Raw genomic sequence first — 69831 nt, 5'->3', positions numbered from 1 at the left:
ATCTTCCCCTGGCCCTGACCTCTGTCCTCCACGGCCCAGGAGCCTGATGACGGGAGAGACCAGAGAGAGGCAGGAAGCCCCTCATCCAGCCTGTGGCCCTGCGGCCTCCTGCTGCCCCTCCCTGCCCAGCTGCAGTCGCTGCCCTGACCACCCTATGGCCACCCAGCAAGCCAGCCTTGGGCTCTGTCTCAGCATCTCTCTGTGTCTCTCTTGTGTCTGTCTCTCTCTGTCCCTCAGACCACGCCCCACTCAGTGCTGACCAGAAACTGCCTCATTAGGTGGGGTTTAATTAAAACCCCATGAATCTCATAACTAAATAAGGCAGCCGGGCCAGCCCTGTACGCAAACAGAAGCATCCGTGTGGCCTCCGTCCCATTGTTTGGGGGAATGTGGGGACCAGACGGTGGGGGCCACGAGGTGGGATGGTCCCCTAGAGTTCCGGAACTTGCCCTCCAAACGACGCTGACACCTCCTCGATCAGTGTCCTTTCTAAGCAGCCCTGCCTTGCTTGGGTCTCACGCCACTCTCTGGGAGACGGTGGGGGCCCAGGGCCTGGGGACTCCGCAGCCCTGCTCAGGCCTGGTCCATTCACAAAGAGGAGGGAAACAGGGCCCAGGGGAGCCCAGAAGAGGAAGTGAGCCGGGATGTTGCTCAGGGTCACAGGCTGGAGGGAGAGCGGGGCTGGGCTGGCGTTGAGGCTGGACGGGCTCAGACCAGAGCTCTGTGCTCAGAAGGTTTAGGCTCTGCTGTCACCTCCTGAAGTTCTGAATCAACGTGAGCACGGGCTCTGCTCGGGGTGTCGGCTGGTCATTTTAGCCGAATCCCTGAGTGGCAGCCCCCTGGGTTCCAAAAGACGAGCTTGACAAGGACCGACCGCCGGAAAGCACCATCCACAGCGTGGACGCCCAGTTCCGAGCCTGCCGTGGCCTGGAGGCGGGGTCTCCATGTGTGTGCAGAGGGGCTGGGTGGGTCGGCCGAACTCAGCTGTCCCTGGAAGCCCAGAGGGGCCACGAGGCCTATTTCCCACTGGCCTGGACCTGGCTGGGCATGGAGACTCCGGGAGCCTCTCCGTGGGGGGCAGAGGGCTCGTGGCCCATGGTGACTACCAGGGAGGATGTCCTTGAGTTTTCCTAACTTCTGTTTGCGATGCCTTTTTTAAAAAACCACAAACACTTCTCAGAGCCTGGAATCCACCACATCTCCATCCACTGTGAGCTACCAGCTGCCAACCGGGGCATTCAACCCATTGGCACGTTCTCCCGTCAGTCCATCGATGTCGACCTCCTCTGCCCTTGCACAGTTGGGCGGGAATGCGTTCAGGGCCACTGGGAACGTGTGTGTCATGCTCTAACCTTGACTTGTCCCTGCAAATGGCCATCCCTCAGCGGGGGTGGTCCCCTGCACAGAGCGAACCCCAGGTCATTCTGGGGGTGGCCCAGCCTCATGGTTTGCTCGGAAGGGCCGGGGCACAGGGAAGGAGTGCCATGGAGTGACATCCCCCAAGGACCCCAAGGGCCGGGGAACCCAGGTCTGTCACCCCTGTCCACGGCCTGCTGGTCGCCTCTGGGGAGGGGCTGTGGTAGGCAGGGTCTGGCCTTCTCTGTGCCAGATAGGGGTGCAGAAAGGAGGGGCCACATTCCTCTGAGACAGCTTCAGCTAGTCTGGCTGGAGGCAGGGCTGCTGGGACCCCTACCCAGGTCCCCGACACAATAACCTGAGCTCAGAGGGCACTCACTTTTCTTGGACCTGCCATGACCCGCAGCGTTCCTTGAGGGGCCCTGGCTCTGCCTGGGCCAGGCTGGGCAGACCGGAAGCTGCCCCTCATCGCTTATGCAAACCCCAAACCTCACTCTTGTAACCAGCAGGCTTCCCTGCCTCTCACTGTCCCTGAGGACAATGGAGAGGGCCAGTGTGGCCTGCTCTCCCATGGCCCCACCTCGAGGCCTTGTCATGGGAGGGCCCTGGGGGGGGAGGTGTGAGGCCAGCAGGATTCGCTGATGGCCGCCTTCCTGCCCCGTGGCGCCCTGAGGGAATTCCTGCTTTGAGTGCCCTATGCATTGGGTGCTAAACCAGAGGGGCCGATCCCCCCGCTCCACAGGCACCAACTCCTGGTGGGCCCGCCCAGGCAGCCGTAAGAGGCGCTTGGGGGCTGTAGGGCAATTGCAGCAGCGGCCCTCACCGTTGCCCGGCACTGGGCCTGCACGAGCAGCCGTAACCTGAGACCAGGAGCCGCCTGCTCTGGGTCCTCCTCCCGCTCCGACTGCCTGCACACATGACGGCGGGCAGCCGCTGGGCTGCCGGGCTCGCTGTCTGGGCTCCGAGGCCTGGCTGGGCCCCAACTCACCTGAGGGCCTGTTAGCTCAGATCCCGGGAACCCCCATGCCAGGTGGGTCCCGGGACGGTGGTTGGAGATGCTGTCAGGAGGGGCAGCTGCACAGAGCATGGCACCCAGCGTCCCTGGCCAGTGAGCCCGCCAGCCACACAGCCACCCTCCTCATCTGCCGGGCCGCCGTCTTGCCTCCCGGGTGCCCTGCCCCGGTCCTGTGCTCATAGAGCTGAGACAGGAGCCTGCCCGCTGCTCTGGCGGCCCTGGCGCATCCCCTGAGGTCCCTGAGCAGGAGGGCTCAGCCCTTGCCTCCTGCTCCCACCCTCCCCTGCTAGATCCAGGCTCACCCTTCCGCCCTGACCCCCAAGGGTCAGCCATGCTACCCCGATCCCCATGGCCTCTCTCTTCCTGCTCATGAGCTGTCACCCTGTGTGGTCACCACCTGTTTGTGGTCCTACACAGGAGGGGTGAGGCCAGGAGGGCAGGGCTGTGTCCCTCTCACGCACCCTGAGCTCTGCCCTGGGCTTGTGTCTGTGGGACAAGGGAGAAGGTATTTGCATGAGAACATCTCCAAGGGGCAGCCAGGCGTAGTCCCCCAGGCCCTCAGAACTGGAGGGACTCGGGATGGTTTGAGGACCACCTGTCCCCAGCCCTCAGGTGGCCGTGCTGAGTGACAGTGCAATCCTCCCTCCCTCTTGGGCCCAGAAATGGCCTAAGAATCCTGCTGCACATGTGGCCCCTGCAGCCCCCCACCCAGACTGGAGGCTGCTGCCCAGAGGGACGGGAGTTCAGGCCTTGGGGCCAACCCCTCGCCTTGGAGGGGGTCTTTCAGAGTGGGGCCTCTGGGGACCCCCAACCTGGCTGTTGTCCCCCAGCGTCCTGGGCACGGGCAGTGGCTGTGGAGACGTCCGGGCAATGCCTGGCGCTTGGCCCTGGCTCTGAGTCAGGTGTCCCCCCTTTGCCCGAGGGCCCGACCTCTCCTCCCTGGGTCCGGTTCCCACAGCCACAAGCGCAGAAAAACCAGGCCTTTGTTTTCTCAGGGAGGAGGGAACTGGCGACACTCTCTTCCTTTTCTGTGAATAAATGTGCCTTTTGCTGGCCCTGTGCCGTGTCTGTGGCTCCCAGACCCGCAAAACCCCCTGGGCCACAGCCGTGACTCAGATGTCCCCAGGTACCCGGAACTGCCCGAACCTCGAGCTGGGGGAGATCCCGGATCAGCCCCTGAGGGCCTTGTCACCCGGCCGTCCTCAAATTCCCCTTTGGGGAAGCAGCCACTCCGATAATCCACCACCTAGGCAGCCACAAAGGCCCTGAGGCAGGCCTGCTCGCACGGCAGCTCCACCCTGCCAAGTGGTGCCTGCCTGGGCCCCTCCCCGGGCAGCCTAGGCCGGTCAGCGGGCTTCAGGCAGGCCAGCACAGAGTGAGTGCTCCCTGAGGGCACCACGGTGCCACACACGGTCAGCTGGACGTGGGTCCACAGCAGCCCCAAAGAAGGCCCCAGTCCTCTCGGCCTGGATCTATGCAGTCCAGTCCTGTGTGCACGGCAGCCTGGGCTGGGAGCCAGTTCTGTGCCAGGAGCAGAACACTGGGGACTGTATTTCCCTTCTCACCTTTTCCTCCCTCACTCCTCCTCCCTCTTCCATCTCCTCCTCCTCCTCCTTCTTCTCTCTGTCTCTCCCTCTGTCTCTCTGCCCATCACCAGGTGCTGTGTTGTATGTGACACAATGTCAGGGGGAGGGTGTGTGAGATAATAGTCCAGATTCTGCCTTATTGATCAATCCCTCCGTAACATCCAGGCCATGGAGGTTTAGGCCCCAGCTGACAATGACTACCTTCTGTGTCTGTGAGTCTGACCACTCTGCGGACCTCATGTAAGTGGGATCACACGGTATTTGTCCTTTTGTGTCTGGCTTACTTCATTCAGCATCGTGTCCTCCAGATTCATCCAGGTGGAAGCACATGTCACGACTCCTTCCTTTTCAAGGCTGAGTGATATTCTGCTGTCTGGATAGACCTGTTTGTTGATCCATCTGTCTGTCGATGGGCACCTGTGTTGCCTCTACCTCCTGTCTGTTGTCAATAATCCTGCTGTGGATGAGCTGTGCCGGGGCTGACTTTCTGTAATGAGCAAGCATGTGTGATCTGTGAGATCACACGAGGAACATGAAAGGCCCCACAGCAGCAGGCACACAGCCCCACGGGACGGGGCCTTCAGGTGGGGCTGCGTCCACTGCAGCACAGGCCGGGCCGGAGCCTACCGAGGCTCGGCATGCACAAGCTGAACTGCTTGTGGGGACCCTGGCCCCCGCCTCGCTGAGTGCTCACCCCTGGTGGAAGCCCCTCGAGGATGTCGCCAGACGCCCAGGGAAGTGGGGGCACAGCCACCTGCAGAAGGCCAGGTCTCTGAGGCAGGGCCATGGCCCGAGATGACATCCTGCTGGGATAGGAGAAGCCCCGGGACCCCCTGCTCGTGAAGGCAGAGCTGGCCTGGGGCAGGCAGCCGGGCACAGTGGCCTCAGCTGCCAACGCCCGTCTACTGGCTTGAGACAGGTTTTGCAGTCCCCCAAAATCCCGACCTGCTGGCCAGTGTCCAAGATCCGCTCTCAGGTCAACAGCGGACCTCGTCTGACCCTGGGCAAGGAGAGGGGGTAGGCTGCAGGCGGCTGAGACTCCAGAGCTGACCAGCACGTGAGGGACCTGCATGCAACTGGACGTGTCCTCAGCGCTGCCCCAGGCCCAGCGGGAGTGGAGCGGGGACAGGTCTCTGCTCTCTTTCCTAGAGGCCCCAGCTTCCTCCAGCTCCAGCGGGCAGAGCCCCACCCCAGGAGCTCAAATGTCAGCTCTAGCCCTCCGACTCAGGCTTCCTCGGTTTCCACAAAATCAGCCAATGGGGGCAACTGGGAGGTCGAGTCCTCCCACCAGACACTCCCACACTGCTGGCCCTTGTGTTGGAATTCCTAAAATCTCTGAGCAGTGAGGCCTGGGTGAGTGGGCAGAGGGGCTGGGCGAGGCCTGCGGGGGCTGGTTGGTGTGGATGGGTGGTACTGGCCACGTCCCCGCCAGTCTCTGCATCCGGCCGTTCCCCACTGGGCTGGATTGGTGCTGCCCTCACAGCCTCCTGGAGGGCACAGAGGACAACAAGCACAGAGGATGCACCTGCCCTGGTAAACAGGAGACACCAGCCCCATGGATGGAGGACCCATCTGCCCAGGGATGGAGGAGACACCTACCCAGGGATGGAGGATCCATCTGCCCAGGGATGGAGGACACACCTACCCCAGAGATGGAGGACCCATCTGCCCAGGGATGGAGGAGACACCTACCCCAGGGAAGGAGGACCCATCTGCCCAGGGATGGAGGAGACACCTACCCCAGGGATGGAGGAGACACCTACCCCAGGGAAGGAGGACCCATCTGCCCAGGGATGGAGGAGACACCTACCCCAGGGAAGGAGGACCCATCTGCCCAGGGATGGAGGAGGCACCTGCCCAGGGATGGAGGACACATCTGCTCAGGATGGAAGAGGCACCTGCCTTGGAGGCCAGAACTAGTAGATGTCAGACAGAGGTTGAGACCTGCCCTCTGGTCCCTTGGGGATCTGGAAATTGGGCTCAAATCTCCTGAGGACTCACTGGGTCAGGGTCCACGCTGTCCCCAGTGCTGACCTGGAATCTGTCCCTTCATTCTGGTGTGTCATTGCCTGTGAGTTATCTGTCCTCCAAATCTCAGTGAGCTCCAGAGGTCAGGGATCCGTTCAGCCCTAGGAGGAGCCCCATAAACATTGTGGAATAAAAGGATGTGAATGAATGAGTGAATGCAGACAAGCAGACAAACATGAATGAATGAAGATGAATGAGTGTGTGAATGAAGATGAATATGAATGAATGATTGAGTGAATGCCAAAGATATGAATGAATGCATGAGCAGAATGAATGAAAGAGTGAGCTGATGAAGAGGACTATGAAGGAATGAATGACTGGAGAAGACTACGAAGGAATGAAGATGATTATGAATGAATGAACACGTGAAAGAGGAAGAAATGAGCGAATGAGTGCATAGGGTCGTGAATGAATGCACCAACAACAGGCATACAGCTGTGGCCTCCTGGGAGCACTTCCTAGTTCAGGTCCCGCCTGTCAGCCAGGGAGGCTGAGGCAGAAGCGACCCCCTATTCTATTGGCCAGGTCTGCCCGCCAATAGGGCTCTAACAATTTGTAACGTCTATTCACCTTGTGAAGTTCAGGGATACAAAGGTTTAAAAAACCGATATTTACACATGAATGTAATTTAGAGAAGCAAGGAAAGGGGATGAGTGCTTTTGGTTTTACCCCCACGTATGCTGAGTTTAACGCAGGGGAACTGATGTCAGGGCTGGTATCAGGTCTGCTCAGGGCACCCAGTGGGGAGGGGCCTCGGGCATCAGCAGCACAGGGTCTGCAGAGGTGTTGAGGGGACCTGGGAGGACCGAGAGCATCTGGCTGGATTCCCGAGAGGGCCCACCACCACAAATGAGGTAACAGTCTCAGGGACTTGGCTGCCTCCTCCAGGGTCACCCGGCTGGTGGTTTTTCCCTTCGCAGTCACAGCCCACCTCATCCTGATGGGCTGGGCACCCCACGGCGACGCCCACACTGGAAATAAAGTGAAATCAATAAGGGAACTGGGAAAGAAATGCAGACTGGAGGAGTCAGGTAGAGCCGGGCTGGGTGGCTGGACAGTCGGTGCCACTGGGTGGGACCTGCTCACACATAGCGGGGATGGGATCAAACACTTTTGTCCCTCCAGGCCAGACAGTGACAGGCTGGACCAGGGAGAGGGAGGAGGGAGCCAGGGCTGGCGGGGAGAGGGGCCAAGCCCCGGGGGGCTGGGAGAAGTGGCTGCCTGGGAGCTGGGCAGAGGAGGCCGGGTGCACAGACCTACAGCTGCAGGACTCCCCGGCTCTGCCCACCTGGAGGGCCCGCCTGCGCCCAGCCAGGCGGAGACCCGCCGCGCCAGGGCACCCAGGCCCCCTCCCAGTGCCCCTACTCCTTCTTCACTCCCTGGCTGTCCCTGTCCTGAATCTTTGCCCCCAGGACTCCCTGTCCACTCTCAGCCCCAGGTCCACCTATTGAAGTCCTGCCCTGTGTCCAGCATTGGCCGGATGCACCCCTCCAGGAAGCCCTCCTGCCTCTCCCCAAGGGCAGTGAAGCCCCTGGAATCTGTCTTTGCCCCCCTGCCCGCAACACTGCATCTACAGATGGCATAATGCGTTCCCGAGGTCAAGCACCCATGTTGGGCCCTCTGGCTGAGCCCCAGAACTGCCTGTTTGTCCCAGTCCGGCCGCCGGTCCCTCCAGCTGTCTGTCCCTCCGGCTGGGTGGGCCTGGGGCCTGGAGGCTGGCCCTGAGCCAGGGTGGAGTCACCAGCCAAGAGAGGAAAGCAAACACCTCTTTGTCTGCAGCCTCAGCTTCTGCTCTAGGGGCTCAGGGGACAAAAGCCAGGTGGGCTGAGGAGCCTGCAGTCTAGACAGCCCCCCACCCGTGGGGAGTGGGGGCGCACCTGGCAGAGGTGCAGAGGCTGTCTGAACAAGAGCCCAGTGTTCCTGAGATCGCCAGGAACCTGCTGAGAGGCCAGAGGAAGGACAGCAGAGGCCGTGGTCCTGGGCCGAGATCGAGGGTCCACCCTGCCATCCTCCCTCCCTCAGCGGGGCCGGGTCACATCAGAGACTGCTTCGGCTCTTCCTTCCTTCATGGTCACCACCTCCATGAAGCCAGCTGGATGTGGTGTCCCTCCTGAGGGCTCTGAGGGACCCACCCTTTCCCCTCTCTGTCACATCCACCTCGAGTGGCAGCCCTGCATTGGCCTGCCCCCACCACTTGCCTCAGAGCTCCTCCAGTGGGGGCCACAATGGGGGGACTCACCTGCAGGGCTTGAGCTGAGAGGCTGCGCCAGTGGGGTTGCTGCGGCCACCACAGCTGTCCGGCTGCCACGCAGCAGCTACGCGGTCCAGCTTTGCCCGGCATCCGCCACACGCAGTTCAGCCCCAGGGCCCCTGGGAACCACAGGGCCCAATGCACCAGCTTCTGAGCCTCTCCTCCTCACATATCACTCATTTCCTCTCTGCATCCCAGCCACCCCATGGCTTGTCACCAACCTCCTGTCCTCACCACCCTGGTGTCTTCTGGGCCCTGCACAAGGAATGCCCTCCACACTTTCCTCGCCCCAGGTGTGCACACATCTGATGGAAACCTCAGCAGCCCCCCAGGCCAGGTCCACCTTCTTCACAGTCATCTTTTTTCCCTTCTGTCTCGACCATGCTGGCTGTGTATCTCCAGACATTCTGCCCCATGGCATTATCACCCACGCTCTTACTCCATCAGTGCCCACCTCAGTGCCAACGGACTTTAACCTCTTGAGGGCCGTTTCCTCCCTGGCATCCCAGCCTTCTCATCCATGCACCCAGCTCTCAACTTATTCAGGATTATTTTGCCTATCTGGGCAATAAAGGTGTAGAAAAACGAACATCTTTAACAATACCGTTGGACTAATTCCAGAATGTCATTCACTTTTGCCCTCTTGCATAGCCTGTGGAAATGCTCCATCAGCCCTAGTCCTGGAGTGAGAATGACACACACAAGCCCCCAGCCAGCCCACAACAGGCACGCCATGGGAGCCCTGAGTAAACCTTTGCCAGCTTAAGCCTCAGGCTTAAGTAACGACTGATACACTAAGCAACTGGTGAGCCCGGGAACCAGTAGAACCCACGGCCTCTATCTACAGGAGAGTACTTGAGGCCTGGAGAAGCCACTTCTAAGCCAGCAAACAACAAACAAATAAAACTACTGAGGTGGGGCCTGTGGAAAGAATCATTATAAGAGAAACACTTCCCCTGAGATGTAGAAGGGACACACGGTTTTGTAAAAAAATATATATACATTTATATTACGATATTATACTATATAATGTTATGTATTATAGGGAAATGATGTATATTTTAGAAAGTATCTATTAATTCCAGCAAACATTGACTCGGTGAAGCAAGAAGTGAGAGATGGATGGAAAAGTTGACAGACTGAGATGCAGGAGGGGCGCATCAACCTCAGGCAGAGGTGAGAAGGGAGCTGAACCACAAGGAAACCGACAGGCGAGTTAACACCTGTGCTGAAAGCAGTAAAGAGCAGAATAACACTGCGCAGCACTGAAGGGGCCGTCCGGAAGACAAAAGTTCTCTGAGAACAAGGTGGAGAAGGACCGAGAGTTTAACCGGTTTGAGGGGTCCCTTTGGTGTATGTGGAGTGGCTCGTTTCAGACCAACACGCCTGCTCTAAAGATGGAGAGCCACTGAAAGTAGACAATAATCAGAAGGGTGCAACTCCTGAGAAAGAGAAGCAAATGAGGGTGGTCCACATTTAGCTGGCTTTCCCCCTGAAGAACCTCCCAGTTCACAGGCTCCTGGAGGAGAGCTCAGGCAGAACTCAGCGTGCTTGCTGGGCTCCGGAGGCTGAGGTCTAAGCTCAATGTTTCCAGAGAGACTGGAAATTAGGGAGGAAGTTACAGAAAGGCTGGAGCCACAAGTTATTGGCTGGCTGCTTAAAAATAGCACATCGTAGGCGAGACTTGAGCATCTCAAGAAAAACAGTGACGGCTGGATGATGTGAGCACAGGCAATAGAGACTGGAGTTCAAGTCGGCCACGTTAGAGCCACCTAATAAACACCTTGGGCTTTCCATTAAAATTCGGTGAGAGCCAAGCTTCAGGAGTAAGGACCCTGGCCCAGGACCAAGCTATGCCCTAGAATAACTGAAACTGAGGCAAAACTGAAGAAGACCCAGATAAAAATGCCTGAAAAGACTCCTCCTCAGGATCAAGTCGAACCACCAATAATTTAACTAACTGCTAACACAAAACAGAACACTCTCCTGAGGAAGAAAACAGAATCTAAGGTCTCTGCCATGTTTCATGCACGAGGTCCAGCGCGCAATAAAAATCACTGGACACGATAATGTGACCTACCATGAAGAGGAAGAACAGATGGAAACACACCCACAGAGACCCACGTGCGGGATCAGTACATAAACATTTTAAAGTAACCATTACAAATATGTTAAATAGTTTACAGGAGAATATGGATATAATGGAAAAGAGGTGGGGAACTTCAGGAGAGATGCAGAAACTCTAAGAAAGGACCAAACGGAAATTCTGAAGCTGAAACAAAATAAAACAATATCTGAAATAAAATTGTCATTCTGTGGCTATTAATGATGAGTCATTAACAGAAGATTAGGTGCTGCAGAGGAGAGGATTCATGAACTTGAAGACAGGTCAACAGAAGTTATCCACACTTAAGAACGAAGAGTAAATAGTCGTTTAAAAAAGCCTCAGTGACCTGTGAGATATTATCAAATATCAAGTTGTCTGAGGAGAAGAAAGTAAAAAGGGGGTAGAAAAAATATTTGAAGAAAAAAATGACCAAATGTTTTCAAATTTCACTAAAAACATCAACTCTTAGTTCCAAGAAATAAAGCCCAAGCAGAATAAATATAAAGAACATCACACCTACGTCAATGATAGTCAAACTGCTAAAAAGAAAAAGTAAAAGAAAAATTTTAAAGCAGTCAGGAAAAAAATATGTATAGCATGCAGAGGAAACAAACAATAAAATGGTAGATATAAATCCAATCATATAAAAATTTATATTCAACATAAGTGGACTAAATATTCTAATTAAAAGGCACAGATTTTCAGATTAGAAACAAAAAAGACCAACTGACTCAATTCTATGCTGCTCGCAAGAGACACATTGTAAATATAGAGACTCAGATAGGCTAAAAGTGAAAGGATGGAAAAATGTATGCCCTGCAAACAGTAATCACAAGGAAGCCAGTGTGGCTATATTAATATCAGACAAAGTAGACTTCAAGACAAGGAGTATTACCAGAAATAGAAAGGGGTATTTTATAATGACAAAAGGGTCAATTCATCAAGGAAATAAAACAATGTTAAATGTGTATATACCTAATAAGAAAGCTTCAAAATACACAAAGCAAAAATTGACAAAACTTAAGAGAGAAACAGGCATATCCACAATATTTGGAGATTTTGAACACTTTTTTCTCAGTAATTGGTAAAGCAAATAAACAGAAACTTAGTAAAGCTATAGAAATTCTGAAAAACACTATGAAGAGACTTGACATAACTGATGTTTTAAACACTACCCAATAACTCCGGAATACACATTCTTTACAAGGCCACATGGACTGTTTGCTAAGAGAGGCGAGTGCCAGGCTATAAAGCAAGTCTCAATAGACTTGTAAGGATGGAAATCATCAAAGTATGTTCTCTCAGTAAAATAGGAATTAACTAAAAACCAATAACAACAAAATAGCAAGAAAATCCTCAAATATTTGAAAATCAGGCAACAGAGTGAGTTCTAAATAACCTATGGATGAAAGATGTCACAATAAGAACGACAGCTAACTTCTCATTGGAAACCATGGTGGTGCAAAGATGATAGAAAGGCATCTTCATAGAGCTGAGAGAAAAAAAAACTGTGAACAAACATTGAAATTTAGATCTACAGGAGGCAATGAAGAGTATAGAAATGGTAAATGTGAGGGTATATAAAAATGAAAAAATTTTAATTTTCTTACTTTTTTAAAAGGACTGTTAAGTATTTAAATAAAAAAATAATTGTGGGAGTTCATGATACATGTAGTAGTTAAATAGATAACGCCAATAACATCAACGATGCAGGATATAGACTTTGATAAGTTAAGGATGCATACTACAATCTCTAGAGAACCACTAAAAATATAAAGCTATATAGATTAAAAAAAAACCAAAACAGTAGAGATGTTAAAATTACATATTGATGGGCTGTCCCGGTGGTGCAAGAGCTTAAGTGCGCGCACTCCGCTTTGGTGGCCCAGGGTTCGCCAGTTCGGATCCTGGGTGCGCGCAAACTCACTGCTTGTCGGGCCATGTTGTGGCGGCCTCCCATGTAAAGTGGAGGAAGATGGGCATGGATGTTAGCCCAGGACCAGTCTTCCTCAGCAAAAAAAAGAGGAGGATTTGCAGATGTTAGCTCTGGGCGGATCTTCCTCACAAAAATAAATAAATAAATAAAATAAAATGAAATAAAATAAAATAAAATTACATATTGAAAAACACTTTACTGACTATACTAAGTGTTGACAAGGATGTGGAGCAAGTGGAACTCTCAGACACTGCAGATGAGGTGTCAAATGGTACAATCACTCTGGAAAACGGCCTGGCACTTCCTTATAAAATCAAACATATGCTTAATATGTGATCCAGCAATTCTGCTGCTAGACATTTATTAAAAAGAAATTTAAAAAGTGTGTTTACAAAAAGACTTGTACAAAAACATTCATAGCAAATTATTGATAATTATAAAAGACTGGAAATTAAAATATTTATCAAGAGGTGGGTGAAATAAACAAATTGTAGTATCTCCATACAATAGAATGCCATTCAAGAATAAAAAGAAACAAACCATGGATACACACCACAACATAGATAAATCTCAAAAACGTTAAGTTGAGTGAAAAAGGACAGACACAAAAGAGTTAATACTTTATGATTCCATTTGTATGAAGTTCCAGAACAGACAAAAATAAGGTACAGTGACGAGACTGAGACCAGTCATTGTCTGGATCAGGCACGAGGGTGGAGTTGACTGGGAAGAGGCATGAAGTAATTTTTTGGGGTGATGGAAATGTTGTATCTTGATTTTGGTGGTGGCTCCATGGGTGTAAACATTTGCCTAAACTCACCGACTATTAACTTGAAGTTAATTAATTTTATTGTATATAAATTATATCTCAATAAAATTTATTTCAAGAGAAAATAACTAGTTGATTAACTGAAAAGAAATCAGGAAAGAGGAACAAAGAACAGATGGGTAAAACCTAAAACAAATTGCAAGATGGTAGACTTAAACCCAACCACACCAGTAACATAACAATATTGAAGATACAATAAAATAAAACATTTCTGAGTTGAAGCAAGACTTCAGTCTTGCTCATTCATATAGCTAATTGAGAATCCCCCCTTTTCTTTGAACGAAGTGCACAAAAACAGACAAAATCCTTGTTCTCAAGGAGATTAGATTTTAGCAGGATCATCATATTTTACTTATAGCATCTCATTAATCAACGTGTAATGGCAAAAGGAACATAAATCAGTGGGAAAGTTCACCATGAGGAAGTGAGCCAGCCTGGAGCAGGGTACGGCAGAGAAGGTGGCCCTAACAGGCGGTGGGAGGTCAATGGAGGACGGACGGGGGGGTGCAGACACAAGTGGCTACACGTGAAGCCCGGGGTGGGAGAGGAGAGGCCCTCTGAGGACTATTAAGTCTTCCACATACCATTCCTGGAAATTAAAAGGACTGGAAGACATAAGTCAGCCAATGAAGATGGAATCTCAGTGGAAAAGTCAAGAATGGAAAGGTCCTAATATAAGAAGACCCTGGCATGATTGCCTTTAGAGGTCATCCCAGGGAACTACGTGTTACGGCAGCAACGCAGAATGCAAAGACCACAAACAATTCTTGAAAGGCAGACACAAGGAGTGAAATTATTATTATAATCCAGAGTGAACATTCCAGAACAAAACCTGGAAGGAAGGAGTTGGAGAGAAGGAAGGAAGGGTAGTGATCTCTCTCCCATACACATATCAATATTGCTGATAGAGATATAGATCCAGGTGCCAAAAAAGGTAGTCTTTATGATAGTTTAATATAGAGTGAATATGCACAAGAGAAAAAAGGCAAAGAAAACACAAACCATACTGGAAAAGAACAGAAGACCAAAGAAAACGGTGATGAAGCATCAAACCGGCTGACTGAAGACCCCGTGTGCAGCTGTGATAAAGTGAACAAATGCACATTGAACTTCCCCATAAAAACAAAGCTGGAGATTGGGCTAAAAAGGAAAAAAATACCCACAGACAACCATATGTTATTTACAAGAGACATTCCCAGAAGTCACGCCACAGGAAAGCCGAAAGTGGAAGGCAACATGACCGCAGACAAAAGCAGCAGACAGAACAGTGGTATTGTATCAATAAATAAAAAGTAGAATTAAAACAAGAAATCAAGTAGGACAAAGAGGATCATTCTGTACAACTGAAAATCCTGGACATTATTTATGAAACAAGTGTAAGAAGACTCTGAAAGATGGAGAGAAGAAGTCAGAACAGTAGGGACCTTGGGACCAAGGGCATGAGCTGGTGGTGAGTTCCCTAGGTTCTATTTTCATCTCACATACCCTGGACTTGGAGCTGAAGAAGTTGGAAATGCGCAAACAGCAACAGGTGTGGATAAAAAACCCCAACAAAAACCTGCTCTCTTGAGCCAACGTGTTCAAGAAAGGGGCAGCCTGGAGAAAAGAAAACTTTTAGCTGATAACTTAATAACTACCCTACTCCAGCCAAACACTGCAGGAAAAAACTGTGCCCCCAGTGCCCAGCAAAGGCTGTGTGTGGGCCAGCTTCCACCCTTGCCCGGCTGCGATGAGATGCCCAAGGTCTTCCCTATTCCCTACAGGGTGAGGTTGGGGAGGCAGGGCAGGGAGCCGGGATTTCATCTCTACTGTTGAGAATGAGGCCACCTCCCCCTGTAGTGTCAGTGGAAGACACTTGGGGAGCAGTAACGAGGAACCTCTGCCCCTTCTGGCTAGGAATGCATCAGTGGAGGCCTAGCAGGAACCAGAATTCCCACCCAGTAATAATGAGCAGAAACCCCAGGTGTCAATAGAGGGCTGGACCTCCACCTGGTACCCCCTTCCCTTGGTGAGTCTTCCATAGAGAAAGCTAATTAAACAAGTTTAAATAAGATCCAGGGTCTCATGACAGTACCCCAAATGTCCAGATTTCAATCTAATTTTGCTCATCATGCCAAGAACCAGGAAGACCTCAAACTGAATGAAAAAAAGACAACCAATAGAGGCCACATGGGTGACAGAGATATTAGAATTATCTGGCAAAGACTGTGAAGCAGTTGCTAGAAAAATGCTTCTGTTATGAACACATTGAAACAAATGAAAAACTAGCAAGTCCCAGCAAAGAAATAGAAGATATAAAGGAGAAGCAATGGAAATTTTAGAACTGAAGATTACAATCACTGAAATAAAAAACAAACTAACGAAAACCCCTCAATGGATGTGCTCACCATTGAAATGGAGGGAAAGAACCCAGTGAGGGAAAGAATCAGTGTACTGGACGACAGAACAATAGAAATTACCCAATCTGATAAACAGAGAAAATAGACTGGAAAAAAAGAACAGAGCCTTGGAAACCTGTGGGATTATAACAAAAGATCTAACACGCATGTCATTGGGGATCTGGAAAAGAAAGAAAAGAGAAAGAGGATGGGTCTGAAAAAGTACTCGAAGAAATAATGGTCGAAAATTCCCAAAATTTGGCAAAAGACCTATAGATTTAAGAAGCTGCATGAACCCCCAACAGGTTAAACCTAAGGAAACCCACACCAAGACATATCATAGTCAAACTTCTGAAACTAAAGACAAAAGAAAAAAAATTGAGAAAGAAACAACACTTTACCTACAGGGGAAAAGCAACTTGAATGTCAGCAGATTTCTCATCAGAAACCATGAAGTCCAAATGCATGACATTTTTCAAGTCTGCAGGAAAAGATCTGGCAGCCCACAATGCTTTACCCAGTGGAAACATCCTTCAGGAAGGAAGGGGAAGACAAGATGAAGGAAAGAAAGAGGATTGTCACCAGAAGACGTACCCTAAAGCTGCAAAATGTGTGAACTGAAAGCTGATAAAACTGAAAGGAGAAATAGACAAATTTACAATTACAGTTGGAGACGGCAACACCCCTTTCTCGATGGTTGATAGGACTAGACAGAAAGTCAACAAGGATGTAGAAGGACTTAATACCATCAACCAACAGGATCTAATTGACATTTCCGGAACACTCCACCCAACACCCACAGAGTGCGCATTCTTTCTAGTGCTCACATTACATCTACCTCGACGGGCCACATCCTGAGACATAAAACAAACCTCAACAGATTTAACATAATTGAAATCATGCAGAGTTTGTTCTCTGACAACAAGGGAATTGAATCAGAAACCAATCACAGAAAGTTAGCAAGAAAATCTCCAAATACTCAGAAACACACTTCTAAATAATCCACAGGCCAAGGAGGAAGTCTGAAGGGAACACAAACCTACACTGAAGGAAGGAAAATGAAAACACAACACATCAAGAATTGAGGGCAAATAAAGCAGCACTGGGGGATTTATATCAGTAAATGCAAACGCCAGGAAAGAGGAAAAGTCTCAGAGCAGTGAACTAAGCTCCCACCTCAAGAACCTGGGAGAAGAGCAACATGATCTCAAGGTGAGCAGAAGGAATGTGAGTCAAGACCACGGCAGAAATCAGTGAAATGGAAAACGGGAATGAAAACTGATGAAAGAAACGAAATCTTCAAGCCTCCAGCAAGGCTGAGAAGAAAAAAGAGAGAAGACCCAAATTACCAATATCGGGAATGCAAGAGGGGACATCACTACAGACCCTGCAGCCATCAAGAGGATAACAGGTAAGTTTGACAACTTAGATGAATCTACCAACTTCCTAAAAAGCACAAACTAACCACAACTCACCCAATAGAAATAGATAATTTGGGTAGCCTCATAACTATTAAGGAAATTAAGTTCATAATTGTAAAATCCAGAAAAAGAAATCTTCAGGCTCAGATGGTTTCATGGAAGAATCCTATCAAGCTTTGAAAGAAGAATTAACATCAATTCTGCACAATTTTTTCCGGAAAGGAGAAGAGGAGGGAACACTTCCCAATTCATTTTATGAAGCTAGTATTATCCAGATACCATAATCAGATGGACAGTAGCAAAAAATCCAAAACTCAAACCAAAAACTACAGATCAACATGCTTCATTAATCTGTTGTTGTTAGTGTCATCAAGTCGATTCCAACTCCTAGTGCCCCTGTGGACAGCAGAGCAGAACCCTGCCTGGTCTTTTTGCGCCCACCTCTCACCTTCCAGTGCTACATCAGACAATGCTGTGCTGCTATTCACAGGGTTTTCATGGCCAATATTTTTGGAAGTGGGTGGCCAATTCCTTCTTCCTAGTCTGTCTTAGTCTGGAAGCTCCACTGAAACCTGTCCACCACGGGTGACCCTGCTGGTATTTGAAATACCAGCGGCACAGCTGTCAGCACTGCAGCAACATGCAGCTGCCACAGCATGAGAACCGACAGACGGGTGGTGTGGTTCCCCGACCGGGAAACGAATCCTGGCTGTGGCAGTGAGAGTGTTGAATCTTAACCACGAGACCACCAGGGCTGGCTGCCTTTGTAAATATAGATACAAAAATCTTTAACAAACTAACAGCAAACAGAATTCACCAGTACACAAAAAGAATTATACATTATAACCAAGTGGGGTTTATTGCAGATATGCAAGCCTGGTTCAATGTTCAAAAAATTAATGAAATCCACCGTATTAACAGGGCAGAGAAGAAAATCACACAAGCATCTTAACTGATGCAGAAAAAGCATTTGAGGAAATTGAACACCCATTCATGATAAAAAAAAAAAAAAAACAAAACTCTCAGAATAATAGGCATAGAGGGAACTTCCTCTACCGGATGAAGAACATCTACAAAAAGCCTACTTCGGGGGCCGGCCCTGTGGCACAGTGGTTAAATGCACACGCTCTGCTGCTGGCGGCCCAGGTTCAGATCCTGGGCACGTACCGACGCACTGCTTGCCAAGCCATGCTGTGGCGGAGTCCCACATAAAGTGGAGGAAGATGGGCACGGATGTTAGCTCAGAGCCGGTCTTCCTCAGCAAAAAGAGGAGGATTGGCATGGATGTTAGTTCAGGGCTGATCTTCCTCACACACACCAAAAAAGCCTACTGTTAACATTGAACTTAATGGGGAAAGGCTGAATGCTTTCCATCTAGTCCTGGAAACAGGACAAGGATGTCCACTCTCCTCAATCTTATTCAGCATGGTGCTGAAAGTTCTAGTCAGTGCAATAAGGCAAGAAAAGGAAATAAAAGGCATATACTTTGGAAGAAATAAGCTGTCCCTGTTTGCAAATGAATTGTCTACACAGAAAAGTCTAAGTAATCTACAAAAAACAATCTGAGAACTGATAAGTCAGTTCAGCCAGCTCAAAGGATACAAGATAAACATACAACAATGAATTGTATTTCTATGTACTAGCAATGACCATGTGGTCATTGACCACTGTATTAGAAATACAATACCATTTGCGATTGCTCAGATAATATGAAATACTTAGATGTAGATCTAACAAGATGCGTGTAGGACTGGTATGCTGAAAACTATATGGATGAAAGAAATCAAAGAAGTTCTAAACAAACAGATAGACATACTATGTTCACGCATTGGAAGCCTCGACGTATGAAGATGTCAATTCTCCTCAAAGTCACATCAAAGTTTAACAAAATTCCTATCAAAATCCCAGAAAGAATTTTTGTAGACAGAGGCAAGATTATTCTAAGACTTATATGGAAAGACTGAGGAACTGGAATATAGCTGAAGCAATTGTGGAAAGAATACAGTGGGAGGAACCAGGGCCCTGACTTAAAGACTTACTATGTGGCTGCCATACTCACAACTTTGTGGTCCTGGTAGAAGGGCAGAGATGTGGAACTGTGGGGGAGAACAGAGAACCCAGAAACAGGCCCATCTGATTTTGGGAAAGGTGCAAAAGCAATTCAATGGAAGAGGGTTTGTCTTTCCAACAAGTCGCTGGGACGCCTGGACATCCATAAACAACAACAAAGAACCCAGAGCTCACTTTCACATCCTAGACAAGAACTAACTCAAAATGGATCGTGGACTTAAATGTAAAATGCAAAACTATAAGACTTTTAGGAAGAATAGGAGACAATCTTTAGGATCTAGGGCTAGATAAAGAGTTCTTAGACTTGACACTGAAAGCATGATGCATAGAAGAAAAAAAAATGATAAATTGGACCCCATCAAACTTGAAAGCTTTTGCTCTGTGAGACTCTGTCAGGAGGATGAAAAGACAAGGTCCAGACTGGGAGAAAACATTTGCAAACCACATAGGCAACAAAGGATTGGTATCTGGAATCTATACAAACTCTCAAAACTCAGCATCAAAATCAAATAATCCCATTAGGAAATGGAAAAAGACATGAACAGCAATTCACTGAAGAGGACCTATGGATGGCAACAAGCGTGTGAAAAGATGTTCAACATCGTTAGTCTGGAGGGAAATGCAAATTCACCAGGGAGATGCAAATTAAAGCCACAATGAGCCGTTGTGAAAAACCTATCAAGATGTAAAAGAAAAAATCATGACAACCCCAGACGCTGGAGAGGATGGGAGAACCGGGCTCAGTCGCTGCTGATGGGGATGTAATAAACCAGTACAGCCACTCTGGATGAGTTAGCAGGCTCTTAAAAATCTAAACCTGCAACTACCACACGACCCAGCAATCACACCCTTGGGCGTTTATCCCAGAGAAATGAAAACTGATATTCACACCAAAGCCTGCACACGAACACTTATAGAAGCTTTCTTTGTAATAGCCCCAAACTGGAAACAACCCACATGTCCTTCAACAGGTGACAGGTCAAGTGTGGTGCACCCACACCGTGGAACACTGCCCAGCAATAAAAAAACAATGAAGTATACACACAAAACAATCTGGATGGATCTTCAGGGAATTACGCTGCATGAGAAAAGTCGATATAACGAAAAAAGGTTATATAACGTTCTTGAAATGATGAAATTATAGAAATAGAGAACAGATTTGTGGTTGCCGGGGGCTAAGAGGGTGGTGGGAATGGGAGGGAAGTGTTGTCGTATGACAGGACAGCGTGAGGGACCCCGTGGGGCTGGGAATGTTCTGTCTTGACAGTATCGATGTCAACAGCTGGGCTGCGATCCCTACAGTTGTGTAAGATGTTACCACTGAGGGAGGCTGGAATCTGTCTGGATTATTTCTTATGGCTTCATGTGAATCTACAACTATCTCAAAACAAAAAGCTTAATTGAAAAAAACCAGCATCAGAATATGGTAAACTGTCTTTTCAGCAAATGACGCTGAAACAATTGGACATCCACCAGCAAAAAAGAAAAACAAAAAGAAAGAAAGAAAAGGAACTCAATCCACACCTCACACCTCATATACAAATCAACTCAAAATGGATCAAGGATCTAAATGTAAAACCTAAAATTATAGAACTTCTAGAAGAAAACATAGGAGAGAATCTTGGTGACGTTGGGTTAGGCAAAGATTTCTTAGCTATGTCACCAAAAGCAAGACCCATGAAAGAAGCAATTGGTAAATTGGGTTTCATCATAGTTCTGCTCTTGGGGCTGGCCCGGTGGTGCAGCAGTTAAGCGTGTAAGCGCTCCACCTCGGCAGCCTGGGGTTCGCAGTTTTGGATCCTGGTCCCGCACCAACGCACCGCTTGTCAAGCCATACTGTGGCGGCGTCCCACATAAAGTGGAGGAAGATGGGCACAGATGTTAGGAGGAGGATTAGCATCGGATGTTAGCTCAGGGCTGATCTTCCTCACAAAGAAAACAAACAAACAAAAAAAAACACTTCTGCTCTTTGAAAGACTCTGTGAAGAGAATGTCATAGACTGGGAGAAAATATTTACAAGTCACATATCTGACTAAAGAACTTGTATTCAGAGCATATAAAGATTTTTCAAAACTCAACAACAAGAAAGCAAACAATTCAATTTAAAAATTGGCAAAAGTTTTGATGGATTCTTCACCAAAGAAGACATATGGATGATGAATGGCAAATAAGTACATGAGAGCATCCTCAGCATCAAAAGCCGTTAGAGAAATTCAGACTAAAACCACTGAGATCCCACAACACGTCTATTAGAATGGAGAGGACTCGCAGCAGCTAGACTCATACATTGCTGGTGGGACGCAAGATGGTACGGCGATGCTGGAAGATAGTTGGGCAGTCTATTGTAAGTTAGACATACACTTGCCATATGATCCAGTGACCTGCTCCCGGGTGGTGGTGGTGGTTACACGACTGAGTGCATTTGTCAAAACGTGCAGAACTCTACACAACAGCAGTGAATTTTACTGTATGTAAACTGTAGTCATGCACCACATAAGGACATTTCGGTCAACGAGGGACCGCATATGTGATGGTGGTCTCATAAGATTAGTACCGTCAGCCTAGGTGTGTAGTAGGTCACACCACCTAGGTGTGTGTAAGTACATTCTGTGATGTTCACACAATGACGAAATTGCCTAACGACGCATTTCTCAGAAGGTGTCCCTGCCGTTAGGTGACATGTGACTGTATACCCTAATAAAAAAATGAAGTCAATGTCGAAAAAAGCACAGAGAATTTGAAAAAAGTTCAGTTATAGTCTCCTACCCATGACAGACACAGTGGGCAAGCTGGACCAACAGACAAACAGAGAAGACTTGAATTATGTGATTAAAAAGATTTATTTATTCACACGTTTCAAACCTTATTCCCTAATACAGATGACATGTCTTCACTTTTAGGCATCCAAAGGATGGTCACAAAAATTAATCTTATGTTAGGCCCCAGGGGAAACTGCCACTAATTCCGCAGACAAGAGGTTATACCAGCCATGGGCTCGAACGAAAATACAACTGAAGATTGATAACAAAAATTCGAACAAAGCAAAACGGTATGATTGGTGAGTTAGCAGCGTAGTTAGCTCCCGGTCCCTCTCCTCCTCCCCACCTCCCCTCTGCCTCCCTGAGTCTGTGAAACGGGCAATGGGACCTTCTCAAGAAACAGCAATAAACTGTGTGTCAGGGTTCAGGACCCCTAAAAGATATCACTTTGCATCTTAGACTTTTTTTTTAAGTTTGCCACTTAGATTTTCTATAAGGGATGATGATCGGTTAAGCTGCATCTAGGTGCAGAGTCTTAGGACTTGTTCTATATAATCATGACCAAGACAACCACGACTGCATTAGTTTCCTATCGCTGCTGTAACAAATGACCACAAACTTGGTGGCTTAAAGCAACACAGAAATTACTACCCTACAGTTCCGGAGGCCAGAAGTATGAAAAGATGGACTCTGCTCCTTCTGGAGGCTCCAGGGGAGAGTCTGTTCCTCGCCTTTTCCAGCCTCTAAGGGCCGCCTGCGTTCCCCGGCTCGTGGCCCCTTCCTCCATCGTCACAGCCGTTGGTGTGTCGTCTCTCTCTCCGATTCTGCTTCCTCTGGTTCTTTCTCCTATCTCCCTGCCTCCCTTCCACAGGACCCCTGTGATGTCATCAGGCCCACCCAGACAATCCAGGGTAATCTCCCATCTCGAGACGCTTAACTAAATCACATCCGCAAAGTCCTTTTATCACGTAAGGTGACATTCGTATGTTCCAGGGATGAGGACCTGGGCATCTTTTGGGGGCCATGATTCAGCCTAATATAGTCAATATACAAAAAAAAAAAAATGTATTCCAACACAATAAATATATAACAAACTACTGGAAAACAGCATAAAAAAACTTCAAATACTTAGGAATAAGTTGAACAAAAGATGCAAGATCTCTACTGAAAACTGCAAAGAATTGCTGAAAGAAATTTTAAAAGACCAAAATAAGTTGAGAGATACATCACGTTAATAGATTAGAAGACTCAGTCTTGTCAAAACATTAGTTCTCCGCAAACTATCTGTAGCTTGATCCCAATCAAAACCCCAGTTGTTTTTGCTTTTTTCCGACATTGACAAGGTCATTCTAAAACATACATGGCCATGCAACAGACCTTGAATACCAGGGCAGTCTTGAAGAAGAGCAAAGTTAGAGAACTTCCCCATCACTTTCAAGACGTTGTGAATCAGAGTGGCACTGATCCAAACACAGAAGCGTGGATCAACGGGACAGAATAGGGAGCCAGAAACAGGCCGCTTGATTCTTGATGAACACACCAGTGAAAACCAGCAGTGTGTGGGCCACTGGATTTCGGAACAGAGAAACACGAACCTGACCCGACTTTACGCCACATACAGAAGTTGATTCTAACTGGATCACGGTCCTAAATGTGAAATGTAAAACAATAAAACTCCTAGGAGAAAACGTGAGAGCATGTCCTCAGGACTCTGAGATAGGCAAAGCTCCTTAAACAGAACATGAAAAGAGCAGCTATAAAGGAAAAAACTTGATAAATTGGACCTCCATCAAAATTAAAAACTACATCAAAAGACACTATTTAAAAAAGATATTTACAGTACAAATTTCTGACAAGGAACTTGTATCAAGTACATATAAAGAACTCCTACAAATCAACAAGAAAAGAAAAACAATCCAATTAAAAAAAAAATGGGCAAAGGACTTGAATATGTGCCCCAAATGCCAAAGAACACGCTGGAAGGTGCTCAGCATTATGGCCGTCAGGGAACTGCAAACAAAACTGCGACGAGACTCCACCTCACTCCTGCCAGCATGGCCCAAACGGAGAAGACTGACCGGAACACTGGTCAGATGAGGGAGCAGGCTTCCTGAGTGGTGGGGGCGAGTCCAGCTGGCAGGGCCAGGTTGACCAGCTGTCCTGGTTCCCGGGGGATGAGGGGTCGCCTGGGACGTGGGGTTTCAGCTTTAGAACCAGCATGGTTCTGAGCAAACCAGGCTGTTGGTCACCCCAGACGGAGCAGAAGTCCTGGAGGGAGAAGGATGCTGGGGTCTGGCCCAAACGTGGACTTGTAAGGACGTCTGCAGACCGGGAATGTCCTCTGAAGCTCACTTATAGCCGGGACCCTCTGGAATCGAACATATCTCCTTCCCAGAGGGCACCTGTGCTGACGGAGCCCTCTGCCCCCTCAGTGGGGTCACTTGTTATCCCAGGGGAAAGCCGGGGACAGGGTTGAGGATGAGGAGAGGGGCCCCAGCACAAAGAGGGAGCAGGGAGTGAGGAGGGAAGTGAAGAGCCACTTGAGGGATGGCTTCCTGTCTGGGAAGGGATTGGGGTCCATGGGTGAAGGGAGTGGAGGCTCTCAAAGTGGCCCCTTTATCTCTCTGCTTGCGGAACCTCCTCAGCTCAAGGGCATGTGGTCCCTGGTACCTGCCACAACCTTGGCCACAGGAGTAGGGCTTCCCAGCCCAGCCTGAACCCCTGATATGGGCCACCTGAGGGTCACCCTGTCGGGGCCTCCTGCTATCCCTGCGTCTGTGCGGCCTCAGCCCCCAGGTTGGGGCTCAGAGGGGGTGTCTGGCCTTGGGAGTGTAGCTGGGATGGCGGGGGTGTTGTCAGGGTTCCTGAGAACTCCCCACTCAACCTCCGCAGTGCCAGCCAGAAGCTCAGGGTCTGTCCAGGGAGGATGCAGGGGTCCCCAGTACCCCTCTGCACACTCCAACTCTACAGTGCAGGTGAGGACCTAGGTGGCTGAGGGGAGAGAGACAGCCAATTCAGTCAGAGAACTGTTACGGTGTGGAGACCACTGTGCAGGGGACACAGTGCAGGGGCTGTGGGCAGGGTGCACACAGCTGCAGTGACAAGGAATCACTGAGGAGCCTGTGCTAAATGCCTCCCCTTCCCTCTGTACAGCTGAAGCCCAGTGGTTTGCAGCCGCCGTGTGTGCGTGTGTGTGTGCGCACATGTGTATTTGCACATGTGTGTTGTGTGCGTGTTTGCACGTTTGTGTCTATTTCATGGGGTGTGTGTGTGACTGTGTAGCGGTGTACTGCCACAACGTTTCAGTTCTAGCTACAATGTTTCCATTCGAGCCACAATGTTTCAGTTCTGTTGCTGGTGCACTTGTTTTCAGAGGAAGGAACACCCCTCCACTGCCTGCCACCCACAGCTGAGCCGACATTACACGATTTCCTTCGGCGTCTTTCTGTTCACATCTTTGCAAATCTGAGGTCATACCAGGCATGAGTCTTACTGTCTGATGAGCTTTCTCTCCCAGGATCACGGCCTGTCTTTTGTCCCTGGTCCCTCTGGGTGTACACGGTGTTGTCCCTCCTAGCTCTGGGCCGAGCGCGTTGTGGCCGAGGCCCACCCCTAACCCGGCTGTGGGGCAGTGATTCAGAGCAGCTGTGCACACGGCACCTGCGGCTATTTATCTGTGCATTCTTCAGAGATTCCAGGCACGAGTGTATGTGTACGCACTCAGCTTGTGTTTGCCAAGTGGGAGCCCAGGCAGGGTGGTTCCAGCACCTCTGGGTTTCCGGCCCCCAAAATGGGTGCCCCGGGCACCTGTGCTCTTAGAGCTGGGATCCATCCAGCTCTGGGAAGACTCAGCTCCCCAGGTATTTCAGGGGTGCCGGCCCAGGCCTCTGTGGCTCAGTTCCCTTCTAAGCATTACTTTTGTGAACGTCCCTGGAGACGTGGCCAGTTTATTTATATTCCATAAAACCAGGAGAACTGGACGGGAAGAAGCCCCTCTGGGTGAGGAGGGGCTAAGCCATGGGATGAGAAGGATGCCCAAGGTGCCACCACCAATGGTGGGGCTCAGAAGAGTGTGCCTCCTATCAAGGTCTGCAAAGACCTACACCAAATTATGCATTAACAGGTATTTTCTCAAGGTGGGGGTGGCAACTTTTGCTTTAGTTTTTTCCAGTTTTTAAAAATTGTGGCAAATACACGTAACAAATTTTACCATCTTAACCATTTTTGGGTGTATAGTTCTGTGGCGTTAAGCACATTCACATTGTTGTGCAACCGTCACCACCACCCATCTCCAGAACTTTCCATCTTCCCAAACTGAAACTCTGCCCCCATTAAACATTAACCACCACACCCCTCCCCAGCCCCTGGCCCCCACCATCCTACTTTCTGTCTCTCTGAGTTTGATGACTCTGGAGACTTCATATGGGAGGGATCACACAGTATTTGTTCCTTTGTGACAGGCTCATTTCACTCACCATAATGTCCTCAAGGTCCATCGATGTGGTAGCAGGTGCCAGAATTTCCCTCTTTTCTAAGGCTGGATAATATTCCACCGTATGGATGGACCACATTTTGTTCATCTATTCCTCTGTTGCCAGACACTCGGATTACTTCCACCTTTTAGCTATTGTGCATCATTCTGCTGTGAACATGGGTGTGCAAATATCTCTTCAAGACTCTGCTGTCACTTCTTTTGGGGATAGACCCAAAAGTGGTGCTTCAATTTTTATGAGTATGATTTTATATTGAAAAAATTCCTCTTATACTGAAAAAAGCCGCAGCATTGGACAGACGCCGGCAGGCCCCACGGCAGGCTGGGAAGCAGCGCTGTGGATGGCGGAAGGTGGTGCTTGGGGCAGCGGCTGGTCCAGCGGCCTTAGGGAGGGGAGGGGGATTCTGAGCAGCGTGTCAGTCGCACCCTGACCCTGGTGCCCAGGCTGTCTATGGAGGCAGGAGGGACACAGATGTGCTCACCTTCAGGGAACAACCCCAACGGACAATGCCCCCTCAGCCCCCCCGACCCCCTCCCACTGTCACAGACCCTCAGGGCTATTGGGGTCAGGCGGTGAGGCAGGGCAGAGGAAACTGGCTGGGCACGGGTCTCCGAAGGGGATCTGGATCTGCAGATCTGCCCCAGGGTCTGTGAACACCCCTCACTCCAAAATTAGTGTCAGATTGGAGAGCATTTGGGGGGGTGGTCTGTGGCCTCCATTGAGTTCTCTGAGGGCGCCTGGGGCACAGGAGGTGGGAGGGTGACCACTGAGCTGAGGCTGAGGAAGGAGGTATGCGGTGGAGGGGGTTCAGGGGCCTTTGTGTTTCCTGGTGGGGGGAGGAGGGGAATGAGGACGGAGGAGTGGCCAGGAGGGAGGAGGCAGGCTGGGCTGCTAGGAGTTGGCCCAGGGAGACAAGGGATCCCAGCACCGAGCACTGCTCACCCCGGGCCTGGGCAGAGAGGAGCTCGGCCGCGGGAGCCACGTCTGCAGCGGGTGGTGGGCGTCACTGTGGATGTGGGTGAGGGGTACTGCTCCTTGGGCCAGAACCATCGATCTTGGGGTTCAGGGCTTCAGTAGCCAGGCCAGATCTCGGGAGGAATTCTGTTTGCCCAGTGATTCAGATAAATAAATGCGTGCAAGAAGGTTCCAAATCAGTGTGGCCCCACCATAAAACCAAATTTACTCTCCACTCCCTTTCTGGAGCACGCCCCCTAGCCCATAGAGGGAGGGTCTCTCCCTCGCCCGGAGGCTGGCCCCACCTATGGGTTTCACCCCGGATGGTTGTCCCTCAGCCCCAGAGCAAAGCACGGGGGATTGGGGCACCTTCCTCCTTATCGAGGAAGTTCCTGGCTTGGAGAAAATCTGTGGCCAAGCCTGCCCTTTGTGTCAACAACCTCGATAAATCCTGTGGGCTATCAGCGGTTCCCAGGTTCCCAGCCGCACGCAGAGCCTTCCTGGCCAGAGCCCCAGCCATTTCCTCCTCCCGGCTCAGATCATTCTCTCTCACGTGGAGATGCAGGAACCTTGCCCCAAACTGCCCAGTTTATCATCGATCTGTGACGCCAGCGGTCACGGCAGCTGCTTGTTGGGGGGGCCAGCCTGGGCCACAGCCCTTGACCCTCCTGGCGACCTCCGAATGTCAGGCGCAACTGCGAGTCATGGACATTAAGCCCCCATTGATCAGAAAGTGTGCCATGATTTTAGGTGCTGCCGGGAGAGGAAGGTGCTGCCCGATGAACTGTGATGGTGCACGATTTGATGCATGAGGGACTGCAATTCCAGGTTTGTTAAAATGTGCAAAAAGTCCAAGAAAGGACCAGTGTGTCGTCATCGCCCAGTTTCACGGATCAGGAAGCAGGAGCTTGGTGGGGCCCCTTGACTCACCCAAAGTCTCAGGGGCCAGGGGGTGGCAGACCCCTCGAGGGTGGCGGGGGACACTTCCTGGGACCAGACACAGCTCAGAGGATGCTTCGCCTGTTCATTGACTCATTTCATCTTTGGAGCAACAGTCCTCCCAGCAGCGGGTCCTACGATCACCGTTTTCCAGATGAGGAGCCCGAGGCACAGAGAGGGTGATGCGCTGGCCCAGGACCACACTGCTGGTGGGTGCTAGACCCAGGATACTGCCTTCTCCCAGAGTCTGGAGCCCTGGTCCTGGGTTCGAGTTCCGGCCGGCCTCTCCCTGGCCAGGCATCTCCCTCCTGTGTCATCCGCAAAGTGGGGATTACCACAGTTCCTACCACTCAGGGGTTTAGGTTTTTTAAAGGATTGAACAAAGACATGTGCCCGGCCTGCCAGGCACTCCTGCCAGGGCTAGTCTTTGTCAGGGCATTGGAGCAGCCAGCCCCGTACTCAGGGCCACCGAGACGGGCCTGCAAACAGGGTCCGGTGGGGTCTGGAGATAGCCGTCTGCTCCACTAGACAACAGCAGCCACTACCCACCCTCCACTTTGAGATGCGTGGCTGGTCCAGGCCTGGCCTGTTCCCTGGGGAAGGGGGTTGGGGGAACCTGGCACTTGGGGTGCAGGTGTGGACCTCTGGGTTGGAGATGTGCCCACATGGCAGCCTCCTGGAGGGCACCGGGTTGTAAGGGAGGCCTGGGTCCCAGCTGCCTGGCCGCTCCAGAAGGACAGTCTGTGCTCAGCTCCTGGTCCTGGAGAGGGGACACCAACCCCAGAATCCAGCATAGGAAGGGCTGAAGCTGCCCCCTCACCCCTAAAGCCATGCCTGGCCTCCCCAGGACAGAGGCCCCGCCCTGCCCCGCAGCCTCGTGGAGGAGAAGGAAGGCTGGGAACAGCCGGCCTGAGAGCTCCTGCAGAGAGGGAGCGGCCCCCCCAGGTCCTGCCAGCCAGGACCTGCGATCCCAAGAGCGCTGGGAGTCATCTGCCTTGGGACCTCAGCCGTGCCCAGAAACTGGAATGGAAGTGACAAGCCCTAGGGTGGGGGAAATCCCAGCCGGGGGCAGGCAATGTTGAAACCAGTGTCCTCCGCCCTGGTCACCCTGGCCAGTAACAGCCGGGCTGGCCTGGGCTGGGGTCAGTGTCCGGGTTGGGGTCAGGCCGGGGGCCCCTCCTTTACTGACGGGTGTCAGAGGAGCAGGAGGGGAGAGGAGCGGGGGCAGCGCAGGGGCTCTGCCGAGGCGAGGAGACCTCAGAGGGAGCTGGGGGCTGCTTCTGTCACATCAGGCTTCTGAGGAGAGAGCTGTGAGGGGCACGCTGCCCTTGGTCGGCGGTCCCAGGGCCCAGGCCCCATCTTCACCCCTGCCCCCAAGAGGGGAGCGCTGGACTCTCGGAGGAGTGGCCCATGGGCAGGGATACCCAGGCTGCACCTCCACCTGTGGGGTCCTCTCTGCTCAGGGGGCCCTGCTCACGGCCGGATCCCGGCAGGCCAGATGTTTCGTCCTCACCTGGGTCCAATCACCCCTGACAAACAGGGGCTATCTGACGCTGGCTTCCTGTCCCGAATCAGAGTGGCCGGAATGAGTCAGCGGCCTGGCGATAGTGGTGACCGCAAGAGCGATGCTCTGGGACCTGCCAGGGCCTCCACCCCGTTCCTGCATCCCTCCCCACCCTCCTGTCTCTGTGGCAACGTGGGAGCTCCCGCCAGGGCCGGACCCCAGCACTCTCGCTGGTCTCGTTTTACAGATCTGCTTGGGGGCAGGCAGCGGCCCACGCACATGTTGTGCAGCCCCTGGGGACCCTGGGCCAGGCGCGCCCCCAGGTGTGCCCCTTCTTGTGCGCACGGCATCCTGACTGCGAGTCCCCTGCCCGTGTGATCCCGTTTCTGCAAGGATTTTCACAAACCCCTTTTCAGATCAGGAGACTGAGGCTTGGAGAGGCAGCGGCTTGTCGCAGCCTCGCCCCTTCCCCTGTGCTGCCCCTTACTGAGCGGGAAGCCCCCGAGAGCAGGAGGGCGGGGTCACTGCCAGCTACTCTAAAGGATCCCCAGCCCCCTACCCCTCCACAGTACCTGCTGGGTCTGGGAGGTCACAGGAAAAGAGGACTTTGATTTTTTTTTTTTGGTAAGGAAGATTGGCCCTGAGCTAACATCTGTTGCCAATCCTCCTCTTTTTTCTTGAGGAAGATTGCCCCCGGACTAACGTCTGTGCCCATCTTCCTCTATTTTGTATGTGGGATGCCGCCACAGCATGGCTTGATGAGTGGTGTGTAGGTCCGCACCTGGGATCCAAACCTGAGATCCCTAGGCTGCTGAAGCAGATCGTGAGATCTTAACCACTACACCACTGGGCCAGCCCTAGGACCCTGATCTTTGAGGCCAAGTCACCAGCCCCACCCCTCCCCTGACTCCGGACTCCCTCCCCACGGGTCCCTCGAGAGCCAGGAAACCTCAGACCTCAGTGAGCAGGTGCCAGGCCCAGGGCCTCCTGAGGCATAAGCCTGGGTTGGATTTTCAGGGGACAGGAGGGTGGCCTGGTTGCCTGTGTCTGATGGTTCAAGTTGGGCCCCAGGAGGAAGCCCAGTGCAACCAGGCCAGCACGGATGCCAGCATGGGCAGTTACAGCCGCCCCGGACCCCAGCAGTGGCCCTGGGCATCATCTTATAGGGGATGCGCCTGGGAAGGGGCATTAACCCTGGGGCAGGGACGTGCTGTGGCCTGGAGGACCCAGGGCTGCAAACTCCGGGTGGCTGATCAGTGCCTTCTGCCTGGGTGGCTCAGCCCAGCCTCGGACACCCAGGGCATGCCCCGCTCTGAGGGCCAGGCTGGTGACTCAGACGGGTCAGGGGACACGGCCTGTGCCCCGTACCGGGAGCATGGACACTGACTGACCTATGGCCTCCCTGCCTTTCTAGGGGCGTAAGGAGTGCAGGCCCATGTCATTCACACACCCGTCGGCCTGGGTCCTGGCCCCCACCCATAGACCCGTGAGCCTCCCCATGGCACCGGGTTCCCAGCGTCCACAAAGCCGCATAGCCCTTTGGAGCCAGACCGGGCCACCCTGCCTGCCCCTGGGGACCTGCTGTCCATACGCTGACTGGGGACCCCCTCTGCTCTGCTCAGCACCAGGTGGCGTGGTGTCCAGCTCTAAGGCCGGGCAGGGGAGCCCCAACTATGCCTGTGGGGTCAGAATGTCTGAGGCAGCAGCCTCCTGGGGGCCCCCATTCACTCACCCCATCAGGCACTCACCCCATCAGGCACCAACCCCCTCCTGTAGGATCACTCACTCTCTCACTCAATCATTCCCTCCCTCATTCATTCCCTCCCTCACTCATTCCCTCCCTCCCTCATTCATTCATTCACTCCCTCCCTCCTTCCTTCACCCACTCCTTCATCCTCTCACTCCCTCACTCATTCACTCACTCCCTCACTCATTCGCTCACTCCCTCACTCATTCACTCACTCGCTTATTCATTCACTCACTCACTCATTCACTCCCTCCCTCCCTCATTCATTCATTCATTTATCGTCCCCACCTCCCTCACACTCATGATGTTATGTGTGAGGCACTCTCTCTCAGGCTTCCAGGGCCAGGTTGGGGCACAGGGAGGGGGTGGCTCAGGGAACAGGTGACCAGAAGGAGCTTGGGACAGGCCCCAAGAGAGTAAGAAGCAAGTACTCAGAACAGCTCGGAGGCACCCCTGACCCCAGACCCTCCCAGCTCCCCTCCTTTTGCTGCCATGTCTCCCCAGGGGGCCTCCTGGTCAGGCCCACCTGTGGGCAGTGGGGCTGCCGGCCTTGGTGGGGGTGTTTGTTTGGCAGCCCTGACAAGGCCCGGGGCTAACACACCCGTGGTCTGGGCCGGGTGTCCGTTACACTACGGCGCCTTCTCAGCTGGAGCCCATCAGGGCAAAGAGCTGCCCAGACGGTTTCTGGGCTGGTGCTTGTCGGCATCTCTCCAGCCTGGCGGGCACAGCTGCTCCCGCCCCTCAGGGCCACAGGCCCACGTGTGACTCAAGCTGGCTTGTGGCTGCCCACTGCCCACCTGGGGCCAGGAGCCTGAAGCACACCAGGGTCCCAGGCAGTACCGGGCTGGGGGTTGCCCTGTGGGGAAGGGTCCTGTCCCTGGGGGTGCAGCTACACTAGTCCCTCTCCAGCGAGGGTGAGGCCTGCCCTGGCAGCCCCATCAGCAGTGAGCATGCTGGTGGCTTCTCCAGGCACCAGGAACTCAGGAGTCTGGCTGCACAGAAGCCTGCCCAGGGAAAGTCTGGGGTGGAGGGCCTGGCAGGAGGATGCCTGCAGGCCAGGACTTGGGGACCCCTCAGAAAATCGGGCCCCATCTGGCAGATACACCCATTTCTGCCTGTCTCTGACGCCCGCCAGCCTGGAGTGAGTGCCCACTGTTTACCTGGGTGAGGGGAACCACCGCCCTGCCCCGCCCACCCACGTGTAGCCACTGGGTTGCAGCCAGCTCTGGGGCTACAAAAGGCTCCTGCCGACTCAGGTCCCTCCTCAGAGGCTGCCCCTGGGGACTTCTCCCCTCCCTCCGCACGATGGGTGTTGGCCGGAGAAAGCTGGCCCCACTCTGGGTGCTGGCTCTCGCCCTGGCCTGCGCCCAGCACACAGGTAAGGCTAGTGCTGGCTGGCTTTCCTAGGCTGGCCCTGGCCACGGCCCAGCTCCCCTGTTGCTCCCCCGGGTCCTGGGGTGGCCCCGGTCCCGGGCAGGCAGCAGGCAGCTCAGAGGCCTTGCCCTGAGTTCCGGGCAAGCTGAGTGTGTCCATAAGTGGCCCCGGGCAGCTGGGCCCTTGCCCCTGGCTCCAGCCATCTTGCAGCTTCCAGCGTGAGGTTGGGGAGGGGCTCTCAGGGGCGTGGGGGTCCAAGTCGGGGGAGGGGCCTCTGAGATTGGGCTGCTGCCCTGAGCTGGGGGAGCAGGAGACCAGCATCTCTGAGCCCCCTGCCCGCCTCCCCTGTTAGCGGCCAGCCCTTTGGCCCACAGGGTCTCCTCCACATGTGTTTCTCTGCGGCTCGCTGCCGTTTGCCCCTGCCAGCCTGGTCTGAGCATGCTTTCAGCCCCCTGGGCTGGCCTGGGGGAGATGCCCACCTGCCCCTGGGACCCCCTTCATGCATCCCCAGTTCACCAGCTCACTTTCCCCATCTGTGCCTCGATGGGGGCCTCCTGGGGGTCTCAGCCTTGGGTGGAGGGTGATGGTGGGGCCCACAGCTGTGAAGGTGACAGGGAGAGGCTCACAGTCCCCGTGGCCCTCTGAGGCCCCCCTACCTGGGCCTGCACCTCCTACCTCTGCTTCCCAGGGGATGGCTGTGTCTTAGACAGGTGTGGGGTGACAGCGTGTTCCAGAAGGAGCTGCCTGGGGTGGGGGGCGATGCTCCTGGGGCTCCTGGAACGGCAGAGCAGGACTCAGCATGCAGGGACCACGACACGGCACGTGAAGTCCTCGCTGCCCTACGCAGCTCACCCCCCAGTGCCCAGCCTCCTGCTGCTGCCAGACAGTCCCAGAGCTGGGAAGGCCTCCCTCCCATCCCTGTGCTGGGCTGGCCCCCGCCGGGCGCTCCCTCGGCACACTTCAGAGATGAGGGTGGGTGGTCCTGGGGCGAGCCGAGGAAAGGGGCACATCTGTGGGTGAAGCCGTGGCCCCCCCATCCTCGCCCTCAGGTCTGGGCCTTCCCTCACAGGGTCCTGGGTGGCGGGTCTGGTGCCCTTCCACGCTGGCATGGGCTCTGAGGACCCCAGATATCAGCCTCACAGGGTTCTCGGGGTGGCCTCGGCCCCCTGCCCCAGCCTCCCCTGTGCGGAGCCCTCATCTGGGCAGCGGCCCTGAGCACCCCGTGTAGGGTGCAGCCCTGTCCCCACTCTTGGCGCCCAGGCCCCCCAACCTGTTCCAAGTTTCCCACCAGAGCCCTGTGCCTCCTGACAAGCTGTAACGGACCCGTCTTTTACCGTCTGATCCCTCAATAGCTGCAGCACAGGGTGGGGTGTTGCCCCCATGTCCTGAGCTGGGAGACCAGCGCCCAGCCCATGGTAGACACTGTGAATGAATGGCCCCTGGAGACACCAGGTCAGGGCCAGCCCCCCCCCCCCAAGTGCTCGTGGGGCCAAGACGAGCGGAAGTTCAAGGAGGGTTGTGATCACTGTGGGCCTGGGGCGACCTCAGATGCTTGGCTGCGTGGACAGAGACCCTCCCAGCGCCCCCAGCCCCATACAGAGAACCCCCACCCGTTCCTGGCCTTTCCGTCCCTCCCTCCGTGTGCCCCATCTGATAGTGAGGCGCGTGCCCTGCCTGCCCGGCTAAGGCCCTGTGTCCTCTCCTCTTCCCGCAGGCCAGGCCCACGATGGCTCTGCGGAACCCGGCTATGAGTACCTGGACCTCCCTTCAGTCCACCAGGGGCCTGGCGGTGAGTCAACTCCCCACCTGTCAGAGCCGCCCCGCCCTGCCCCAGTGTGGCAGAGCCCCCGAGCGGCCACTCGCATTGGGCCATCATTGAGGGGTCAGAACTTGGGGGGCTGGAGGACAGCCCCGCATACATAGACCTGGTCGGTTACCTGGCAGCCCCCCTGTATGCTGCTTGCCATCGTCCCTCCATCCCACTGCAGACAGTGGGGGACAGGCTGCAGGGCCAGCTGAACTCACAGCCACGTCTTCAATTCTCCCTGCTCACCTCCTGATACCTCAGCTGCACATGAGTCCTCTCGCCTTGAAGGGGGCTGGTGGGCGGCCTCTCAGGGTATTTCTATGCCCGTCCACGCTGTGCGGACGGGGTAGGGGCCATGTTCGGTGGGGCCCTGGTAGAGGCGAGTGGGTGAGGGGAGGCCCCTGGCGTGGCCAGATGCCCCAACACAAGGCGGGGCTTCAGGGGCGAACCCAGCCAACCTCAGTTTGCATTTCCCCAAACCGGGCCCCCAGGGAGGCTCAGCTGTGCCTGATCTCAGCACCCAGCGGACGTCGTGAGCTGCTGGTGTTGATTCAGGCTTTTCTGAGACTCTGGGCACAAGGAGCCCCTGCTGTGCAAACAGTGTCTGGGCCATGTGGGTGTGAGCTGACAGCCCCAGGGGTCCTCTCCCAGCGACAGCCCAGAGGAAGGGAAAGCTGTTTGGCCTGTGGAAGTCTTTGCTGCCCCTGAGTGTATTTGACAGGCAGGGGGGCCGCACACACGCAGAAGTGAGTCGGCCTGGGAGCCAGCTGCCTCCAACGGCCGACTCTAAAACGTCTCCTCAGATTCCCACCCCAGCTGACGTCGAGCCTGCAGATGGGTGGGAGGTGTGGGGGGGTGGGGGGCGGGGCTGTGCATCACCATGACCCTGTTCCCACAGGGGACCCACTTCGTGGGGTGACCATCCTCTCGTCTCTGAGGACCACCCCTGTGATGCGAGGTGAGTGAGACCTCGCAAGGCCGGGCTGGGGGGCCATGCTGGCTGAGCTCTCCATCCCTCAGACCCAGAGGGGCCAGCTGGAAAGGCGACCCAGCTTTCCGGGAGGACCTTGAACAAGTATTGGAAGAGGGTTCAAGGCCCAGAACATCTTGGGTGCAGGCAGGACCCCCCAGATGCCCTGCCCTCGGGCGGCAGCGTGCCCCAGACTCCAGCATGTGGGGGCATGGGAGCGGGGGGTGGGGGCTGCGCCTTCAGAACAGCGGCTGCTTTGCCCGCAGCCGCGAACCCGGCGCACAACGGGCGGGTGTGCAGCACCTGGGGCGACTTCCACTACAAGACCTTCGACGGTGACGTCTTCCGCTTCCCCGGCCTCTGCAACTACGTCTTCTCCGCGCACTGCAGCGCCGCCTACGAGGACTTCAATGTCCAGCTCCGCCGTGGCCGGGCGTCCAACGCCACCATGCTGAACAGGGTCGTCATGAAGCTCGACGGCATGGTCGTTGAGCTGACCAACAGCTCGGTCCTGGTCAACGGTCGCCTGTGAGCCTGGGTCCCTGGGAGGTCGTAGGGGGGACGTGGGCAAGTACCTGAGAGAGGAGCCGGGCGCTGGCCTCCCCAGGCCCCTGTGCTCGGCCCACCTGCTCCTCCCGGGGGCCCAGGGCTCTTTTCTGCCCCTGGAAGTGGGCCCCTGCCTCATTCTTCTCCACTCCAGAGCTCCGGGGTGTCCTGTCCTCATGCCCACCAGCACCGTCCACGGGCGCCGTGAACTTGTCACATACATGCCTGTAGGGACCCTCCCTGCCTGAGGTCCAGACCTCTGTTGCCCCCGGCCTCACGTGCTCCTCGGTGCCTCAGCTGGGCCCTCTCTCCACAGAATTCAGCTGCCCTTCAGCCAGTCCGGGGTCCTCATCGAGCATAGCAGCAGCTACGTGAAGGTGGTGGCCAGGCTGGGTCTGGTCTTCATGTGGAACCAGGACGACAGCCTCCTGGTGAGACTGGGGGCCAGTGGAGGTGGCCGGGAGGCCAGGGGTGGGGGGCCAGGCACGCACCTCCAGCCTGACAGCCTCCCCAGGGAGGGAAGAAAGTGTTCTGGGCGAAGGTGGGTGGGAAGGTCAGAGCCCGCTGCACACGGCCAGTGAGGATGGGGGCCCAGCTGCTAATGGGGCCCCAGGGCCTACACCCCAAGACGGAGAGCCTGCACGTGTGGGGCGTCTCCTCCAGGACAGAACCCTGCTCGGGTTCACGGATTCATGGAGTGCATGGGGAGAGTCCACGGCCCGTGTCTCCTCTGTGAGGAGCCCCAGCCCCTCCTTGGGAATGTTGGCTCCCACTCTGGTCTGTTCTTCCCATCTTGGGGCGTCCCTTGTGGGTCCAGGCATCTGACGTGTCCTCTCCTTCCAGCTGGAGCTGGATGCCAAATACGCCAACCAGACCTGCGGGCTCTGTGGAGACTTCAACGGAGTCCCCGTTTTCAACGAGTTCTTCTCCCACAGTAAGCCCCCCGCCTCCCGGCCCGGCCCAGCCAGCCCCCACACCGTCGGCTCCCACTCCTTCCCAGTGCTCCCTGAAGACTGTCTTCCAGGGTCCCAAGTCAGACGTCTCCAATATGTGTACACATGCATGCTCACACAGACCTGTACACATGCACGATTCCCATGCAGACGTGTACACACATGCATGCACACGGGCACAGATGCACCTGCACACCCTCACAATCCCAGCGTGCACATGTGCGCACACACATGTGCACACAGTCCTGGCACGCTAGCATGCTCTTGGCAGGGCAGCTGGAAGCAAACCTCCTGCTGGGCCCTCTTATCCTCAGAGCTGTTGTTCTGGGCAGTGGGCGCCCGTGACCACGCACTCTCACCTGAAGTTACAGACCAGCCTCTGGTCAGACTCTGTCACTGCTTCTTGGTCTTTGAGTCTCTGCCACCAAGCAGTGGCCTTCCGTGTGCCCAGCACCAGCCAGAGCCCCAGATTCCCGGCTCCCCTCTGCCAGGCGCGTGAAGCTCACCTGTAAGGGCTTCATGGAGGGGTCCGATCCTGCCCAGGCATCCAGTGGCCCCGGCCAGGCGGGCCCAGTGCAGGCTTTGCTGGGCTCCGAGGGCCACCAGGAGCCCAGGGTCACTCTCCAGCCCTCTGGCTGTTTGCGGGCCGCAGAGCGTCGGACATGCCCCCAATGCCCCGGGGGTTCCTCAGTTCATCTCCAGATCCCCCGAATGTCCTGTGTAGCTGCTGCTTAACCGGGCAGTGTGGATGGGGGAGGCAGGCGTAGCTGGGACACCTCAGGCGCTGTGAGGGTGGCGAAAGGCACTGAGAGCCTGCAAAGAGCCCGGCGCTGTGCTTCCTGCAGACGTCAAGCTGACCCCCATGGAGTTTGGGAATCTGCAGAAGTTGGATGGCCCCACGGAGCAGTGTCAGGACCCCATCCCCGTGTCCCTAGTGAACTGCTCGACTGGCTTGGTAGGCCCCAGAGTGAACAGGGCCCGGGGCGGGGGCAGGAGTCGGGATTGGGGTCATTCTCCCACAAGCCACGGGCCGAGGCGGTGGGGGCTGTGAACCCAGGGGACTCGGGAGCCTGGACTCAGTGTGGGCCCCGGCCTCTGCCCCAGGGCCTCTGTGAGGAAATCCTGAGCAGCAGGCCGTTCTCGGGCTGTAACGCACTGGTGGACGCCAGCAGCTACGTGGAGGCCTGCCATCAGGACCTCTGCCTCTGCGAGCAAGACAACCTGACCAGCTGCATCTGCCACACGCTCGCCGAGTACTCCCGCCAGTGCGCGCACGCCGGGGGGCTGCCCCAGGACTGGAGGGGCCCTGACCTCTGCCGTGAGTGCCCCGCCTGGCCCAGCCCATCACGTGGTCCTGCCTCGGGTCCTAGGGCAGGGGCAGGACATGACGCAGCCTGTCCTCCCTGCAGCGCTGACGTGCCCCCTCAACATGCGGTACCACGAGTGCGGCTCGCCGTGCTCCGACACCTGCTCCAACCGCGAGCACTCACAGCTCTGTGAGGACCACTGCGTTGCCGGCTGCTTCTGCCCCGAGGGTGAGATGGGGCCCCCATCCCCAAAAATCACACAGACGCATTCTGGGTCCCCGATGGCTGGCGCTGCCACGCCAGATACTTGGAAGAAAGGCCCCTCTGACCCAACCCGTGGAGTCCCTGGGCCCTCCGGTTCTCAGTCTGAGGACCCCCCGAGGGGCAGGGCCACCAGGGGAAGAGGGCCAGTCCCCTCCACACGGTCAGGTGATGGACACAGCCCAGCACCTGCCACACGGCCTGCCTGCCTCTGCAGGGATGGTGCTCGATGACATTGGCCAGACTGGCTGCATCCCCGAGTCCCACTGCTCCTGTGTGTACAACGGGGCCACCTACGCGCCAGGGGCCACTTACTCCACAGACTGCACCAACTGGTAGGACCCCAGGCCCCTGCCCTCCGGTCCCCCAGAACCTGCCATGGGACAGCCACGGCCCTCCCGTCCCCTCTGGACCTGCCCTGGGTTGGCTCCTGCCCTCCCGTCCCCTCTGGACCTGCCCTGGGTTGGCCCCTCTAGGGGCTGTGATCCGTGCACTGGTCGTCCTCTCCCACTCAGAGCCCTGGACCAGTGGGTCCCCAGACAGATGCCGACGGGCCCAGCGTCTGTCGCAGGCTGGCCTGGGCAAGACCCCATCTGCCTGCCGATGCGGAGGCTGGGGCTGGACGCTCCCCGGGCCCGCACACATGCGGTCTCTCCCTGCTCTCAGCACCTGCTCAGGAGGCCAGTGGAGCTGCCAGGAGGTGCCGTGCCCGGGCACGTGCTCTGTGCTGGGCGGCACCCACTTCTCCACGTTCGACGAGAGGCTGTACACGGTGCACGGGGACTGCACCTATGTGCTGGCCAAGGTACAGCCCGGGCCTCGCCCCACAGAGCCGCTGCGGGGCCCCATCCGGCTGTGGCTCCTTGCCCAGCCTTCCCCTGCCCAGGCTGCATGTGGCCACCCGGATGCTGAGTCCCCCAGGAAATGCCCCCAGCTCCCGGCACCCACACCAGGGGCCCGGGGGTGGGCAGGGAGGAGGAGGCGGGCTGGGGGTGCCGGGCGGAGAATGAGGACCCTGTCTGCAGCCCTGTAACAGCAGCGCCTTCACCGTGCTGGCCGACCTGCGCAAGTGTGGGCTGACGGACAGCGAGACCTGCCTGAAGAGCCTGACGCTGAGCCTGGGTGGGGGGCATACGGTGAGCCGGACCCCGGGGGGGTCGGGGAGGGTGCCCATCTTTCCAGGCAAGTGACTTTTGCCTGAGCGCTTGCATGGCCCGTGGACCCTCCTGCCCCACTCGCTGCATCCACCTCTCATGAGTCTTCTGAGTTCCACTCCCAAACGGAAGGCTCAGGGTCGGCACCAGGGCCCCCACGCCCACCCCAACCAGCCCAGGAGGAGGGTACTCGGGGGCCTCCTGGCAGCACGGCTGCTTCACCAATGTCGGCTTCTCTATTTTATAAAACTGATTTGGTTTTCACGTGACTGAAAAGTGCACAGTCCTCGCAGAAAACCTAGGATGGGCAGAGGGGACATGGGTCGTCAGCCCCTCCTCGCGGGAGCCCGCGCCCCGCAGGCAGAGGTCTCGCAGGCACATTTCACAGCCTCTGGGGGCCGCCGAGGGCGCTGGCTGTCCCTGGCCCGGCTCCTCGCTAATCCTGCTCCATGCTGCTCTCAGGTCATCGTGATCAAGGCCAGCGGGGAGGTGTTTGTGAATCAGATCTACACCCAGCTGCCCGTCTCTGCAGGTGAGGGCGCTGGCCCTGGCCCCCAGAGGGTCCTGCCCCTCACACCCCACTGAGATCCCTGTGCCCTGTGTCCGCAGCCAACATCACACTCTTCAGACCCTCAACCTTCTTCATCATCGCCCAGACCAACCTGGACCTGCAGCTGGACGTGCAGCTGGTGCCCACCATGCAGGTGTTCGTGAGGCTGGCGCCCGCGCTCCAGGGGCTGACCTGCGGTAAGAGGCACCACCCGCCCTGGGGCCTGAGCCCACCCTTGGCGGCTGGGGCGCACGGGGGCCTCACACCGCCCTCTTGTCCCCAGGCCTGTGCGGGAACTTCAACCAGAACCAGGCCGATGACTTCCGGACCCTCAGCGGCGTGGTGGAGGGCACGGCCGCTGCCTTCGTCAACACCTGGAAGACCCAGGCCGCCTGCCCCAACGTCAAGAACAGCTTCGAGGACCCCTGCTCCCTCAGCGTGGAGAACGGTGCGTGTGTCCATCCGGCCCGCAGGCCTACCTGCCTGCTGGGGCCCCCTGGGCCGTGAGGTCCAGGCACGGGCTCCAGCTTTCACTCCGGCCCTGAAGGGGGGAGGTCAGGTGGTCAACAGGCAAACTCACTGACACTTGTGCAGTTCCGTGGAAAGTTCCGGAAAAAAAGGAACAGGGTGTTGCTGGAGTGCAGGGCAGGGCGTGGAGGCCCTCATGCCTGCTGACCTGGGCAGGAGAAGGAGCCCCGAATTGCTCTCGCCCGGCATTGCTTTCTGTGGAGCGGCGGGAGCTCGGGGTAAAAGGAAGGTTGTGCGTCTCTGTGTAGCTTCTGTTGGAGGCCGACCGTCCGGCCGCCTGACCACCCTTCCTCCTCTGTCCACAGAGAAGTACGCTCAGCACTGGTGCTCCCGGCTGACGGACCCCCACGGCTCCTTCTCTGGGTGCCACAGCGCCGTGAGCCCCAGCACCTACTACGCGGTAATCGCTGGCCTGCTCTCCCCTCTGGCCACGCGGCCGCCCCCAGGGGGTCCGGGAGGGCCCAGCGTGGTCCTGAGGGCCGTGGCAGGGTGTCTGGGGCCAGCAGGTCTCTCCAGCTCCAACCCCCTTGTCCTCATTCATTCATTCATTCCCTCCCTCACACCCTCACCGCATGTTTGCTGTTTGCCCCATGCCCCCAGCCCCACACCAGGCAGGGGGCAAACCGTGAGCATCTGTAGCCCGCTGGGCCCTGGGGGCCAAATGAGAAATTGGTGGTGGCCGAGATGCTCTGGAGTCTGAGGCCGACGTGCGGGGGCTTGCTGAGTCACCGAGAAGAGGGGGGTCCTACCAGCGCCCCCACCCAGCCAGAGAGCTCGGCCCCCAGATGTGCTGTGCAAGGGAGCAGGAGCCCTGGCGAGGGCTCGGGGAGCGGTTCTGGAGGAGGCGGGTGGGGGGCTGGCAGCGTGGGGGGATGCTCGCCACGTGTTGGCTGGGGTCCCTGACGGCCCCCCGACGGCCTTGTCCCCAGAACTGCATGTTCGACACGTGTAACTGCGAGAAGAGCGAGGCCTGCATGTGCGCGGCTCTGTCCTCCTACGTGCGGGCCTGCGCAGCCAAGGGCGTGCTGCTCAGTGACTGGAGGGACGGCGTCTGCGGTGAGTGTGCGGGGAGCCTGAGGCCAATGGGCCCTGGGGCAGATGCTCACGGGCCCTCGTCCCCACTCTGGGCTCAGAGGCCAAGGAGAATCCAGGCCAATGAGGGGGGACCTGGTGGGGACGGGGGAGCCAGGAGGGCTTGCGGGGACGGCTGCTGGCTCTGTCCTGAGAGCTGCCCACTTCCTGGCATCCTGCAGCGAAGCCCACAACCACCTGCCCCAAGTCGATGACCTACCAGTACAACATCAGCACCTGCCAGCCCACCTGCCGTGCCCGGAGTGAAGAGGACGTCACCTGTGGCATCAGCTTCGTCACCGTGGACGGCTGCGCCTGCCCCCATGACACCTTCCTGGACGACACGGGCAAGTGTGTGCCGGCCACCAGCTGTCCCTGCTACCTCGGAGGCTCCGTGGTCCCCAACGGGGAGTCTCTCCACGAGAGCGGGGCCATCTGGTAAGACCCCCGTCGGGTGGGCGGGCAGGACGGGTAGGGCTGGGCGGCCCTCTGACCACCTTCTCTTCACAGCACCTGCACCCAGGGCAGGCTGACCTGCATTGGAGGCCACGTCCCCACCTCAGGTGAGCCTGCCAGGGAGGGCGGGAGGGGCCTTGGTCATCTCCACCAGAAGCTTTGGGTTAACACCCCCCATGTCAGCCTGGCGAGTGGGTGTGGATCAGCATCTCTGTCAGGCCTGGTCTGTGCCCTCTGGACTCAGCGAGGGGGCGGTGAGGGTGTGTGGGCCTCACATACACACACACACGCGCACATGCACACGCACACGCACATGCACACGCACACATGCTGGCCACGCCCCAGGGCTGCCGCGACTCAGCTGTCGGGAGACACACAGGTCGACTGGGCAGCGCAAGCCTGGCGGGTGGAGGTCGGGGTCCCCTGAACGGTCCCCTCCTCTCCGCAGTCTGTGCATCGCCCATGGTCTACTTCGACTGCCGCAACGCCACAGCCGGGGCCAGCGGTGCCGGCTGTCAGAAGAGCTGCCACACACTGGACATGGACTGTGTAAGTGCCCCTGATGCCCTGGACTCCAGTGACCTCCAATAACCCCGATGACCCTCTGATGACCCCGCACCTGCTCAGCCCTCCAGGGCACCTGCAGAGACGCCCACCCACGCTGGTCCCAAGAGGACCCCTGCCCGTAGGCTTGCTGGCCCTCCTGCCCCTCTGGTCCCTGGGTAGCCCACCCGGGTGGACGCGGGCCCTGCTGGGGACCCCAGGGGGACCTTCTGCTCTCTGTTCTGTCCCCCGGGCCACTGAGCTGTGTCTGCCCTGCCCCACAGTATAGCTCCCAGTGTGTGTCTGGCTGCGTGTGTCCCCACGGGCTGGTGGCTGACGGCCAAGGCGGCTGCATTGCTGCGGCCGACTGCCCCTGCGTGCATAACGATGCCAGCTACCAGGCCGGCGAGACCATCCGGGTGGGCTGCAACACCTGGTACGTGGGGGGCTCGGGGCCCATCCTGGGGGCGGGAGGGGGGCAAGCTCCTGCGGCCGGTGGTGCAGCCCACACCTGACGCCACGTGGGCAGCCCCAGGCAGCGAGGCCCGCGGTGTCCCCTGCTCAGGGCCTGAAGGCCGCACCCCACCGGAGCCTCTAGGGGGCGCCCCATCCCTGCCCCCTCCCGGCTTGGGCCTGATCTGCGGCTCCCCACCAGCACCTGTAAGAACAGAGTGTGGCAGTGCACGGATGAGCCCTGCCTGGCCACCTGCGCCGTGTACGGAGATGGCCACTACCTCACCTTCGATGGGCAGCGCTACAGCTTCAGCGGGGACTGCGAGTACACGCTGGTTCAGGTACGTGGCCCCGCGCTCTCCCGCTGGCCCGGCGCTCCCAGTCCAGCCTCATCGCGGGAAGTTGGGCAGGGCCGGCCTCCCCCCTGGGACAGCCCTCCTCCTCCCCCAGGACCACTGCAGCCGAAACAGCAGCACCCAGGAAGCCTTCCGTGTCGTCACTGAGAACGTCCCTTGCGGCACCACAGGGACCACCTGCTCCAAGGCCATCAAGATCTTCCTGGGGGTGAGCAATGGGTGGGCAGGGGCCGGGGCACCCCCTTGGGAGGCTCCAGGGAGCCCCTAGGAAGGCTGCACTCCCACAGCCGAGCCAGGACAGGTGGACCCGCCCGGGAGGTGGCCCAGGGTCCTCACCCAGGCCCTGAGTGACCCTTCCCTGCACAGAGCTACGAGCTGAAGCTGAGTGATGGGAAAGCGGAGGTGATCAGGAAGGGCGCGGGGCAGGAGGTGCCCTACTCCATCCGCCAGATGGGCATCTACCTGGTGGTGGACACCGACGTCGGCCTGCTGCTGCTGTGGGACATGAAGACCAGCATCTTCATCAGGCTTAGCCCCGAGTTCAAGGTCAGGCCCGGCCGAGGACAGCCACCCTCACCCCCAGAACAAGGGCCGGCTGTGGGGTGAGGGCAGAGAGACAGAGACAGAGAGAAACAGACAGAGAGAGAGAGAGAGATAAAGACAGACAGAGAGACACAGAGAGAGACAGAGACAGAGCGAGACAAAGAGACAGAGACTGAGAGACAGAGACAGAGAGAGAGACAGAGAAAGAGATACACAGAGAGAGAGACAGAGATAGACAGAGATAAACAGAGACAGAGATAGACAGAGAGACAGAGACAGAGAGATAGACAGAGGTACAGAGAGAGAGAGAGACAGAGCGAGACAAAGAGACAGAGACAGAGAGAGACAGACACAGAGAGAGAGACAGAGATAGAGAGAGAGATAGACAGAGAGACAGAGATGCAGAGACAGAGAGAGAGAGAGAGACAGGCAAAGACAAAGAGTCAGAGACAAGAGAGACAGAGAGAGAGAGGAGGGACTGAGCCTGGACTTGCCTCCAGGGAGCTGGGCAGGTCTGAGGCCCTTTGCTGTGTGTCACTGTCCTGTGGCTGCCAGAACACATTGTCACAAACTGTGGCTCCTTCTCTCACGGCTCTGGACACTAGAAGCCCAGTCCATGTGTCCCAGGGCTGTGCTCCCTCTGGATGCTCTAGGGGAGGACCCTTCCTGGCCGCCCCATCCAGCTTCTGGTGGCCCCAGGCATTCCTGGTCTTGTGGTCTTATCACCCCAACTTCTGCCTCCGTCATCATATTCCTGGCCTCACTCTGTGTGTCTGTGTCCAAATTTCTCTCATCTTATGAGGGCACCAGTCACTGGACCAGCCCGCCCTGATCCAGGATGCCCTCATCTTAACTGGATCCCGTCCACGGAGACCCTATTTCCACATGGGGCCATGCCCAGGGGTCCCGGGTCAGGGCCCAAGCCTGTCTTTGGGAGACACTGTTTAGCCCACTATGTGTTTCTCCCGTGCCTCTCCTCCAGGAGAGACTGAGGCATGCCCTGTGGTCTTGGCGCCGAGTGGGGCTGCGTGGGAGCCTCGCTCTATATTCTTCCTCCTGGGGTGTCCTGGGGAAAGTGTGGGCCCCAGGGGGAGGCAGAGGGGTGGGAGGGGGCCTGGGCCCCTCCTGGGTGTGCCCTGAGCCCCCGGGCCCCGCCTGTCTCTGTGTCTGTAGGGGAGGGTCTGCGGGCTGTGCGGGAACTTCGACGACAACGCCGTCAACGACTTCACCACACGGAGCCAGTCCGTAGTGGGCAACGCACTGGAGTTTGGCAACAGCTGGAAGTTCTCCCCGTCCTGCCCGGATGCCTCGGCCCCCAAGGACCCCTGCACTGCCAACCCATACCGCAAGTCCTGGGCCCAGAAGCAGTGCAGCATCATCAACAGCGCCACCTTTGCCGCCTGCCATGCCCACGTATGGAGCTGGCCGGCTGGGGTCTCCTCCGGGCTCCTGGGGAGGAAGGGACCCTTGCTGGGGGGGTGGGGGGCACCCTTCAGGACCTGCTTGTGGACAGTAGGATTGGTCTGACCAGCCATGGGGGACCACGCATCTGCCCTCCTGATCTCCAGGGGAAACCGCCAGGCCAACGCCATGCTGGGGCCTGATGCCCAGGAGCCCATGGTGGGGGCCGGGTTCCCAGAGTCGAAGCCTCTCCCTCCCACAGGTGGAGCCCGCCAAGTACTACGAGGCCTGTGTGAGCGACGCGTGCGCCTGTGACTCGGGGGGCGACTGCGAGTGCTTCTGCACGGCCGTGGCCGCCTACGCCCAGGCCTGCCACGAGGTGGGCGTGTGCGTGTCCTGGCGGACGCCCAGCATCTGCCGTGAGTGCACACGGATGTGCCCGTCGGGGCGGGCGGGGCACAAGTGGGTGACAAAGTCCAGTGTCTGCCCCTGGGAGCCGTGGGAAGGGTTTGAAAGAAAATGAAATGGAGGGCGTGTCACTGATGGAGAGATGGCAGGCATGGTAGAATGTTCTGGAGCCAAAGGGTCAGCAGAGCTTCCCGGCCCGAGCCCAGCTGGAGCCTGGCTGGAGGGGGTTAGCTGGGGAGCTGCTCTGGCCAGAATCCTCACACCAAAGGGTGGCACCCCCAAGAAGCCAGAGTGAGACCCCCAGCTAGCCACCCTGCCCACCACCCTGTCTCGCCCACGGGCATTCTAGGCCCACGCCCACCGTGGCCACATCCAGGAGGCACAGGGGAGGAAATGGCTTTAGAACAGCCCATGGGACTTGGTCAAACGTCAGGGTGCAGTGGGAGCCTGCATGGGCCGCAAGGCTGTCCTTCCCGGCGGCACTCCACCCCGGCGCTGAGAGCCCGGCCACTGAGCCGCCCTCTCTCTCGCAGCCCTGTTCTGCGACTACTACAACCCTGAGGGCCTGTGCGAGTGGCACTACCTGCCCTGCGGGGCGCCCTGCCTGAGGACCTGCCAGAACCCCCGTGGCCAGTGCCTGCACGACGTGAGCGGTCTGGAAGGTGGGCTGTGCCTGCTGGCCGGGAGGGCTGTCTTGGGGTCCTCATAGACAGGGGCGGGGTCTGTCCTGGGTCCTCGTAGACAAGGCTGGGTTCTGTCCTGGGTCCTCGTAGACAAGGCTGGGGTGTGTCCTGGGTCCTCATAGACAGGGCTGGGGTGTGTCCTGGGTCCTCGTAGATAGGGCTGGAATCTGTCCTGAGTCCTCGTAGACGGGGCTGGGGTCTGTCCTGGGGTCCTCGTAGACAGAGCTGGGGTCTGTCCTGGGTCCCTGTAGATAGGGCTGGGGTCTGTCCTGGGTCCTCGTAGACAGGGCTGGGGTGTGTCCTGGGTCCTCGTAGACAGGGGTGGGGTCTGTCCTGGGTCCTCGTAGACAGGGCTGGGGTGTGTCCTGGGTCCTCATAGACAGGGCTGGGGTGTGTCCTGGTCCTCGTAGACAGGGCTGGGGTGTGTCCTGGGTCCTCGTAGACAGGGCTGGGGTCTGTCCTGGTCCTCGTAGATAGGGCTGGGGTCTATTCTGGGGTCCTCATAGACAGGGCTGGGGTCTGTCCTGGGTCCTCGTAGACAGGGGTGGAGTCTGTCCTGGGTCCTCGTAGACAGGGCTGGGGTGTGTCCTGGGTCCTCGTAGACAGGGCTGGGGTGTGTCCTGGGTCCTCGTAGACAGGGCTGGGGTCTGTCCTGGTCCTCGTAGACAGGGCTGGGGTGTGTCCTGGGTCCTCGTAGACAGGGCTGGGGTCTGTCCTGGGTCCCTGTAGATAGGGCTGGGGTCTGTCCTGGTCCTCGTAGACAGGGCTGGGGTGTGTCCTGGGGTCCCCGTGGGCAGGGCTGGGGTCTGTCCTGGGGTTCCCATGGTTGGGTAGGGGCCTATCTTGGCGTCCCTGACGTTGGGGTTTGGGTCTGTCTTGGGGATCCTAGGACCCTTGGCCAGGCGGGACTCTTCCTGACCCCTCGAGGCGCCTTTGGGGGCACAGCCTCAAGCGCCCCATGGCACTGTGTGTGAGGCCCCAGGCTGGGGACTGAGCCCAGGCCGTGCGGGTGAGGCGGCCAGGCAGTTGTCTGGCTGGGACTCAGGCCTCTCTGGCATGCAGGTTGCTACCCTAAGTGCCCAGCAGAGGCCCCCCTCTTCGATGAGGACCAGATGCGGTGTGTGGCCACATGCCCGCAGTTGCCCTGCCACGTCCAGGGCAAGTCGTACCGGCCAGGCGCGGTGGTGCCCTTGGATGAGAACTGCCAGTCCTGGTGAGTTGCTCGGCTGGAGGGGTGAGGAGCCTGGAGGGTGGCACTATTCGCCCGGCCCACGGCCCTTGGAGAAGGCCCCTCCTCGGGGCCTCATCCTTTCAGGGCCGTGAGGGGTCCCCACAGCCCAGTGTTCCTCTGGGGTCCGACTGGGAGCTCCCTGTTGCAGGATGGGGTGGGGACCCAGGGATGAAGGGAAGGGGGATACACAGGGTGGGCAGAGGGGAAGCTGAGCTGTGATGCCGCCCCGAGGGCCCCCGGGACAGACGCCCCAGAGAGGAAAGGCCATCAGAACATCCGTGGGGCTCATTGGCCGTGCTGGACCCCATCTCCACTGGTCACTGATTGGAAGGAGCCCCCCGAGAGGGTGCGACGTCAGGCTTCTTGTCCACTGGCCGGGGCTGAGACGTAGCCCCAGGGCACCCCTGTGGAGGCTGTTCCCACCTGCCCACCCCAGCACAACGGGGATGCCTGCACCTCCAGACTCACCTTCTTCCTTCTGTCGCCAGTGTTTGCACCGAGAGCGGCGTCCAGTGCACCTACGATGCCGAGGGTGAGCAGTGGGCAGCCTTCCTTGGGTCTGGGGTGCAGGGTCCCCGGCCGCGCCCCAGCACCCTAATGCGCTTGGCTGCTCTGCTCCCCACAGCCTGTGTCTGCACCTACGACGGGCGGCGCTTCCGCCTGGGGGATGTCATCTACCACACGACGGACGGCACAGGGGGGTGCATCTCTGCCCGCTGCGGGGCCAATGGCACCATCGACCGGAGGGTCTACACCTGCAGTTCCACCACCCCCGCCCCCCAAACCACCTTCTCCTTTTCCACATCCCCGCTTGGTAAGGCGGACATGCTGGGTACCGTGAAGGGCTGTCCCTCGCCCTGGGGATCAGCAGCGGGGCAGAGGGCCTTTCCCTCTGGCAGTCACCCACAGCTTGGAAGTGTCAGCCTCCCTGAGTCTCCTTGGCAGGATGGATGTCACCAGGTGTGCCTTCAGGGCTGAGGTTCCCAGCACTGGGCAGGGGCCGCAGGGCCGGGTGCAAGGCCGGCCTGGGAGCAGGACCATGGAACTCACACATGGGAATCCCTGCCCCATTCACTGTGTCTGCTCACCTCCCATTGCACAGAGCGCCAGGCAGCCCCGAGTCCTCACCTTGTTTTGAGGGAGCATCTTAGGGCCTGTCCAGAGCTTCCCCCAAAAATGAAGAGCCCCCATAACTCTGGCTTTTGGGGGCCCCATGTGCAGATTCAGCTCAGGGTCTGCTTGGAGAGCAGGCTTCCCTTAAATGAGAGCAATTCACCTATTGATTCAACTGCTGTGCGCTCCACACCTGCTGGGTGCCGGGCACGTCCTGGGGACTTGGTCCCTGCTCTCCCCACACTCCCGTCTCGGGTGGAGACAGACAGACAGACTGACATGGAGAAACCCACAAGGCATCTGATGGACAGGAGGAGGGACAGGAGATGGCAGTGGGGGGCGGGGGAGCCTCGAGGGCCCAAGCCAGTGCTGGCCCCTGATGCCGGGCCCTTCTGCCTTCTCTTCTGTCCTCAGTTGTGAGCTCAACACGCCCACCGGGGACGCACCCCAGCCCCACCGAGAGCACTCTGAGCAGTGCCCCACCCACCACGGTGGGCACATCCGCTAGGCCCACGCCCTCGACGGCTTCCGCCTCACCCCTCCCAGACTGTGAGGACTGCCAGTGGTCTCAATGGATGGAGGTCAGCCGTCTGGGACGTGGCAATGACAGTGGTGACTTTGACCCACTGGAGAAGCTCCGTGCCCACGGGTACCAGGTTTGCCAGGCGCCGAGGGCAGTGCAGTGCCGAGCCGAGGCCGCCCCTGAGGTGCCGCTCCAAGTCCTGGGGCAGCGTGTGGAGTGCAGCCCAGTGGTGGGGCTGACCTGTCACAACAGGGACCAAGCTTCAGGGCTCTGTGACAACTACCAGATCAGAATCCTGTGTTGCTCCCCGCTGGCCTGCCCCACCTCTGGTGGTCCAGCCCAGACCACCCCTCCTGCAACCTCCAGGACAACTGAAACTGGGCCCACACCAGGGACCAGCAGGGTCACCTCTGTGCCGACAGGAAGCACAGCTTCCCCAGCCTTTGTCAGTACAGCTGGCCCAACCACTCTCTCTATAACTAGCAAAACACCTGCCCCACATACCTCTACCACAGCCCCAGGTACCTCTACACCTGCCCCACGTACCTCTACCACAGCCCCACGTACCCCTACTTCTGCCCCAGGTACCTCTACAACAGCCCCACGTACCCCTACACCTGCCCCACATACCTCTACCACCGCCCCAGGTACCTCTACACCTGCCCCACGTACCTCTACAACAGCCCCACGTACCCCTACACCTGCCCCACGTATCTCTACCACAGCCCCAGGTACCTCTACACCTGCCCCAGGTACCTCTACAACAGCCCCACGTACCCCTACACCTGCCCCACGTACCTCTACCACAGCCCCAGGTACCTCTACACCTGCCCCACGTACCTCTACAACAGCCCCACGTACCCCTACACCTGCCCGACGTACCTCTACCACAGCCCCAGGTACCTCTACACCTGCCCCACGTACCTCTACCACAGCCCCACGTACCCCTACTTCTGCCCCAGGTACCTCTACAACAGCCCCACGTACCCCTACACCTGCCCCACATACCTCTACCACAGCCCCAGGTACCTCTACACCTGCCCCACGTACCTCTACAACAGCCCCACGTACCCCTACACCTGCCCCACGTACCTCTACCACAGCCCCAAGTACCCCTACACCTGCCCCAGTTACCTCTACAACAGCCCCACCTACCCCTACTTCTGCCCCAGGTACCTCTACACCTGCCCCAGGTACCTCTACCACAGCCCCACGTACCCCTACACCTGCCCCAGTTACCACTACAACAGCCCCAGGTACCCCTACACCTGCCCCACGTATCTCTACAACAGCCCCAGGTACCTCTACACCTGCCCCAGGTACCTCTACAACAACACCAGGTACCCCTACGCCTGGCCCACATACCTCTACAACAGCCCCAGGTACCCTTACACCTGCCCCAGGTACCTCTACAACAGCTCCACGTACCTCTACAAGAGCCCCAGGTACACCTGGCTCCCATACTTCTACACCTGGGAAAACAACTCTCTCGACCCCCAGTCCAATGCCAGTTTCGACAACAGCTTCAACCACAAGCTCCGTGTCGACCAAAGCCCTGGGCTCCTCGGAGGTGCCAGGTAAGCCCACCTCACCTGAGCCCACCAACATCTGTTTACAACAGTCATGCAACTGGACTCAGTGGATCGATGGCAGCTACCCCGGGCCTGGGAGGAACAGTGGCGATTTTGACACTCTTCAAAATTTGAGATCAAAAGGATACAAATTCTGTGAAAAGCCCAGCAATGTGCAGTGCAGGGCAGAGAGCTTCCCGGACATCCCGCTGGAGGAGCTGGGGCAGGACGTGATCTGTAACACAGAAGTGGGGCTGCTGTGTCTGAACAAGGACCAGCTGCCCCCGATCTGCTACAACTATGAAATCCGGATCGAGTGCTGTGAGACAGTGGACGTGTGCAGAGGAAGGACGACCCCCCCGGCGACACCAGAGACCACACACTCGACCCCACACTCAACCGGGGCCACAACCCAAGGCTCCGGGACCACAGCAATCCCCTCCATCTCCACAAAACACACCAGGGCCAGCTCAGCACCGGGGCTGCCAACAACAGAGGTCGCAGCCAGCACACCCACGGTCACCACACCAGAAACCACCGCGTGCAGGCCACAGTGCAAGTGGACCAAGTGGTTCGACGTGGAACTCCCGTCCCCCGGGCCCCAGGGTGGAGAGAATGAAACCTACAGCAATATCCTCAGAAGTGGAGAGAGAATCTGCCACCGGCCCGAGTACATCACCCACCTGGAGTGCCGCGCCGAGAGCCGACCTGAAGTCAGCATCGACCAGCTGGGCCAGGTGGTGCAGTGTGACCCCGACGTGGGCCTGGTGTGCCGGAACCAGGACCAGGAGGGCCTGGACGGGGTGTGCCTCAACTACGAGATCCGTGTGCTGTGCTGTGAGCCCCGAGAAGACTGCACAACCCAGACACCTGTCACACATCCCAGCACCTCAAGTGTGAGCATTCATAGCCACGAGACCACCTCCCACGTGGCCACGTCCAGGGCAACCACTCTGCCAGAAACCAGCCCGACCTCTGTGCAGGAAACCAGCAAAACCTCTGTGCCGAGAATGAGCACAACCACGGTGCCAGGAACCAGCCTCACCTCTGTGCCAGGAACCAGCCTGACCTCTGTGCACGAAACCAGCAGAACCTCTGTGCCAAGACTGAGCACAACCACAGTGCCTGGAACCAGCCCAACATCAGGGGCAAAAACCAGCAGGACCTCTGTACCAAGAACCAGCCTAACGTCTGTGCCAGGAACTAGCCAAACCTCTGAGCTGAGAACCAGCACACCCTCTGCCCCGGAAACAAGCCCAATCTATGTGCCGAGAACCAGCCCAACCTCTGTGCAGGAATCCAGCAGAACCTCTGTGCCAAGACTGAGCACAACCACGGTGCCTGGAACCAGCCCAAGCTCAGTACCAGGGAGCAGCCCAACCTCTGAGGTGAGAACCAGGACCACCTCTGTGCCAGAAACGAGCCCAACATCTGTGCATGAAATCAGCAGGACCTCTGTGCCAGGCACCAGCCCAACCTCTGTGCACGAAACCAGCAGGACCTCTGTGCCGAGACACAAAACAACCACGGTGCCTGCAACCAGCCCAACCTCTGTTCAGGAAACCAGCTCAACTGCTGTGCACAGACCTGGCACAACCTCAGCTCCTATAATCAGCACCACTTCGGTTCCTGCCCCTGAGATAACCCACAGCCCACCCATGACCAACAAATGCCGCCCAAGGTGCAACTGGACCAAGTGGTTTGATGTGGAACTCCCATCCCCTGGGCCCCAGGGTGGAGAGAATGAAACCTATAGCAATATCCTCAGAAGTGGAGAGAGACTCTGCCACCGGCCTGAGTACATCACCCACCTGGAGTGCCGCGCCGAGAGCCGCCCTGAGGTCAGCATCGACCAGCTGGGCCAAGTGGTGCAGTGTGACCCTGACGTGGGCCTGGTGTGCCGGAACCAGGACCAGGAGGGCCCGGACAGGGAGTGCCTCAACTACGAGATCCGTGTGCTGTGCTGTGAGCCCCGAGAAGACTGCACGACCCAGACACCTGTCACACATCCCAGCACCTCGAGCGTGAGCATCCACAGCCATGAGACCACCTCCCACGTGGCCATGTCCAGGACAACCACTCTTCCAGAAACCAGCCCGACCTCTGTGCAAGGAACCAGCCCAACATCTGAGGAGACAACCAAGACCACTTCTGTTCCAGGTACCAGCCCGACCTCTGTGCAGGAAACCAGCAGGACCTCTGTGCCAAGACTGAGAACAACTACGGGGCCTGGAACAACCCCAACCTCTGTGCGAAAAACCTACAGAACCTCTACGCCAGGCATCAGCCCAACCTCTGTGCAGGAAACCAGCAGGACCTCTGTGCTGAGACTGAGAACCACCACAGTGCCTGCCCCAAGCCCAACCTCTGTGCAGGAAACCAGCAGGACCTCTGTGCCAGGAACCAGCCCAAGCTCTGTGCAGGAAACCAGTAGAACCTCTGTGCTGAGACTGAGCACAACCACAGTGCCAGGAACCAGCCATACCTCTGTGCCAGGAACGAGCCTAACCTCTGTGCATGAAACTAGCAGAACCTCTGTGCCAAGAACCAGCCCAACCTCTGTGCATGAAACCAGCAGAACCTCTGTGCCGAGACTTAGCACAACCACGGGGCGTGCAACCAGCCCAACCTCGGTGCTAGGAACCAGCAGGACCTCTGTGCCAGGGACCAGCCCAACCTCTGTGCAGGAAACCAGCCCAACATCTAAGGATAGAACCAGGACCACTTCTGTGCCAGGCACCAGCCCGAAATCTGTGCACGAAACCAGCAGAACCTCTGTGCCGAGACCGAGCACAACCATGGTTCCTAGAATAAGGCCTACCTCTGTGCCAGGCAGCAGACCAACCTCTGTGAAGGAAACCAGCCCAACATCTGAGGTGAGAACCAAGACCACCTCTGTGCCGAGACTGAGAACAACTACTCGGTCTGTAACCAGCCCAACCTCTGTGCCCAGAACCAGTAGGTCCCCGGTGCCAGGCACCAGACCAACCTCTCTGCAGGAAACCAGCAGAACCTCTGTGCCAAGACTGAGCACAACCACGGTGCCTGCGCCCAGCCCAAACTCTGTGCCAGGAACTAGCCCAACCTCTTTGCCTAGAACCAGCCCGACCTCTTCGCCTGGAACCAGCAGGACCTCTGTGCCAGGGACCAGCCTGACTTCGGTGCCTGAAACGAGCCCAACATCTGAGGAGAGAACCAGGACTACCTCTGTGCCCAGAACCAGTAGGACCCCTGTGCCAGGCACCAGGCCAACCTCTCTACAGGAAACCAGCAGAACCTCTGTGCCGAGACAGAGCACAACCACGGGGCCTAGAACCATCCCAAGCTCTGTGCCAGGAAGCAGCCCAACCTCTGAGATGAGAACCAGGACCACCTCTGAGCCAGGAACCAGCCCAACCTCTGTACAGGAAACCAGCAGGACCTCTGTGCCGAGACTGAGCACAACCATGGTGCCAGGAACCAGCCCAACCTCTGTGCCAGGAACGAGCCTAACCTCTGTGCACGAAACAAGCAGAACCTCTGTGCCGAGACTGAGCTCAACCATGGGGCCTGCAACTAGCCCAACCTCGGTGCCAGGAACCAGCAGGACCTATGTGCCAGGGACCAGCCCGACCTCTATGCAGGATACCAGCAGAACCTCTGTGCCGAGACTGAGCACAACCATGGTTCCTAGAACCAGCCCTACCTCTGTGCCAGGCAGAAGCCCCACCTCTGTGCAGGACACCAGCCCAACATCTGAGGAGAGAACCAGGACCACCTCTGTGCCAGGCACCAGCCCAACCTCTGTGCCTGAAAACAGTCCAACATCTGAGGAGAGAACCAGGACCACCTCTGTTCCAAGAACGAGCCCAACCTCTGTGCAGGAAACCAGCAGAACCTCTGTACTGAGACTGAGCACAACCACAGTTCCTAGAACAAGACCCACCTCTCTGCCAGGCAGCAGACCAACCTCTGTGCAGGAAACCAGCCTAACATCTGAGGTGAGAATCAGGACCACCTCTGTGCAAAGAACGAGCCTAACTTCTGTGCAGGAAACCAGCAGAACCTCGGTGCCAAGACTGAGCACGACCATAAGGCCAGCAACCAGCCCAACCTCTGTCCAGGAAACCAGCTCAACTGCTGTGCACAGACCCGGCACAACCTCAGCTCCTATAATCAGCACCACTTCGGTTCCTGCCCCTGAGATAACCCACAGCCCACCCGTGACCAACAAATGCCGCCCAAGGTGCAACTGGACCAAGTGGTTCGATGTGGAACTCCCGTCCCCCGGGCCCCAGGGTGGAGAGAATGAAACCTACAGCAATATCCTCAGAAGTGGAGAGAGAATCTGCCACCGGCCTGAGTACATCACCCACCTGGAGTGCCGCGCCGAGAGCCGCCCTGAGGTCAGCATCGACCAGCTGGGCCAGGTGGTGAAGTGCGACCCCGACGTGGGCCTGGTGTGCCGGAACCAGGACCAGGAGGGCCAGGACAGGGCGTGCCTCAACTATGAGATCCGTGTGCTGTGCTGTGAGCCCCGAGAAGACTGCACAACCCAGACACCTGTCACACATCCCAGCACCTCGAGCGTGAGCACCCGCAGCCACAAGACCACCTCCCACGTGGCCACATTCAGGACAACCACTCTTCCAGAAACCAGCCCGACCTCTGTGCAGGAAACCAGCAAAACCTCTGTGCTGAGACTGACCACAAACACGGTGCTTGCAACCAGCCCAACCTCTGTGCCAGGAACCAGCCCAACATCTGAGGAGAGAACCAAAACCACCTCTGTGCCAGGCACCAGACTGACCTCTGTACATAAAACCAGCCCAACATCTGAGGTGAGAACCAGGTCCAGCTTTGTGCCAGAAACGAGACCAACCTCTGTGCAGGAAACCAGCAGAACCTCTGTGCCAAGACTGAGAACAACTACGGGGCCTGGAACCACCCCAACCTCTGTGCGAAAAACCTGCAGAACCTCTATGCCTGCCACCAGCCCAACCTCTGTGCAGGAAACCAGCAGGACCTCTGTCCCGAGACTGAGCACGACCACAGTGCCAGGAACCAGCCCAACCTCTGTGCCGGGAACGAGCCTAACCTCTGTGCACGAAACCAGCAGAACCTCTGTGCCAGGAACCAGCCCCATCTCTGTGCCAAGCACCAGCCCAACATCTGAGGAGAGAACCAGGACCACCTCTGTGCCACGCACCAGCACAACCTCTGTGCAGGAAACCAGCAGAACCTCTGTACCGAGACTGAGCACAACCACGGTTCCTAGAACAAGACCCACCTCTGTGCCAGGCACCAGACCAACCTCTGTGCAAGAAAGCAGCCCAACATCTGAGGTGAGAGCCAGGACCACCTCTGTGCCAAGAACAACCCCAACCTCTGTGCAGGAAACCAGCAGAACCTCTGTGCCAAGACTGAGCACAACCACTCTGCCTGGAACCAGCCCAATCTCTGTGCCCAGGACCAGCAGGACCCTTGTGCCAAGTACCAGCCCAACCCCTGTGCATGAAACCAGCAGAACCTCTGTGCCGAGACTGAGTACAACCACAGGGCCTGGAACCAGCCCAACCTCTGTGCCAGGAAGCAGCCCGACCTCTGTGCCTGAAACCAGCCCAACATCTGAGGAGAGAACAAGGACCACGTCTGTTCCAGGTACCAGCACAATCTCTGTGCAGGAAACCAGCAGAACCTCTGTGCAAAGACTGAGAACAACCACTGTTCCTAGAACAAGACCCACTTCTGTGCAGGAAACCAGCCCAACATCTGAGGTGAGAATCAGGACCACCTCTGTACCAGGAACAAGCCCAACCTCTGTGCTGGAAACCAGCAGAACCTCTGTGCCAAGACTGAGCACAACTACTTGGCCTGGAACCAGTGCAACCTCTGTGCCGGAAACCCACAGAACCTCTGTGCCGAGACTGAGAACAACCATGGTTCCTAGAACAAGACCCACCTCTGTGCCAGGCACCAGCCCAACCTCTATGCAGGAAACCAGCAGGACCTCTGTGCCGAGACTGAGCACAAACATTCAGCCTGGAACCAGCCCCACCTCTGTGCCCAGAACCAGCAGGACCCCTGAGCCAGGCACCAGCCTGACCTCTGTGCAGGAAACCAGCAGAACCTCTGTGCCAAGACTGAGCACAACCACTCGGCCTGTAACCAGCCCAACCTCTGTCCCAGGAACAAGGCCGACCACTGTGCACGAAGCCAGCAGGACCTCTGTGCCGAGACTGAGCAAAACCACAGTGCCTGCAACCAGCCCTGCCTCTGTGCCACGCACCAGCCTGACCTCTGTGCCTGAAACCAGCCCAACATCTGAGGAGAGAACCAGGACCACGTCTGTGCCAGGTATCAGCACAACATCTATGCAGGAAACCAGCAGAACTTCTGTGTCGAGACTGAGAACAACCACGGTTCCTAGATCAAGACCCACCTCTGTGCCAGGAACCAGCAGGACCTCTGTACCAGGCACCAGTCCAACCTCTGTCCAGGAAACCAGCTCAACGGCTGTGCACAGACCCGGCACAACCTCAGCTCCTACAATCAGCACCACCTCAGTTCCTGCCCCTGAGACAACCCACAGCCCACCTGTGACCAACAAATGCCGCCCAAGCTGCAACTGGAGCAAGTGGTTCGATGTGGAACTCCCATCCCCCGGGCCCCAGGGTGGAGAGAATGAAACCTACAGCAATATCCTCAGAAGTGGAGAGAGAATCTGCCACCGGCCTGAGTACATCACCCACCTGGAGTGCCGCGCCGAGAGCCACTCTGAGGTCAGCACCGACCAGCTGGGCCAGGTGGTGAAGTGCGACCCCGACGTGGGCCTGGTGTGCCGGAACCAGGACCAGGAGGGCCCGGACAGGGCGTGCCTCAACTACGAGATCCGTGTGCTGTGCTGTGAGCCCCGAGAAGACTGCACGACCCAGACACCTGTCACACATCCCAGCACCTGGAGCGTGAGCACCCGCAGCCATGAGACCACCTCCCATGTGGCCTCATCCAGGACAATCTCTGTGCTGCAAACCAGCCCGACCTCTGGGCCGGGAACCAGCCCAACCTCTCTGCAGGAAACCAGCAGAACCTCCGTGACCCCCCATGTGACTTCATCTACCAATCGGTCACCCCCTCCACAATCCACTTCCTTGGCGTCTACCGTGAAGTCGCTCAGCTCCCCAGCATCCTCCCCCTCGACCTGCTATTGCAACATTTCCCAGAAAATCTACCCAGCGGGTATGTGACTTCTGCCTGTGGTGTGTGATGTGTGCTGAGTCTGGTCCCTGGTGTCCCATCCAGAAAAAGCCACCGTGTAATGGAGTGGGTTGTCTCTCTGACAGGGCTCGATGTTTTCTAGGGGACTGACAGTAAGCCCTCTTTGAGGATTTATTCCATTTGCATCTGGGTCAGAAGGCCACCTTCTGGATTGGCCCTCCGGTGGACCACCCGCCCTGTCAGAGCTGCTGCCCGCTGCACCTCCTCCAGCACGGCTCTGCTAACGCCCGCCTCTCCCTTCATCTCGCAGGATCCACCATTTACCAACAGACTGACCTCGATGGCCACTGCTATTCCGCAGTGTGCAGCCTGGACTGCCACGTGGTCAGGTGGAGCAACGACACCTGCCCCACCAGCGTGTCGCCTCCCGCCCCGTCTACCTCCTCGCCTGGGTGGTCCCCTTCGGCCCCCGTGCCTGACACTAAGCATGGATGCTCAAAATTTGTCCCCCCAAGAACGGTAACCTCCCCCTTCCAGCCCTTCTTGAGGGGCTCAGGGGCTAGCCCAGAGACCTCCAGAGTCTTTCCAGTTAGGTGACTTCAAGTGGGTGTGGAAGTGGGTGACCCCTGGCCAATGCAGGCTGACCATTGGGAAGTGGCCAGTTCTCGTCCTCCAGGGCTTCTAGTCGGGGGTGCCCGTCAGGGAGCCAGGAGTGTGGGCTCGAGGTTGAGACTCTGCTAGTTGCATACGACCAGAGGCCAGAGCGGGGTCGGTGGTCTGGACGGGGCCAGACAGCCAAGGAGGGTGTGGGGGATTGAGCAGAGCCAGGTGCGGGGGACAGGGTGGAAATGTGCTGAGAGGAGGGGCAACCTTCATAGCCGGAGACCCTCCCAGCCAGTTGGCCCTGCGTGTTGGTGGGGGCCGGGAGGGGACCTGGCGTGAATGCTGGGCCCTAGGGTACAGCCCTGGTCCCGGACCCCTGCCGGCCTCTCTCTGGGGAGGCTGCAGGCATCACAAGTCCCGAGAGCCGAGGGGAGGCCTGGGGTTGGTGCCCAGCGGGGGAGGCCCTGCAGCTGTCTCTGCTTCCACAGAAAGGTGAAACCTGGAACACGCCCAACTGCACTCAGACCACCTGTGAGGGCAACAACGTCACCACCGTGCGGCCACGCCAGTGCCCGAAGCAGCAGGAGCCAACCTGTGCCAACGGCTACCCCGCCGTAAAGGTGGTCGACCAGGACGGCTGCTGCCCGCACTACCAGTGCCAGTGTGAGCCGGCGAGCCGGGCCGGGCGGCGGGGCTGGGAGGGGGCTGTGCTGAGGCAGGACCAGACAGAATGGGGTTGGACACCGGGAAGGACTTCCCAACAGTGAGGCGGGGGATGAGTGGTGACCAGCACCCTCCGGGGGTGTGGGGTGGGATCCTGCCAGAGCCCCAGAGCCCCCGGCAGTGCCAGGCAGGAGAAGTGGAGTGGTCTGGCCCCACCTCTCAGGCCCACCAAGCACCTAACGGGCAGAGTTCTGGTGGGTGCTGGGCGTGTGGGTCCCCATGATGAGCCCGCGCAGCCTCCCCTGCCTCCCAAGGTGATGGGGACAGATGTGAGCTTTGGGGGGGCCCGGGCGGGGTGGCAGAGGCCCTGCATAAAGCGGGTCCTGGCGTCCACAGGTGTGTGCAGCGGCTGGGGTGACCCCCACTACATCACCTTCGACGGGACCTACTACACCTTCCTGGACAACTGCACGTATGTGCTGGTGCAGCAGATCGTGCCTGTGTACGGCCACTTCCGCGTGCTCATCGACAACTACTTCTGTAACGCCGAGGATGGGCTGTCCTGCCCGCAGTCCATCATTGTCGAGTACCAGCAGGACCGCGTTGTGCTGACCCGCAAGCCAGTCCGCGGGGTGATGACCAATGAGGTGGGGACACCCGCTGGCAGCTCCCACGTGTGCAGGGTGGGCAGGGCGGGGGCAAGTGGAGCTGACCACCCACCCTCACTCTGTTTTCCCCTCGGTTGTGTTGCGGTATCCAGATCATCTTCAACGGTAAGGTGGTCAGCCCGGGCTTCCAGAAAGACGGCATCGAAGTCTCTCAGATCGGCATCAAGATGTACGTGATCATCCCCGCGATCGGGGTCCAGGTCATGTTCTCCGGCCTCATCTTCTCGGTGGAGGTGCCCTTCAGCAAGTTCGCCAACAACACAGAGGGGCAGTGCGGTGAGCCCCCCGCCCTGGCCCCCCCCAGCTCCTCAGACACCCGGTCCTTTCCCTGGTCATTAAACGTCAATGAGAGTGTCCAGTGTGAGAAGGGTCGGCCTTGGGTGTGGCCCGGGGGACCGCCTTCTTGGCAGGGGGTGAGGCCGCCCACATGGCACGGAGCCTGTGAGTGTCTCTGCTTTCTGGCTGCACCAAGAACATGCCGGGCAGCACAGCACAGGGGTCCCGCTGAGGCTCGCACCTGTCCACCCTCCATGCGACCACCCCAGGGTCCGGCTTCTAGGGGATAAAGGGAAGCACAGAGAGGTCAGGGGGCGTGGGCAGGTCCCTCAGCTGACCCATCAAGAGATGTTGGGCCGGACAGCCAGCTCTGGGACACTGTGTCCTGCAAGAGGGTGGGGGCGGCTCTGCTGTCCCAGCAGCCTGACTCCCGCCTCCCCGCCCCAGGCACCTGCACCAATGACCCCAAGGACGAGTGCCGCCTGCCCGGGGGGGAGGTGGTGTCCTCCTGCTCGGAAATGTCCGGCCACTGGAAGGTGCCAAACCCCGACCAGCCGTACTGCTACGGGCCTCCCCCGACGCCCACATCCACACCCTCACCTGCCTCTTGCCCGCCTTCGCCAATCTGCCAGCTGATTCTGAGCGAGTGAGATTCCGGAGGGCCTGGGAGGTGGTGTGGGACAGGCGGGAAGAAGAGGGCCTGCAGCGAGCTCCCGAGGGAGACGGGGACTAGCGGAGGGGCGAGCCACCGTGGGCCAGCCACGGTGCAGTGCTCGGGCTCCAAGCAGAGCCGTCGCTGGTGGAACACCAGGCGCAGGGCTCTGCAGGGCCTGGCTGGCAGGTCGGCCTCTGAGGCTCTGCCGGCCAGCACACTGGGTCTGGCCATAAGTCATCACCAGGCAGCAGCCGGATTTGCAGGGCGGAGGGGGTGGCCCAGTGGAGAGTTTGGGAAAGAAATGGCCATGCTGCAGCCGACGCCCTTCCCAGTGCATGCAGACTGTCCCAGAGTGCGGGCTCACTCAGCACACTGGGGGCCCAGCGACTCCCCTCCCTCGGGGGCCCGCCCTGGGGGAAAGCCCCACGCCAGGCAGCCCCACGCCAGGCAGCCCCAGCGGGAAGCTGCCCCACGACTGGTGCATCCCGGTGCCACAGGGTCTTCGAGCCATGCCACTCCGTGATCTCCCCCAAGCCATTCTACCAAGGCTGCGTCTTCGACCAGTGTCACGTACCAGACCTGGACGTGGTGTGCTCTGGCCTGGAGCTGTATGCCTCGCTCTGCGCGTCCCATGGCGTGTGCATCGACTGGAGGGGCCAGACCAACCACATGTGCCGTGAGTGTCCGCCCCAGCTTTGGGACTCCCCCGTCCTGCTGGGCAATGGCAGTCAGTGTGTGGCGAGAGGACAGACAGGCTGGGCAGATGATGAGTGGGTGGGCTCGGGTGGCCAGGGTGGGCTTCCTGAAGGAGGAGGTGGGCTGACCCCAGGGCAGAGTGCATTTGGTTCCTGGAGAGAAAGGAGGGGCTTCCAGGTGGGGCCGCCCAGGCCTGGGTGCAGAGGAGGCAGTTGTGGTTCCAACAGGCCGGGCTGTGCAGGGGTGCGTGGAGCAGTGGAGCCTGAGGGGCCCAGCTTCCAGGCCAGAGCCCCCAGCGCTCAGCAGACGCCTGGGGCTCAGAGGGGGGTGTTGGAGTTCACTCCTGGCTGGTGCCCTCTGGCCTCAGCTATGGCTTCTCCCTCCCCACAGCTTTCACCTGCCCTGCCGACAAGGTGTACCGGCCCTGTGGCCCGTCCAACCCCTCCCACTGCTATGGAAACGACAGCATCAGCCTCCTGTACGCACCTGCCCCCTCCCTCCCGGATCCCCCAGAGCCCTCAGGGGCCCCCAGGCTGGCCCCTCCCTGCCCTGGAGGGCACAGGGGCCAGGCCAACTGTGCGCTCCCCCCACAGGGCCCTTCAGGACACTGGCCCCGTCACGGAAGGCTGCTTCTGCCCAGAGAGCATGACGCTTTTCAGCACGAGCGTTGATGTCTGCGTGCCCACTGGCTGCCCTAGTACGTCCCCACGGGCCGGGCTTGGGGCTGGCAGGGTGCACCCTCTACCTGAGTGCCAGGACACACTGCCCTCTTGGGGTCTGTGCTTCTAGTCAGACCCTAGGTCCACCTCAGCCCCTGAAGTGGGTCCTGCCCCTGAGGGGCTAGGGGCTGTGGCTGCCCAGCAGTGACCTCCACCTCTCTCCCTGCAGGATGCCTGGGGCCCCACGGGGAGCCTGTAGAGGTGAGTGTGGCAGGCTTGGGGACCAGGGGCTTCATTTCAGCGCCAGAGGCTCAGAGGAGGGGCAGCGAGGGGACAAGACTTCCCCAGCAAGACTCAGGAGGCCTCAGTGGGCAGGAGCCCTCGGCCCTGGAAGAGTGTGTGGTTGCTGGCTGACCTCCACTGGGGGCCCCTCCTGCTCTGCTCGGACATTATAAAGGCGGAGGCGGTGGGGACAGGGGCCAGTCACCCACACAGCCCCCACCCGCCCTGTCTCCTGGTCCCCGGGGGCCTCCACCACCCTGCACTTGAAGCCCCTTCCCTCAGGTTCCCCCACGGTCCCTCAGCCGTGGCCTCCCTGCCCCCCCTCCCGGCTGCAGCTGCCCCCGGGACAGGCAGGGGGCCAACGGCCGGGGCTCACGTGTGCCTCCCCTTGCAGCCCGGCCACAACGTCAGCATCGACTGCCAGGAGTGCACCTGCAACGGGAGCACGTGGAGGATGAGCTGCCGCAGCCAGCCCTGCCCACCGCCCCCCACCTGCTCCGCACCCGGCCTCGTGCCTGTGCCAGCGGCCCCAGAGGCCGGCCAGTGCTGTCCTCACTACAGCTGTGGTGAGCGCCGGGCTCGGTGGGGGACAGGCCGCTGCTCCCATGCCTGTGGGGGTCACACACGCACTGGCCCAGGGCTGGCTGGCTTTGCCCAGGAGGGTCCTGTGTGCTGGCACCTGGGAGTGGGGCACAACCAAGGAGGATGGGACAGCACCCCCCCACTGCAGCCTCACCTGGTGACCCCAGCTGGCATGCTCTGGGAGTATGGGTGTGCCAGGGAGGGCAGGGGGCTCCTCTGCCCAGGCTGACAGGAAGCCTTGTCCCCAGGGTGGCCCACGCCCCCTGGAGAGCCCACCACCAGCCCCCTGGGCGGTCAGCACTGCTGGAGACCCCTGGGGGTGACATTAAGGCCGGGGAGGGGGGAGAATGTGTGCAGAGCGGGATGCAGGTCCCCTGAGTGGCCCCTTCCTGCCCTCCACAGTCTGCAACAGTAGCCACTGCCCTGCGCCCCTGGACTGTCCTAAAGGGTCCCGTCTGATCCTGACATACGAAGAGGGGGCCTGCTGCCCGAGGCAGAACTGCAGTGAGTGTTCCGGCCCAGTGGCCCACACGGTGCCAGGCCGATCCCTGACCATCTCTCCAGGCCACATGTTGGCGCTGCAGGCTGGGCACCCAGCCTCGCTCGGGGGTGAAACCAGAGGAGTGGAGGCTTGCCCACCGCTGGCCTGTCGCCCCGGGGCTGGGACACTCTAGCGATAAGTGTGGGCGCATGTGTGCTCAGGAGGCCGGCGGTGGTGGGAATGGGGCAGGGCAGGAGGGCTGGATGAGGTGAGGGCGGGGTGAGGGTGCGGGAGGCTGAGGGCGGGTCTCGTGACAAGAGTGGCTGTGTGTCTCCTGAACAGGCTGGACCGTCTGCAGTGTCAATGGTACCTTGTACCAGGTAGGAACCCACCGAGGTCAGGACCCCTGGGGAGCACGGGACACTGCCAGCTTCTCCCCGAGACTGGGTCTCCCAGCAGCACCTGGGCCCCTGCGGGTTCAGTGGGGAGGGACTCTGGAGAAGCCATGGGCTCTCCTGGGACCACAACTCAGGTCCCGATGTGACAAGGCCTCCTAGCCTCAGTTTCTCCCAGCCGGGCCCTCTAGAGCACGTGACCTCCATGGAGGCACAGCCTCGAGGCTCTGCCAGGAGGTGTCACCGAGGGTCACCCCAGGGTGACAGGTCGGCCCAGTGGGGGCTAGGCCTGGACGGGAAGGCAGGGGCCCCAGGCCCGGTCGAGCTCACTAACGCTGCCCGCACTGACTTTCCCCAGCCCGGCACTGTGGTCTCCTCAAACCTGTGTGAAACCTGCAGGTGTGAGGTGCCCGGCGGCGCCCAGTCGGACACGTTCGTGATCAGCTGTGAGACCCAGATCTGCAACACCTACTGCCCCGTGGTGAGTGCCCACTGACACCCCCGCTGCCCCTGCGCCCCCTGAGCACCCGGCCGGGGCTCAGGCCGCACGTCCATCCCTCCTCTCCAGGGCTTCGAGTACCAGGCTCGGAGCGGGCAGTGCTGTGGTGTGTGCGTGCAGGTGGCCTGCTTCATGAACGCCAGCGACAGCTCTGTCCACCTCTTCTACGTGAGTAGTGGCTACAGGGGGCAGCTGGGGGGCCTCTGGGCCTTGGGGTGAGTCCTGGGTGGGGTGGCCCACGGGATCCAGATAGGCTGGGGGCAGAGCCACTACACTCCCCTACCAGGTGTTCCAGGGAGGCTGGGGCCCAGGGCCAGGCCTCCCCATACGGAGAGCCTGTGAGGTGCACATTGACAGTGGGGGCTGAGTAGGCAGGGTCCTGGCATTGGGGCCCCTGGGCAGCCGTCATTGCAGGACATACACCTGCCCGAGTCCAGGGGGACCACCTGGAAGCCCACAGACTAGGGGGACAGACAGACAGATGTGGGGCCCTCCCTGCCGCAGAGGGAGGGACACTCACCCTGCTGGCCGGGCCTTCTTGCAGCCTGGCAAGTCCTGGTCAGACCCTGGCGACCCCTGTGTGACGTATGAGTGTGAGAAGTACCAGGACGGGCTTGTGGTGGTGACCACAAAGAAGGCGTGCCCTCAACTCACCTGTCCCTCCGTGAGTTCTGGGAGCCCCCTCCCCCCTTTGCCCAGTGTAGGCCGACAGGCCTGAGCTCCTGGACGGGAGTGGGGAGCCGCCCCTGCAGTGCCGGCATGAGCCTGGCCCGGCGCCCCCATTCCCCCACTTGTGGGTGGGCTTCTGAGAGGCCTCCCTGGCACTAATGGCACCCCCTCTGCCGGCACAGGACCAGGCTCGGCTGAGCGAGGATGGCTGCTGCCTCTCCTGTCCCCCGCCCCAACCCCAGACGAGTGAGTGGGCATGGCCCCTGGGGGTGGGGGCTGACTCCCGCCTGGGAGGCCCGGCTAGTCCTGACCTTCTGCACCGCCTCCCGTGTCCTCCCCAGGTTTGGCCTGCACTGTCCACGAGAAGCACGAGGTGATCCAGCAGCAGGGCTGCAACTCCTCGGGGCCCGTGCGCCTTGCCTACTGCCGGGGCAACTGTGGGGACACCACCTCCATGTACGTGAGCCCCTCACTCAGCCTGGCGCAGACCCCGTCTCCCCCGACCCCCAGAGGGCTCCAGTGGGGCAGGGTTCAGAGAAGATGTAACTGACATGTGGCACAGTCGGGCTGCCCAGGGCTCAGGGTGCTGGGCAGATGAGGGGTGGGACCATGAAGGGACAGGAAGGGGGAGCAGTAATTACGACCACAAGTGGCCCGAGGGGGAGGCAAGGGGCAAGCCGTGGGGTTTGGAGGCCGGGCTGAGGGGCTGGGGCCAGGGTCCAGAGGCCTGTTTGGAATCAGGCTCCTCTGTTTACTAAGACCCCAGACTCAGTGTCCCCCTTGGGGACTTGCTGGAGCTGGGCCTACAGGCTAGCGAGAGCCCACCATGCGTCCCCCCCAGCCCTGTGATCAGCTGCGGCATGCTGTCAGCCACAGGAGCGTTTACACCACAGCAATGGGCACATGAGAGCTGTTTGTTACCTCCGGCCAGCGCACCTCTGGGAGCTTATCGGCTGCAAGCTGGCTGGGTGGTGACTGCTGGGGTCTGCAGCTGGTGGGCTCGGGGCAGCTGCTGGCGTGGCACCTAGCTGAGCGGGCCCTGCCCACAGGTACTCCCTGGAGGCCAACGCAGTGGAGCGCAGCTGCATGTGCTGCCAGGAGCTGCGGGTCTTGCTGAGGAACGTGACCCTGCATTGCGCCGATGGCTCCAGCCGGGCCTTCAGCTACCCCCAGGTGGAGGAGTGCGGCTGCGTGGGCCTGCACTGTGACTCCCACGGTGACCGCTCAGAGGAGCTGAGGCCCGTGCAGAGCAGAGCAGAGCAGAGTCAGGAGAGAGAGCAGACGCGCCAGAGAAGAGGGGCCCGGGGGCCTGGGCCCCACCAGTAGACGCCCGGCGCCCTGTCCTCAGGGCCCAGGGTGGCGTCCCTCCTGGACTCACCAACAGGGACGTCCTCTATTCCCTGTGATCTCAGCTTCCAAGGCCAGTGGAACCTGAGCCCTCGTCCGGGTGACCTGAGTCTAGGATGCACTGTCCACCTACCTCTTCCCTCTCCAGGGTCCAGCGGGCCCTGGACATGCAGTGGCTCTGACCGACTTGCAGCCACCTGCTCGGGACCAGCCTGGGGCAGGCAGGCTCCTCTGGCCGTGGGTCCAGCCTGCTCTTCTAGACTTAAGTACCACGTAAGGGTCTTATCAATGATGGTCACTCGGACATGGTGATTGGCTGCTCAGCCGGCCACCAGGAGGCAAAGCCTCCCCTATCTCGGCCCTGGGCCAGTTTCATAAATATACTTGGAGCATTTTGCAACTCATGGACTCTGTGTGATCTGTAAGCTTGTCCATAGAACCCAGGAACGGGGTGGGGGCAGACCTGGGAAGAGGCCAGCTGCCCCACACTGGGCAGCCTGGGGAGGGCCACCTGCTGCCTCCGTCTGCTGGTGGGAGAGCGTCCATCCACTGGGACGGACAGAGGGAGTGAGTGGAGGAGTGGATGAGGGAGAGTGTGCCCCGCCTGGGCTTCAGGACGTTTACCTACCCAGCTGACCACATCAGATGCAAGAGGGCTGCACCTGGCGGACGGAGCCTCCTGGGGGAGCCTCCATCTCCCTCCACAAAGCTTCTGGACCCACCCATCACACAGATGCTGAGCTTGGTGTGTGTGTGCATGTGCACAGGGAGGCCCCCGGGAGACCAATGCCCCGCAGAGGGGTGGACGCCACCTCAGGAGTCTGTCACTCCCCTCGCCCGGCCACCCTCACCCCTGCCCTGAGAACATCTATGTTCCTAAAGCCCGCCCGTCTTCCTTGGGTGGAGGGGGAGCCCCCACACTCCCAGCAACATGCCGGCCTCAAGCTGATCCTCGGCCCCCCAGGAGCACCAGGAGGGTGGGCAGGGCTGGCCCCTCGCTCGGAGGAGCTGGCCGGGGCTCTGGAGGCAGTGCAGGGCGGGGGTGGGGTGTGGAGGGAGCCCACCGCTTGGACAGGACCAGCACAGGGAGCAAAGAGGGGCAGGGCCAGGGAAGCCCGTGGTCAGCCCCGGGTCCAGGCCGTGTCCTGCACAGGGCTTCCCAGGGGGTCCCGAGCTCCCCCAGCCCGAGTGTGGGGAGGGGGCACTCAGAGCTGACCAGCCAACAGGGCCAGGCGGCAGCTTGCTGACCCTGGTCATTGCTGGGACATCGGCCTGGGCTGGACACTGACGAGGAGGGGGACTGGCAGGCTGGACAGTGCCGGCCACAGGGGGACATCCTGTGGATGGACACTGGGCAGGGGGCAGATGCCCAACCAGGTGTCCTCCGTGACAGCAAGATGGGATGGGCTCACTGTCCTCCTGCCTGCACCACAAAGGGAAACTGAGGCCCGTGGAGGGCGGAGTGCCGCAGGTCAGCAGCAAGGACACAGGAAGCTGGTCCCACGTCCCCTCGTCTGGGTGGGCAATTTGCCCCGCCCTCGTCCTGGAATTAGATGCCCACTGCCTCCACCTCACACTGCCTCACTTACAAGACCCATGCCCGGCCTGGGGTGGGGCGGGCGGCACTAACCTTCCAGCTCCAGAACGCGGCCGCCACCAGGTGGCAGCACACCAGCCCCTGCGCCTGGAGCCGGCCTGGGGCTTGGGTCAGGGTCTCCGTTTCTGTCCTCAGTGGCTGGGCTGTCCCTCAAGGCCAGCCCTGCCCCCAGCATGGCAGGGGAAGCATGGAGGGGAAGGGGCTGCCTAGGGTCTCAGGGCCACAAGGCCCCTGGGTGAAGGCGGGGACAGCCCTTTATAGTCTACGTGGCACACCCACCTGGACAGCGTTGCCCCCTCCACCCCTGCCCACCCTGTCCTGCCATCCAGGTCTGAGCATGAAGCGCCTGGGTGCCCTGATCCAGTCCCCCAGCTGTCGCCTGACGTGGCCGTTTGCTTGGGCTGTGTGGGCAATGGAGCTGACCCCTTCTGTCAGCGACCAGGTTGGGGCAGAGGGGATCCTGCAGCCATGACCTTGTGACCCCTCAGGGCCAGGCCAGCCCCTTGGGCCCAGGAGACAGCCTGAATGTGAGGTGGACAAACCCGGCCATGGGGGGGCAGGTCACTCACCGCGGCTCCCAAGGGACGCCCTGCTTGGAAGCAGGAAGTTCTGGGCCCTCGGGCTCTGGGAGCCGCTGCTCCAGTGACCGGCTGACCCCACAGCCATGGGCGGCACCCTAATCAACGCCACTACCCCCCCGAGCGGATTGGGTGTCCGGCTGGCCGCCTCTTCCTCTCCGGTGGGATGGACCTGCGGTGACTAATCCTGCACCCCCCGGGGAGCACCCCCGCCCCACCTGGACTGAGGCCGGGCAGCAGGAAGTAACCAGAGAGTTACCCCCCACCCCTCCCCCGCCACCGCAGCCCCTGGCCGGTTCTGCAACCTATTGTGTCCAGAAAGAGCCACAGAGCTGGCATGGCTCATCAAGGCTGCCATGGGGCTCTGCCCACAGGTGAGGCTCCTCCCGGCCTCGGCCTGGGCCTCTTACCCCTCCTGGACACCGGGGGGGGGGGGACATCTTGTCATCTTGCTAGGGTGGGGACATGCAGCTGCAAGAGGCTCCAGAGGGCCAGGGCTGGCCTGGGCAGCTCACAACCCCGCCTCCCGCAGCCCCCTTGGAGTCAGCCTCTGGGGGGCATCCGTTCGGGTGCTGGATGAGATGCTCATGGTTCTGAGTCTTGCTCCTGTCTGATGGAGAAGGGTGTCCCACCCTCTGGCTTGAGGGCCCAGGTTGGGGGCCAGCTTATGCCCAGATAAAGGGATGCCAGGCGCTCTCGGAGATGGAAATGCAGTGGGCAGGGACACAGGACACCGGGGAGCCTGTGACCGCGGTGGGCAGGTCGGGTGGCAGCCACCTCCTGACCTCTGCCCCCAGCATGCCCACCC

The 69831-nt window shown here is 58.2% G+C and overlaps 1 protein-coding gene across 1 annotated transcript; it reads left to right on the top strand.

Moving 5' to 3' along the window:
* Positions 1-32635: 32635 nt before the first annotated feature.
* Positions 32636-66827, top strand: MUC5AC (mucin 5AC, oligomeric mucus/gel-forming). The gene is made up of 54 exons (XM_087422934.1): positions 32636-32752; positions 34463-34537; positions 35454-35513; positions 35792-36053; positions 36388-36502; positions 36915-37005; positions 37870-37979; positions 38129-38342; positions 38434-38559; positions 38810-38927; positions 39259-39397; positions 39618-39728; positions 40209-40278; positions 40356-40493; positions 40580-40744; positions 41130-41224; positions 41754-41880; positions 42078-42333; positions 42406-42458; positions 42800-42900; positions 43179-43330; positions 43550-43688; positions 43798-43911; positions 44070-44249; positions 45420-45659; positions 45910-46066; positions 46589-46717; positions 47801-47951; positions 48458-48501; positions 48595-48783; positions 49497-50483; positions 50625-54052; positions 54274-54337; positions 54753-55057; positions 55361-57351; positions 57592-58394; positions 58684-58892; positions 59465-59639; positions 60036-60286; positions 60400-60583; positions 61031-61229; positions 61736-61914; positions 62325-62412; positions 62528-62631; positions 62823-62854; positions 63270-63441; positions 63860-63961; positions 64281-64318; positions 64692-64814; positions 64902-65000; positions 65377-65496; positions 65684-65747; positions 65843-65957; positions 66551-66827. Exons 1-54 carry the CDS (start codon positions 32680-32682, stop codon positions 66825-66827), a joined length of 14103 nt encoding a protein of 4700 aa, XP_087279060.1. The 5' UTR covers positions 32636-32679.
* The last annotated feature ends 3004 nt before the right edge of the window (positions 66828-69831 follow it).

The sequence above is a fragment of the Ceratotherium simum genome, chromosome 34 (genome assembly GCF_057802395.1).
Source record: "Ceratotherium simum simum isolate JZ-2026a chromosome 34, ASM5780239v1, whole genome shotgun sequence".
NCBI classification, from domain to species: domain Eukaryota; kingdom Metazoa; phylum Chordata; class Mammalia; order Perissodactyla; family Rhinocerotidae; genus Ceratotherium; species Ceratotherium simum.
This window is presented reverse-complemented; position numbering and strand designations above follow the sequence as displayed.

What these genes read in the sequence shown, in the direction of transcription:
- MUC5AC (XM_087422934.1), top strand. Translation starts at nt 32,680, where the DNA reads ATGGGTGTTGGCCGGAGAAAGCTGGCCCCACTCTGGGTGCTGGCTCTC. An exon ending in GCGAGTACACGCTGGTTCAG is followed by an intron (nt 43,689 to 43,797) that starts GTACGTGGCCCC and finishes CTCCTCCCCCAG; the next exon opens with GACCACTGCAGCCGAAACAG. An exon ending in GCGGGGTGATGACCAATGAG is followed by an intron (nt 60,287 to 60,399) that starts GTGGGGACACCC and finishes TGCGGTATCCAG; the next exon opens with ATCATCTTCAACGGTAAGGT.